Raw genomic sequence first — 70691 nt, 5'->3', positions numbered from 1 at the left:
CATGCCCCCACGGCCACAGTTGAGTTGGGGCCACCTGGCCTATGGCTGAGAGTCTGGGTATCGGAGTCTGACTGGCTTTGCCGCTTGCTAACTAGGGCCTTCGGGCAAGCTCCTTAGCCTCGGTGAGCCTCAGTTTCCTGATCTGCAAAGCAGAAGCTCCCAGGGTTGATGTGAGACTGAGTGAGTTAATTTACATGAAGCCCTTAGCACATAGTAGGCCCTCACGTGTGCTGAACCCACGCACAGCCAGCCCCACAGACCCCTGCATCCTCCGCAGCAGCACCCAATGCCCCCGTCTCTGAGGGCTCCCCTATGCTGAACACCCGTCCCAGTGCAGGAACAGTGCCCACCAGATGCCCCACGGTTTTCCCATAAAGGGACCGGACTTGGGCTTCCCTGGACAGGGAATATCCTGTTCTGGGCTGGCGGGGGGAGGAAGAGGAGCGGGAAGGACACGGCCGCTCCGCATTCCTGGCATTCTTGGCGGCTGCCCTGTCCAGCTGCCTCGGCGCTGCCGGGGGCCCTGGCCTACTGCCACACTGGCCCGACACGGCACAGCAGCACCCCACTTGGGGCGCCCCTTGGACTTGGGGTGATAGGGGACCCATCTTGTGCCAGTCCCACCCATCCCAGACTATCGCAGAAGCAAATGAACCCCAACCCTGGAAGCAGAGATTCCGGGGCTCTGGGAGGAGTCAGTTAACAGGGGAGGAGTTTCTGCTTTCAGTTCTACATTATGGGGCTCCCTAGCCCACCTACCGTCCCCAGGGAAGCTCTGAGGGGCAGGGCCAGAAGAGGGGAGAGGTAGAAGACTCCTGGGTTCTAGTCTCCAGTGCCTGGACAGCCACTTCCCTTCTCTGGGACTCAGTATCTCTATCTGCAAGATGGGAGGCTTTGATCCCTTCCTTGGGTAACCCCAGCATTGCTGCCCTTGTCACACTCTGTGGCATCATCACTGCCTCTCTGCAGAGCCTGTGCCTCTGGCCAAGGGCAGGAGCCCATCCCTTCTCCGCACTGGGCTGGGCCTGGTGGGTTATAGAGGTTCCCACCGCCACGCAGCCATGGTCTGCAGGATTCGAACATTCAGAGGGGAGGGCCTGGGGGCGGTCAGGCTCTGGAGCCCTCGCCCTGGGAGTGCCTTTGGGGTCCTAGGAGGAAAGGGGTCCTTGTCCAAGATCCCACAGCTAGCTCGGTCAAGCTGACCCGGGAATCTAGGGACTTGCTGTTCCACAAAACCACTAGAAACTAGGATAATTCTTTTCCATGTTTTTCTGCAAACACCCCCTAGTTTCAGGCCCAGAGCAGTCTGGGGAGAAGCCGGGAGCTGGAGGCTTCAGAGACCTCCACTCCGCAGGAGACCAAGCCCGCTCCCCATGCTGCCCTCTGACCTTGGGGAGCCTGGAGGAGTCTTCCAGGGCCCGGAGGGGACAGGCAGGAGGGGCTGCAGTGGGGTGGATGCATCTAGGCTGCCAGTCTCTGGCCTCCCATCCTCTCCCTCCCCTCTCCTGCTGCCTCGAGGACCACCCCAAGCCCCTGCCCAGTCCTGGGAACTCCAGCTCCATCTGCACTGCAGGCCCCGTTTCCCACTTCAACAGCTCACGGTGGCTCTGGGGACGGAGACCAGAGCACCCTGGTCCAGGCCACAGCGAGAGGCAGGAGCAGCTCTTCGCTGGAGTCAGGAGTCCTGAGAAGTCCCTGGGCCTCTGCATCTCCACTTGACCATCACAGGGTTAGAGGATGTGGTCCTCGGGGCCAGCCCCATCAGTCCCCTGTGGTCCCAGGATTCTGAAATTCAACTTTTTGGTTCTGAGACCATCGGTCACTTCCTTCTGCATGCCCTTGAGAGGATTAAGCAGAGGAAGTCCCTCCCTGTTACCTGCTCTTCTCTAGGGCTCACCCCGCAGAGCTCAGCTCCCATCCAGGCCAGGGCCCTGCTCCCAAGGACCCCATCTCCCCTACCACTTGACCCCCCGAAAGGCCAGACACCCCCAACGCTATTGCCTCCGCCTTCCCCTGGTGCCTCCCGCCTGCCTGTCCCGCCTGCCTGTCCCACCCGCCTGTCCTGTCTGCCTGTCTGTCTGGCTGGCCATCTGTCTGTCTCTCTGTCTGTCTGAGGGACAGTAGGAGGAAAAGGCTGGAACCCCACCCTGCTGGGTCCACATGTCCAGGGCATTGTTCAGCCTTCTCTGGGAAATCACCACAATTGTGAAGCTTACGGGCCACTGCGGCATGGCTGGGTGTGTTTACAGATGCAGGGGTGGGCAGGGGTTGTGTCTGTGGAGGAGGATGGGCACAGGGGGTGTCACGATCATCTGTGTGTGGCACGCTTGATTAAATAATGATAAAATGATGAAATGGAATATTATGCAGCCATCAAATACGATGCCTTTGAAGAAGAGTGAGGACATAAGAAATGGTCCCGATGTAAGATTTACTAAAAGGGAAAGTGCACAATGAGAAGAAGTCAAAGTGACCCACCAAATGCTAATCACAGTGATCTCTGGGCAGCCAAATCATGAGTAATTTCCTATTTCCTGTGTATTTACGGTGTATTTTCAATGTTTTTGGCAATGAGCGCGTTCGTTTTATAATCAGAAAAAGGAGAATAAATGTAAAAATAAAATTAAAGATGAACTAGAAAACAAATGAACATGACTAAAATAAAATAAACTCACTGGGCATGGTGGCTCACACCTGTAATCCCAGTTCCTCAGGAGGCTGAGGCAAGAGGATCACTTGAGCCTGAGAGTTTGAGACCAGCCTGGGCAACATAGTGAGACCCTGTCTCAAAAAAATAAATAAATAAATAAAAGAAATAAAATAAGGCCAACGGAAAAGACTAAACATAAAACTAAGGCAAATGTTCAACTCCAGTTAGCAAACACTGAGTGGGCGCCTGCTGTGTGCGGAGGCTCTGCTGAGTGCCGGGGTTACAGAAATGAAGGAGACAGAGCCCTTGGCGAGTTAACTGTCCATCAGGAGGGCGGGAGAGTCACCAGTCACGAGGCCCACAGACACAGGTAGGACATGGTCCCCCTCAGGAGGGCACCCAAGAGAGGGAGACATGGACTAATCAGGAGGCCTTCAGGGAGGAGGTGACTGCTCACACAGAGGCTGGGGAGAGGGGATGTTGTCCTGGTGGGAAATATGGCAGGTGGTGGTTAGAGGGTCCGTTCGTTGCAGTTTAAGGTTGCAGTTAAGAGGATCCGTTGGTTGCAGCTCAGTTTAAGTATAGCACGGGGAAGATAGGCTGGCTTCAACTCACTACAAGTCTGGAGTGCCGGGTGGAGAGAGATTTTTAGCCAAGTGGGCATTCCTCAGGAAAGAACAGGGATTGGTCAGCCATTCATTCAACTCAACAATTACTTCTTGAATACCAACCACATCCTAGGCACCTTGCAGCTTCCATTCAAATGCAGGGCAACGGGCAGGAAAGCAACCAATGAGTAAAGGGAATAGAAGTCGGTGCTGTGCAGAAGGATGATGCAGGGTCCAGAGGTGGGGGTAGCTTGATGTGGGGTGGCCAGGGAGGGCCTCACAGACTAAAGGAAGTGAGGGAGTGAGCCCACCGAGGTCGGGCTCTGCAGGAGGAGGGCTGTTAGCAGAGGCGGCCCAAGCAGACAGAGTCAGGGTAAAATCCCACAGGTCCTTGCGGGCCTTTGTAAGGACCTGAGCTGCAGCTCTGAGTGAGGACCGGAGCAGGAGCTGGGGAGGGTCTGAGCAGAGAAACGCATGATCTGACTTAGGCTTAAGCAGCCTGTAGGAGGGGAGCTGGTGGGGCTAGGCTGGGCCAGCAGCCATGGAGAGGGCGAGGAATAGAAGGCGGAGCCAACACCAGTACGGCCTATTTGATGAAGGGTGGTGGTAAAGGAAAGAGAAAGTCAAGGCCTATTCCAGTGTTTGGGCCCTAGCACTTGAAGGACAGAGCTACTGCAACTGATGGGGCCAGCTGGGGAGGGCAGGTTTGGGGTGGGATGGAGCAGGGAGAACAGGCGCTAAGGCTGGACAGGTCGAGGTTGTGATGCCTGGTGATAAATCCGAGACTTCCACAGGGCAGAGCTGAGCAGGCAGAGGCCCGCTGGGGACACTTGTCGGGCGTCACTGGCTCGTGGGTGGGGATCACCCCTAGAGCAGGATGAGACCACCCTGGGGAAGGGTGTAGACAAAGAGGAGCTCCAAGGATTGAGCCCTGCCCACCCCCACTCCTCCGCCAACATTTAGAGATGAGGGGGGCCGGCGGGGGAGCCTGAGATACAGCATCGGGGAGGAGGGAGGCCCAGGAGGGCGGGGCCTCAGCCGAGGTGCCTGCAGGCAGCAGATGGAACAGCCACAAATGATGCTCCCGCAGAGCCATAGGTGACAGCCTGATGGGGAGGGAGACTTGCAAAAAGGACAGGAGAGAGGACATTAAAAGGCAAGGAGGGCCGGCCATGGTGGCTCACGCCTCTAATTCCAGCACTTTGGGAGGCCGAGGCAGGTGGATTGCCTGAAGTCTGGAGTTCGAGACCAGCCTGGCCAACATGGTAAAACCCCATCTCTACTAAAAATACAAAAAAGTTATCCGAGCATGGTGGCGCATGCCTATAATCCCAGCTACTGGGGAGGCTGAGGCAGCAGAATCGCTTGAACCCAGGAGACGGAGGTTGCTGTGAGCCGAGATCGCGCCATTGCACTCCAGCCTGGGAGACAAGAGTGAAAATCCATCTCAAAAAAAAAAAAAGAGAGAGAAAAAGGCAAGGAGAAAGAACTCTCCCTGCAGAGACTCGAGGGCCCCACACTCGTCCCCGATGGCTCCCCCTCTCAAGGGTGACCAAGAGGTGGCTGTTTGCTGCGGGGGTAAGGGTGATGGGCAGAGCTTGGTCTGAGTGCTCACACACCAGTGCTCCAGGCCATTCAAGGTGTGCATGAGAGCTGGGGGGCAGAAAAGAAGGGGGGTGCTGTGGAGCAAGGCCAAGGCCAAGGCTGGCTCTCCCCACAAAGCCAGGTCCCAGGGGCCGGAGAATTCTAAATCCAGCCCTCACTGAGAAAATCTACTTAGCGAGTAGGAAGAAAGAATACTTGATTTAACAGTTTGTTCACGTATTTATAACATCTTGATATTTAGCCTCAGAGCACGCAGGCCTCCATCTGCGCTCTGGGCCCAAGCCCTGCACATGTTAGGGCTGAGCTGGGAGCAGACAGCTTGAGGGAAGAGGTGAAGGGAGAGGGTTTTCTTTTTGCTTCGGTTCAGTTTTTAGTGGTTGCTGGTTTTTGTTGCTTGTTTGTTTGTTTGTTTGTTTGTTCGTTTTGAAATGGAGTCTCGCTCTGTTGCCCAAGCTGGACTGCAGTGGCGTAATCTCGGCTCACTGCAACCTCCACTTCCCAGGTTCAAGCGATTCTCCTGCCTCAGCCTCCTGAGTAACTGGGATTACAAGGGCCAGCCATGATGACTGGCTAATTTTTTGTATTTTTGGTAGAGACGAGGTTTTGCTGTGTTGGCTAGGCTGGTCTCTAACTCCTGAAACTTCAGGAGTTCCACCCACCTCCCAAAGTGCTGGGATTACAGGAGTGAGCCACCGTGCCCAGCCAGTGGTTGCTATTCTTTTTAAGAAGAAAGGAGAATGCGCATTCTCCCCTGGGGAATGATCCTGAAGAGCAGACACTGCGGGAGGAGGAGGGGGCTGTGCATGGTGGGAGGGATAGGTCCACCCGCCTTGACACATAGACCCTCCATCATAGTGGCAGCGGGAGGCAGCGTCAGCGGGTGCAGGGGGGCACAGTGAGCACAGGGAGGTTCCCCAGGACCGCTTCTGCTTTCTCAGTGAAAAGGCAGCAAGGCCCTAGAGGTCTGAGGGATAAGGAGAAGGTGTGAAGAGCCCTCTCGGAGGGGAGCGTGTAGACCCAGGAAATGCAGCGGCATTGCCCAGCAACACTCTGGCAGATTGCATTTTCCAAGATGGCTGCAACAACATCTCCCACCCCACAAGTTATTCCAGAACCTTTCGCTCCTCCACCAAGAGGTAGAGTCTAATTTCGCCTCCCCTAGAACCTAAGCAGGCTTGTGACTCACTGTGCTACCAATGGACTCCAGCGGAAGTGACAATGCATCACTTTTGAGGCTAGGTTATCAAAGCTTCTGCCATATGGAGTGCTCAGACTGGCGCCTTGAGCTGCCATGCTGTGAGGAAGCCCAACCAGCCCCTACACATGGAAAGGCTCTCAGAGCACCTGGAGAGAGATGCCCCAGCCACCACCTGTCTGTCACCCTGTGAGACCCTGAACAACCCAGCTGAGCCTCTCCCAAGTTCATGACCCATAGAATCCATGAAAGATAATAAAAAATATTGTTGTCTTAAGTCTTTAATTTATAATGCAGAAATAGCTAACTGGAATAAATGCCAACGACTAAACTGAGATTTGTGGTTGTGAATTTAAAGTGACACTCCTTTTTAGCCAAATGATATCTAAGGCATTTCTGCAGGGACAAGAGGCTGCACAGTTGCTGCAGGTTTCCCCTCCTTGCTGCAAGGGAGGAGAGAGAGAATGGAGGAGGAAAGGTAGAGGGGATTGGGCCTAAGGTGTCAGGCAAAGTTGTGTGAACTGGACTCTGCAGGTAACCAGGAGCTACTGAGGGTCCTTCAGTGAGAGATGTTACATTCTGTGCATAGGCTGGGCTCACTCTGGACTTAGCAATGCAGAATGCAGCCTTCATCCTTGGATGAACTGGGGTATGAGGAGGAGAGAGGTCTCCCCAGAAAGCCTGGCCACAGGTCAGAGGCCTGGGGACTCTGGGCGTAGCTGGACCTTCAGCCCCTTCTCTATCTGCCTGTTCCTTAGACATTCGGCCAACTAGGAGAGGGCTGGAGAGTGGTGACCCTCAGTGTTCCCACCTGAAAAATGGGCGCATTGGACTTCAGGTCTCTAAGTGGGCTTCTGGCTCTGAGGCTACAGACAGGAAAGAGACATTTTTGGTCATATTTCCACACACACACGTTGCTTGTGGTCAGGACAGATGCTAGGCTGAGCCCTGGGCTCCATCCTGGTTGCTGGAGATGCAGGAAGAGGCCTGGCCCGCATTATACAATAGGACTTGCTCAGGATTCTTAGGTTCCAAGGAAGAGAAAACCCAACTCATGGTGGCTTTAACAACTGGAATGTGGCTGGGTGTGGCAGCTCACGCTTGTAATCCCAGCACTTTGGGAGGCTGAGGCAGGTGGATCGCCTGAATTTGGGAGTTTGAGACCAACCTGACCAACATGGTGAAACCCCATCTCTACTAAAAATATAAAATTAGCCGGGCATGGTGACTCATACCTGTAATCCCAGCTACTTGGGAGGCTGAGGCAGGAGAATCGCTTGAACCCGGGAGGCGGAGGTTGCCGTGAGCCGAGATCGCGCCATTGCACTCCAGCCTGAGCAGGAAGAGTGAAACCCCGTCTCAAAAAAACAAAACAAAACAAAAAAACAAACAACCAGAATGCGTGAGCTACTGAGGATCCGAGCTACTGAGCAACCAAAAAGCATGGGGGTATTTGAGGGTTCAAGCAAAACGATCCAGCCATGAAACAGAGTGACAGGACCCATTTCTCTGCCTCCCTCTCTTGGCTCCTCTCCTGGGCTGGCTCTCCCATGGGGGTCTCAGGTGGCTCCCAATCAGTCTAGATCTTTTTTTAGGGGGGGAATGGGGATGGAGTCTCGCTCTGTTGCCAGGCTGGAGTGCAGTGGTGAGATCTCGGCTCACTGCAACCTCCGCCTCCTGGGTTCAAGCGATTCTCCTGCCTCAGCCTCCCAAGTAGTTGGGACTATGGGTGCGTGCCGCCACGTCCAGCTAATTTTTGTAGTTTTAGTAGAGACAGGGTTTCACCATGTTGGCCAGGATAGTCTCGATCTCTTGGCCTTGTGATCTGCCTGCCTCGGCCTCCCAAAATGCTGGCATTACAGGCGTGAGCCACCGCACCCAGCCTCTTTTTTGTTTTGTTTTTATTTTTTAGAGACAGGGTCTCTCTGTCACCCGGGCTGGAGTGCAGTGGCATGATCTCGGCCCACTGCAACTTCTGCCTCCCAGGCTCAAGCGATTCTCCTGCCTCAGCCTCCAGAGCAGCTGGGATTATAGGCTGAGGCTACAGTGCCTGGCTAATTTTTCTGTAGAGACGGGATTTCGCCATGTTGCCCAGGATCCAATCCGGGTGTAGATGTTGTCCTTCTCTCGATGTTCAGTGGAGAGAGAGACAGTCTTCTTCCCGGGGAGCTCAGATATCTTTGCTCTGATTGGCCTGACTTCAGCCTTGTAGCCATCCCTGAACCAATCGCAGTGGCCACCAGATGGTATATAGTAATTGTCTTAGGCCAATGAGAGCCCACCTGGGGCGGGGCAGAATCTACCCCACCCTGGGCTGGGAGACACTGGGTCCTGTTGGGAGAGAGGAAGGGATGGACGAAGACCCAAAGCATGTCCCTGGCTCCACCCAGTAGAACCTTCTGGAGACTCTATGCTCTGTCAGAGAGGAAGTGGTTGAGCTCCAGAAAGGGGGCAGTCTCCCCATCAGAGCTATTTCCTGCCACCAGTACCAGCTGCCCATCTGGCCCGGCCTGGAGCCCCGGGATGCGGGCAGCCACCGTTGGCGGGAACCCAGGGCCTGCTTGGGACGCTTGGGCAGCTGGAGACTGATTAAGCTGGGAAAAGTGCAGGCTGGAGAAGACTGGGACGGGGAAGTGATCTGACGCTTCCTTAACACCAAAAAAGGGAACAGAAAGGGTCAACCTAGGCGCCAGGAGGAATCCAAACAGGTAGCACATAACAAAAGCAGATGACTCTTCCGTTTGAGCCTGGCTGTGTTCCACGTCCGCACACTTCCTCCCCCACTACCCTCCGGAGCACGGCTCAGTAGGGATGACTCCCTTGCTATGACAGGGAGGCTGAAGCCCTGAGAAAAGTGACTCACCCAAGGTCACCGTGAGGTGGGCAAAGCCAGGGTATCAGCCTGAGCTCTCCCAGGACCCCCACTCCACGGCAGCAGAGCTGAGCCATACCTGTGCCTACTCCTGCAGCAAGGTGATGGTGACGGTGAAGCTCCTGTCACCGCCACTGGGGAGGCCATTCCAATCCCTCACGGCCCCCACTATTGGAGAGGCAGGGGAGCGGACAGGAAAGGGGCTGCTGGGTCCGACTGGCCCAAGTTCAAGTCCTGCCTCTCCCACTCTGGCTGGGTGAACTTGGGCAAGTCAGCATCCTCATTTGCGAAATGAAGAAACTGATGCTTCCTTCAGCAGGAATGCTAAGGAACGAATGCAGGAAGCGACTGACATCACACGTGGAAAACAGCTAGCACACCGGGCACAGGGAAAATATGACATTTCTCATATGAAGGAAGGAAGGTGTTTGAGGCTTAGTTACCACACCACGGCAGGAACACTACAGCACACGTGTGAACCCAATGCTGTGGGGAGCAGAGGTTTGGTGGACCCTTTCAAATAAATGCTGAAAACCAGAGTAGGGGTGGAGGGTGTTCCCAAGAAATAAACCAGGGCCGCAGGAACTTCAGTGCTGTTCCTGCCACTCAGCAGGGACCTAGGCACTCCAGAACCTGCTCCCACACTTTCCCCTGGCACTGGAACAGAACTCTCATCCCCTGAGCCTGTGCTCAGCAGGGGCAAGGAGGTTGTAGACAGGAGGTCATTGTCCAGCCTGACTGTGCCCAGATCCCACAGATGCCAACCCATCTGGGGGACAGGGTCTTCTAGGGACCCGCCTGCCATAGGGGAGGCTATTTGTCCCCCAGTTGCCACGGGAGACTTAGATTCAACACTAGGCACTCTCTCCAGTGTCCTGACGGTGACCCCAGAGCATCTCCACCAGCAGGCCTGGGTGGGGCCTGCATAGACAAAGCGGCCTTTGGCTGCCAGCGGCCGGGTGGCAGAGCGTGCATCAGCTCAGCAGCCAGCCAGAGAGGCCTGGAAGTCAGCCTTGCTGCCCCCCTTCCTTGTCACCATGTACATCTTGTTTCTTGTCATGACACGATGTGGCAGATGTTTCTTGTCAGCTCTGCTGCTGGTCCCTTCTGTCTAGCCCCATAGCTGCTGCCCTGGTCGCCCCGCCACCCCTTCCTGGTCTCACAGTCAGTCTGTGCTGCACACCACAGCCAGAGGGAGCTTTCAGATATGCAGTTCAACCACATCAGTTCCTAGTTTAGAATCCTTCTGTGAATATTTGCAAAGTGAGTGCCTGACAAAGCATTCATATCCCAAATATGTAAAGAACTTCTACAAATCAATAAGAAAAACAGAGGCAACCAGTAGAAAGGGGGCAGGAGACTTTGAGCAGGCCCTTCACAAAAGAGGTTCTCCAGGCTGGGTGCGGTGGCTCACACCTATAATCCCGGCACTTTGGGAGGCTGAGGCGGGCAGATCACTTGAGTTCAGGAGTTTGAGACCAGCCTGGCCAACATAGTGAAACCCCATCTCTACTAAAAATACAAAAATTAGCCGGGCATGGTGGTGCATGCCTGTAATCCTAGCAACTCAGGAGGCTGAGGCAGACAGAATTGCTTGAACCCAGGAGGTGGAGGTTGCTGTGAGCTGAGATCACGCCGCCGCACTCCAGCCTGGGCAACAGAGTGAGACTGCATCTAAAAAAAAAGGTTTATAAATATTTAAAAGTGTTATTATTCATCAGAAGAAGGTAAAATAAAGCCACAATGAGATACCACTACACACCTACCAAAACTGCTCAAACGAAAATCATAAAAAATGTCAAGTGTTGGTGGGAATATGGAGCAACTGGAACTCCCAGAACATTGCTACTGAAGGGAGTGCAAATTGGTGCAACCACTTTGGAAAATTATCTACTAAAGCTGAACATATGCTCAGCCTGTATTCAGCAATTCCACTCCTAGGTAGATGTCCAACAGAAATGCATGCATATGTCCACCCAAAGACATGCACAGGAACACTGACAGCAGCTTCATTCATACCAGCCAACAACTAGGAACAACCAAATCTCCATCAGTAGTAGAATGGACTGGGAATGAGTGAGATTTGTGAGGTGCAGGTGCACACAGTGACATGGGTGTGTCTCACATTGTGTCAAGAGGAAGAAACTACACATGAGGTGCTGTGGTTTGGACATGTTGAAATGTAATCCTTGGCTGGACTCAGTGGCTCACACCTGTAATCCCAGCACTTTGGGAGGCTGAGGCGGGTGGATCACTTGAGGCCAGGAGTTTGAGGCCAGCCTGACCAACATGGCGAAACTTTGTGTCTACTAAAAATACAAAATTTAGCCAGGCATGGTGGCAAATGCCTGTAATCCCAGCTACTCAGGAGACCAAGGCAGGAAAATCGCTTGAGCCCAGGAGGCAGAGGTTGCAGTGAGCCATGATTGTGCCATTGCACTCCAGCCTGGGCAACAGAGGGAAACACTGTCTCAAAAAAAATTAAACAAAAGAAAAAGAAAAATGTAATCCCCAATGTTGGAGGTGGGGCCTGGTCGGAGGTGATTGGATCGTGGGGCGGATCCTTCATGAAGGTGCTTAGCACCATCCTCTTGGTACTAAGTGGGTCCTTGTTCTGAGTTCGTATGAGATCTGGTTGTTTAAAAGTGTGTGGTACCTCCCCCCTCTCTCTTGCTCCCTGTCTGGCCATGTGACACGCTGGCCCTGGCTTTGCCTTCCACCATGAGTAAAAGCTCCCCGAGGCGTCACCAGAAGCTGAGCAGGGCCAGGTAACTGTGGCTCATGCAGGAAATCCCAGCACTTTTGGAGGCCGAGGAGGGAGGATTTCTTGAGGTTGGGAGTTCAAAACGAGCCTGGCCAATAGAGTGAGATTCCATCTCTACAAAAAGTGTAAGAATTAGCCAGTCATGTTGGCATGGCACACGCCTGTGATCCCAGCTACTTGGGAGGCTGAGGGGGGAGAATCGCTGGAACCCAGGAGTTCAAGATGACAGTGAGCTATGATCATTCCACTGCACTCCAGCCTGGGCAAAAGAGCGAGACCTTGTCTTAAAAAGTAAAAATAACAAAAGAAGCTGAGCAGATGCCGGCACCATGCTGGTATAGCCTGCAGAACTGTGAGCCAATTAAACCTCTTTATAAATTATCCAACCTCAGGCATTTCTTTTTTCTTTTCTTTTCTTTCTTTTATTTTCTTTCTCTCTCTCTCTCTCTCTGCCTCTCTCTCTCTCTGCCTGCCTTTCTTTCTTTCTTTCTTTCTTTCTTTCTTTCTTTCTTTCTTTCTTTCTTTCTTCCTTCCTTTCTTTCTTCCTTCTTTCTTTCTTCAGAGTCTCACTCTGTCACCCGGTCTGGAGTGCAATAGCACGAACATGGCTCTCTGCAGTCTCGACCTCCTGGGCTCAAGGGGTCCTCCTGCCTCAGCCTCCTGAGTAGCTGAGACTATAGGCACACACCACCATACCTGGCTAATTTTTGTATTTTTTGTAGAGACAGGTCTCACTTTGTTGCCCAGGCTGGTCTCCAGCTCCTGGGTTCAAGCGATCCTCCTGCCTTGGCCTCCCAAAGTGCTGGGATTACAGGTGTGAGTCATGGCGCCCGGCCTGGGTATTTCTTTATAGTGATGCAACAGACTAACAAAGAAAATTGCACACATTGTGTGATTCCATTTATATCAACTTCAAAAACAGACAAAGTCAGGATGTGCTTATTCTTGGGGGGGAAGGAGGAATTACGCCTAAGGAGGCACGAGAGGATTTCTTAGGGATTGGTACCATCCTGCCTCTTGACCTGGGCACTGGTTACCCAGCTGAGTTTAACTGGTGAAAATTCATCAAGCTGGAGACACGATATGACTACTTTTGTTTGCATGTGTTACTCTTTTTTTTTATGGAGTCTGGCTCTGTCGCCCAGGCTGGAGTGCAGTGGCGCTATCTCAGCTCACTGCTAGCTCTGCCTCCCGGGTTCCTGGGTTCACGCCGTTTTCCTGCCTCAGCCTTCCAAGTAGCTGGGACTACAGGTGCCCACCACCAGGCCGGCTAATTTTTTGTGTTTTTAGTAGAGACGGGGTTTCACTGTGTTAGCCAGGATGGTATCGATCTCCTGATCTCATGATCTGCCTGCCTCAGCCTCCCAAAGTACTGGGATTACAGGCATGAGCCACCGTGCCTGGCCGACTCTTTTTTTTTTTTTTTTTGAGATGGAGTCTGGCTCTGTCACCCAGGCTAGAGTGCTGTGGTGCCATCTGGGCTCACTGCAACCTCTGCCTCCCAGGTTCAAGCAATTCCCCTGTCTCAGCGTCCCCAGTAGCTGGGATTACAGGCATGCGCCACCACACCCGGCTAATTTTGTATTTTTATTGGAGACGGGGTTTCAGCAAGTTGGTCAGGCTGGTCTCGAGCTCTTCACCTCAGGTGATCAGTCCACCTCAGCCTCCCAAAGTCCTGGGATTACAGGTGTGAGCCACTGTGCCTGGCCACATATGTTACTCTTTAATAAAAAGTTAAAAAAAAAAAAAAGCCTACTTGGCCCAGGGTAAGTTCTCACTGGCTTGTCTTCAACATCGTCACATCCACACACCTTACAGCATTACTGCCAGTTCCCTGGACATGCCGTGCAATTCCTTCTGCCTGGAACATCCTTATCCAGTTGGCAATCTGCTCTGGGGTCGCTGCCACCAGGAAGCCCTCCCTTCTGGCCCCAGACAGAAGTGTGGTCACTCTTTCCTTGGGAAGCCATATGCACCTCCATTGCAGCCCTTATTCATCTGACAGTCACTCCACCAGTATTCAGTGAGTGCTGGTTATATGCCAGACACATGCAGTTGTGAATTAACAGTCATAAGTTGACAAATTAAATTTAAACAATTTAAAATATCACAAAAATAAATAGATGCTAACAAATTGTGATACGGCCTCCAAAAGCAAAGTCCAGGCAATCCGTTGGAGGAGAAGGCAGGGTATGGGGAGGTGGAAGGTGCTGGTTTATGCTGGAAGATCAGGGCGGGCCCCCAGTGCAGAGACCCAGGGATCAAAGAGGAGCAAGGCCAAGAGTGGGAGGAACTGCTGAGGCTGAGGGATCCACACTGAATTGAGAACACTAAACTGTGAATTACCTGGGGTCACAGACTGGGTCATTCGTTTCTCAATCCCCAGGAGCTTAGCACAGGGCCTGGCCCAGTTAGGCATCTGGCAGCATTTTATGAATGAATGAATGAATGAATGAATGGAAAAGAAGGGCAGAGCGACCACAGACAGAGTGGTTTGAGGGCCCCCTGGACAGTGGTTGCCTTCACAGGTGTGTGCCTCCAACTGGCTGAGCCAATGTGGGAGACAGAGATTGGGATTCCCAGCAGCACAGACCTCCAGCAAGTGCCCAGAGCCCCAGGCCAATCATTCGTTCCTTCCTCCATTCATTTTGTTGACAAATATTAATTGAGCATCTACTATGTACTGGGCTCTAAACTAGAAGCTGTGTCCTTTGCCTTCCACTCATGCCAAATCCCCAGCAGGCTATTGCTCTCCTGAGCTCTCTGAGGTTCGAGTCTCTCTCTGCTTCTGGATGTTTCCCTAATCCCATACCTCAGTCGCCTGCCATGGGACCAGCCAGGACACCTTCCTGATCACCAGGAGAAATCCAGGGCCATCTTTGATTACACTGCCTTGTTCTTCACAAGCCCAAACATGATTTAGGGGGCAGTTGCTCAGTTTGCCAAAAGAATTTCTGCTTTACCAAAAAAATTCCCAAAGTTGTTTTAATTCGTCTTCCCAGGAAGATTTCCCAGACATTGCTGGCTGGAGTGTAAAGTGGTACTGCCCTCTCAGAAAGCGATTTGCCAGAGCTTGGAGCAATTACGAAAGCGGGTGTCCATGCCACAGCAGCCCCACTCCGCGGTGTCAACCCCAAAGCACGGTGCACCCAGGTCTACAGGCAAGTATACCTGAGAGGTTCCCGCAGCAGCTGAGGGTTGCAGGCAACCCAGGGGTCCCCCTCTAGGATAAGTAAAAAGCGGCGGATACACATGTAGAGAGAGGAGGCCCTGACATCTGCAGGGCAGCATGGGTCAAACCAAAAAGACTTTTCTGAGGTCGGGCACAGTGGCTCACGCCTGTAATCCCAGCACTTTGGGAGGCCAGTAGGGGCGGATCACCTGAGGTCAGGAGTTCGAGACCAGCCTGGCCAACATGGCGAAACCCTGTCTCCACTAAAAATACAAAAATTAGCCAGGCATGGTGGCATATGCCTGTAATCCCAGCTACTGGGAAGGCTGAGGCAGGAGAATCGCTTGAACCTGGGAGGCAGAGCTTGCAGTGAGCCGAGGCACTCCAGCCTGGGTAACAGTAACAGAGTAAGACTCCATCTCAAAAAAAAAAAAAAAAGACTTAGCTTTGATTAGCTTTGAGTAAAAAGGGAGATAAATAAAATGGGATGCCTGACATGATAGAATTTGTATAAATTTAAAATGCACACACACACACAACGACAAAAAGCTATACACTTATTGAGGATACACACAGATTTAAGGGCACATATTGAGTACATTAGAGTGGAAGCCTTTGTGTGGGGGTCAGAGAGGAATGGAAGTTTGGCCCAGGAATGAAAAAGAGATTTTTTTTTTGTACTCATACATACACCTATATATATATTTTTTGGTTTTGTTTTATTTCGCTTTGAGACAGGGTCTTGGCTGGAGTACAGGGGCACGATCTCGGCTCAGTGCAACCTTCCCCCTCCCAGGCTCAAGTGATCCTCCCACCTCAGCCTCCCAAAGTGCTGGGATTACAGGCGTGAGCTACTGCACCCAGATCACATATATAGTTTATATAAAATAAAGGAGGGCTTTGCGTGAACAATGAAAGTGTACTACGAACCAAGGAACAAAATTATCTCAACAATCCCCACAAAAGATAAAAATGTAAACTTAAATTTAAATTTCAAAAGTTGACTGCTACTGGGAAGATGTAATAGACACTGCCTCCCACCAACTATAATGTAAAACTCTAGGCATGATATATAAGACAAGCAGGAGGAGATCTGAAAGGAGGGGAGAAGAAGGCAGATCTGCTAGGCCCCCGGGACCCAAGGAACACCATGGGATGAGTTTGCTGGAATTTTGTTTGTTTGTTTGAATTTGCCTCCTGTATCCTCGACTTGGAGCTGAAGACACCAGCAGCCAGAAACACCAAGGGGCATAGATATTTTTTAAAAACTCCACAAAGGCCTGCCCTTCTTGCCAAAGAACCAGAAAAGAGGCAGCCTGACAAGACAGAAAATTTTCAGACAATAATTACTCTACTGTAGCCAAGCACCTCAGAAAAATCTGTGTCCGTGCCCATGCCAGCAAAGGCCGAGTGGAGAGCCGAGACATCCGCCCTCAACAGGTTATAACAAGGTTCTCCAACCTCCCTGCCAGGGCACCATCAGAGAAGGCCAAGTAAGGAGCTGGGACTTTCATCCCTACCTGAGCAGTAACAAAGCACTCCGCCAGCTCATCCGCCCACAAAGGCCAAGTGGAGAACTTGGATTTCTTTCTTTCTTTCTTTCTTTTGAGACGGAGTCTCACTCTGCAGCCCGGGCTGGAGTGCATGGTGCTGTCTCAGCTCACTGCAACCTCCGCCTCCCAGGTTCAACTGATTATTCTGCCTCAGCCTCCCGAGTAGCTGGGACTACAGGTGAGCGCCCCCACGCCCAGCTGATTTTTGTATTTTTAGTTGAGATGGGGTTTCACCATGTTGACCAGGCTGGTCTCCAACTCCTGACCTCGTGATCCACCTGCCTCGGCCTCCCAGAGTGTTAGGATTACAGGTGTGAGCCACTGAGCCTGGACCGAGAACTTGGACTTCGAACCCCACCTGGCAGTAATGGGGCAGCATCCTTGCTTCCCCTGCTAATGCAGCGTCAGAGGCAACTAGCTAAAGCAGAAGGTTTCATAAGATACAGAGGTCTCATAACAGAATACCCACAATGTCCAGGTTTCAATAGAAAATCATTCATGGGGCCCTGTGCGGTGGCTCACGCCTGCAATCCCAGCACTTTTGGGAGGCCAAGATGGGTGGATTACTTGAGCTCAGGAGTTTGAGACCAGCCTGGACAACGTGGTGGGAACCTATCTCTACAAAAAATACAAAAAGTAGCCAGGTGTGGTGGTACATGTCTGTGGTCTCAACTACTCAGGAGGCTGAGGCAGGAGGATCGCTGGAGCCTGGGAAGTTGAGGCTGCAGTGAGCTGTGATCATGCCACTGCATTCCAGCCTAAGTGAGACTCTGTCTTAAAGACAAAAAACAACAACAAACAAAAACAAAAAACTCCGAAAAATCACTCATGGCCAAGAACCAGGAAGGTCTCAAACCAAATGAAAAGGTAATCAATAGATGCCAACACCAAGATAATAGAAATTTTTGTTGTTGGCGGCGGTGATGGTGGTTTTGTCTTTGTTTAGAGATAGGGTCGTACTCTGTCACCCAGGTTTTAGCGCAGTGATATGATTCTGGCTCACTGCAGCCTCAACCTCCCAGCTCAAGTGATTCTCCAGTGATTTTCTCACCTCAATCTTCTGAGCAGCTGGGACTACAGGCACATGCCACCATGCACAGCTAATTTTTGTGTTTTTTGTAGAGACGGTATCTTGCCATGTTGCCCAGGCTGGCAGAAATGTTACAAACACACTTGAAACCAGTGAAAAAATTGAAATCCTCAGCAAAGAAACAGAAAATGTAGGAGCCTCAAACACAGAACAGAGAGCACAGAAGAAGGAATTCGTGAACTGGAATGTTGAGCAGGAGAAATCATTTAACCTGGATAACAGAGATAAAACAGACCTAAAAAAAAACAAATAGAGCTTCAGGGAGCTGTTTGACTATAATGAAAAAATCTAACTTCATGTCATTGAAGTCACAAAAGGAGGGCAGGGATGAAAAAGTACTCAAAGAAATAAGGGGCTGGGCGTGGTGGCTCACACCTGTAATCCCAGCACTTTGGGTAGCCGAGGTGGGTGGATCATGAGGTCAAGAGATCAAGACCATCCTGGCCAACATAGTGAAACCTTGTCTCTATTAAAAATACAAAAATTAGCTTGGCATGGTGGTGGGCACCTGTAATCCCAGCTACTTGGGAGGCTGAGGCAGGAGAATTGCTTGAACCCTGGAGGCAGAGGTTGCAGTGAGCCAAGATCGCACCACTGAACTCCAGCCTGGTGACAGACCAAGACTCTGTCAAAAAAAAAAGAAAGACAAATGAAAGAAAAAGAAAGAAAGAAAGAAAGAAAGAAAGAAAGAAAGAAAGAAAGAAAGAAAAAGAAAAAAGAAATAAGGGCTGAAAATCTGTCTCAAATTTGGCAAAAGACATAAGCTGACTGAATCAAGAGGGCTAAGCAAGGCTGGGTGCAGTGGCTCATGCCTGTAATCCCAGCACTTTGGGAGGCCAAGATGGGCAGATTTCTTGAGCCTAGGAGTTCAAGACCAGCCTGGTCAACATGGTGAAACCCCGTCTCTACTGAAAATACAAAAAAAGTATTCAGGCATGGTGATGTGCACGTGCAGTCCCAGCTACTCAGGAGGCTGAGGTAGGTGGATCACTTAAGCCCAGGAGTTCTCCACCTCCTGGAGGGTGCAGTGAGCCATGATTGCGCCACCACACTCCAGCCTAGGTGATAGAGTGAAATCCTGTCAAAACAAAAAACAAAAAAAAAAACAGGCTAAGCAAATACCACACACAGGATAAACCCAAAGAAATCCACACCAAGGAACATGATAGTCAAACTTTCCTGGAAACTAAAAACAAAACAAAACAAAACAAAAAAATCTGGAAGGCATCAGGAGAGAAACATTTTACCTATAGGGTAAAAAATTAAAGAAAAACGGTGGATTGCTCATCTGAAACTATGGTGTTCAGAGGGAAGTGGTATAGCATTTTTAAAGTGCTGAAAAAAAAAAGTCAATGCAGAATCCTATGTCCAGAGAAAATTTATCCTTCAAGAATAAAAGGCAAATCAAAGTATTCTTGGATAAAAAAAAAAATCTAAGAGAATTTATCATCAGCAAACCCACTCTAAAAAACTAAAGGAAGTTCTCGAAACAGAAATAGAATGATAAAAGACGACATCAATCTGGAAACAGAAAGGAAGGAAGAAGGAAGAACATAGCATGAAAAGGTTTGGGTAACCATGAGGCTTCTCCCCTCATGTTTGATAGTTGAAGCAAAGATGTTAACACCTTCTGATATGGCTGTCAATGTATGTGGAGGAAATACTTAAGACAATTATATAATAATGGAAGAGATAAAAGAACTTAAAGGGAGGTAAGGTTTATACACCTCACTGAAACTGGTAAAATGACAACATCAGTATATTGTGATAAGTTACGTATATATAATGTAATAACTAGAGAAACTACTAAAAAGCTACATTAAAATATGCACTTGAAAACACCATTGATAAACCAAAATAAAATTCTAAAGAATGTTAAAGTACTCCACAGGAAGGCCAGACAATGGAAACAGAGAAGAGAAAAAGAGAGAACAAGCCAACAAAAAAAATTCAGCCCTAACATATCCATAATTATATTGTGTTAATCGTCTTAATATGCTAATTAGAGACAGAAATTAACAGAGCAGATTTTAAAACATGACCCTATTAGATGCTGCTTGTAAGAAATCAACTTTATTTATGTTATGTTTTGTTTTTTGGAGACAGAGTCTCTCGCTGTCCTCCAGGCTGGAGTGCAATGGTGTGACCATGGTTCATTGCAAGCTCTGCCTCCCAGATTCAAGAGATTCTCCTGCCTCAGCCTCCTGAGGAGCTAGGATTACAGGTGCCTGCCACCATGTCCAGCTAATTTTTGTATTTTTAGCAGAGATGGGGTTTCACCATGTTGGCCAGGCTGGTCTTAAACTCCTGACCTCAGGTGTTCTGCCTGCCTTGGCCTCCCAAAGTGCTGGGATTACAGGTGTGAGCCACCATGCCCAGCTAGAAATTCACTTGAAGTATAACAATACAGGCAGGTTGAAAGTGAAAGGATCATCAGACACGGTAGCTCACACCTGTAATCCTGGCACTTTGGGAGGCTGAGGTGGGTGAATCGTGAGCCCAGGAGTTTGAGACCAGCCGAGGCAACATAACCAAACCCTCTCTCTACAAAAATTACAAAAGAATTAGCCAGGTGTGATGGTGCCAGCCTGTAGTCCCAGCCAGCTACTTGGGAGGCTGAGGTGGGAGGGTCACCTGAGCTCAGGAGGCAGAGGTTGTAGTGAGCTGAGATCGCATCACTGCACTCCACCCTGGGCAACAGTGAGACCCGGAAAAAGAGAAAAAGAAAGAAGGATGGAAGGAAGAAGGAAGGAAGGGAGGGAGGGAGGGAGGGAGAGAGGGAGGGGATAGAAAAATATGTATCATTGCTTGAGCCCAGGAGTTGGAGACCAGCCTGGGCAACATAGTGAGACCTCGTCTCTATAAAAAATTTAAAAATGAAGTGGGAGGATCTCTTGAGCCTAGGAGGTCCAGGCTGCAGTGAGCTGGGATCATGCCACTGCACTCCCACCTGGGTGACACAGCAAGACCCTGCGAAGAAAAAAAAAGATATTCAAATAGTATCAAAAGAAAGCAGAATTTACTATATTAATATCAGATAAAGTAGACTTCAAAGCAAAGACAATTACCAGTGGCAGAGAGAAACATGATATAATGATATAAAGTCAAACCACCAAGAAGGCAGTAATACTAATGTATGCACCAAACAATAGGACTGTAAAACATGTGAAGCAACAACTGACAGGACTAAAAGGAGAAATAGACAAATCCTCAATTATAGTCCAAGGCTTCGTCAGCCTCTCTTAAAGGGAGTTGTACAAATCTTACCTCCCTTTAAATCATTTTACTCCCTCCTGTTTATAACATAATTGTCTTAAACATTTCCTCTACATACATTTGAGAGCCATGTCAGACAGTGTTACAATTTTTGATTAAACTAGCAAACGTGGGAAGAAAAGTCTACTGTATTTACCCAAACTTTTCATGCCACGTTCTTTCTTTCATATGTTCCAAGATTCCTTCTTTTGTCATTTATTTTCTGTTTAGAGAACTTCCTTTAGTTTCTTTCTTTTTTTTTTTTTTGAGATGGAGTCTCACTCTGTGGCCCAGGCTGGAGTGCAGTGGCATGATCTCAGCTCACTTCAACCTCTGCCTCCTGGTTCAAGCGAGTCTCCTGCCTCAGCCTCCTGAGTAGCTGGGACTACAAGCACGTGCCATCACACCCTGTAATTAATTTAAAAATTAATAAAAACAATTTTTTTATTTTTAGTAGAGATGAGGTTTCACCATATTGGCCAGGATGGTCTCGATCTCTTGATCTTGTGATCCATCCACCTCGGCCTCCCAAAGTGCTGGGATTACAGGCGTGAGCCACCACGCCCGGCCCTCCCTTTAGTTTCCTTGGGGTCACTTTGCTGGTGACAAATTCTCTTAGTTTTTCTTTATCCAAGAATGTTTTGATCTTCCCTTTATTGTTGAAAAACGAGACATAAAATCAGCAAGAATATAGAACAGCGCATCAACTAACAGGAGCTGATCAACATTTATAGAACGCTCCACCCAACAGTAGCAGAATATACATTCTTTTCAAGTGTCTTTGGAATATATATCAAGATAGACTTGGACCATAAAATGAAACTCAGTAAATTTAAAATAATTGACATCACATAGACTATGTTCTTAAGCCACAACGGAATTAAGGAATCAGCAATGAAAAGGTAACAGAAAAATCTCCTAACACCTGGAAATTAAACAAAACATTTCTAAATAATCCACAGATCAAAGAGGAATTTTCAAAGGAAATCCAGAAATACATGGAACTGAATGAAAATAAAAATACAACATAGCAAAAATTTTAGAACACAACTAAAGCAGCACTGACAGGAAAATATAGCACTAAATGCATATATTATAAAAGAGGAAAAGCTGCCTGTAGTCCCAGCTACTCAGGAGGCTGAGGCAGAAGAATGGCATGAACCAGGACGGGGAGCTTGCAGTGAGCTGAGATCGCACCACTGCACTCCAGCCTGGGCAACAGAGCAAGACTCTGTCTCAAAAAAAAAAAAAAAGAACTGCTTAGGTATAAATCTTATAAAAAATGTAGACAAGATTTGTGTGCTGAAAACTACACAACACTGATGAAAGAAATAAAAAATAAATAAATGGAGAGACACACCACATTAATACATTTTCCAAAACATAGAAAATATTTTAATTCTTCCCAAATTGACATACAGATTTAATGTGCTTCCTATAAAAATTCCAGCAAGATTTTTTGTAGATATAGACAAGCATATTTCAAGACTTATATGGAAAGACAAAGGAACTAGAATCATTGGAACAAATTTTAAAAAGAAGAACAAAGAGGGAGGGATCAGTCTTCCTGATTTATTATATATGAGATATATAAGACTTATTATGTAATATATTTATAATAATCATGACTGTGGTATTGGCAGAGGGAGAGACACATAGATCAGGGCAACAGAATAGAAGACTCAGAAAAGACTCCACAAAGATCTGCCTGGCTGATTTTTTGTTTTTATAATAGTATAAATCAATAGTGTAAATCAATTCAACCAAGAATGCTGGAGCAATTGGACAACCATAGGCGAAAAGAAAAAAAAAGGAACCTTAAACTAAGTCTCACACTTTACACAAAACAAACTCAAATGGATCATGAACTTAAACGTAAAATGTAAAAATATAAAACTTTCAGGAGAAAATATTTGAAATCTAGGGCTACACATACAGTTCTCACACTTGACACCAAAATTATGATCCATAAAAGGAAAGACTGATACAATGGACTTCATTAAAATTTAAAACTTTCTCTCTGTGAAAGACTCTGCTAAGAGGATGAAAAGACAAACTACAGACTGGGAGACAATATTTGCAAACCACTGTCTGACAAAGAGCCTAGAACATATAAAGAACTCTCAAACCTCAACAGTAAAAAAAAGAAAAAAATCCAATTAGAAAATGGGCAAAAGACACGAAGATACATTTCATCAAAGAGGGTATACAGATGACAGATAAGCACATGAAAATACATTCAACATCATTAACTGTTAGTGAAATGCAAACGAAAACCACAATGAGATAGCATTACACACCTATCAGAATGGCTGAAATAAAAAACCGTGACACCACCCAGTGTTGGCACACTGGATCACTTATACATTGCTAGTGGGAGTGTAAAATGGTACAGCCACTCTGGAAAACAGAAAAAAAATTCTTTCTTTTCTTTTTTTTTTTTTTTTTTTTTTTTGGAGATGGAGTCTTGCTCTGTCGCCCAGGCTGGAGTGCAGTGGCACGATCTTGGCTCACTGCAAGCTCCGCCTCCCGGGTTCACGCCATTCTCCTGCCTCAGCCTCCCCAGTAGCTGGGACCACAGACACCCGCCACCATGCCTGGCTAATTTTTTGTATTTTTAGTAGAGACAGGGTTTCACCATGTTAGCCAGGATGGTCTTGATCTCCTGACCTCGTGATCCACCCGCCTCGGCCTCCCAAAACGCTGGGATTACAGGCATAAGCCACCATGCCCAGCCACAGTTTGCCAATTTCTTTAAAAATTAAACGTGCAAGAACCATGCATACAACCCAGCAGTTGCACTCCTGGGCATTTATCCCAGGGAGATGAAAACTTATGTTCACACAAAAACCTGTATGGGAATGTTTATAGCAGCTTTAGTCATAATAGCTCAAAACTGGAAGAAACCCAGATGTCCTTCAACAAATGAAGAGTTAAACAAACTATAGAACATTCAGGCAATGGAAAACTACTCAGCAATAAAAAAGAATGAACTGTTGATACACACGACTCCCGGATGACCCTCCACAGAACTGCGCTGAGTGAGAAAAGCCAATCCCAAAAGTTTACACGCTGTGTGCTTCCATTTACATAACATTCTATGTATTTATTTAGAGACAAAGTCTGTCTCTGTTGCCCAGGCTGGAGTGCAGTGGTGCGATCTCAGCTCACTGCAACCTCCGCCTCCCGGGTTCAAGCGATTCTCCTGCCTCAGCTTCCTGAGTAGCTGGGGTTACAGGCACCCACCACCATGTCTGGCTAATATTTGTATTTTTAGTAGAAACGGGGTTTCACCATGTTGTCCATGCTGGTCTGGAACTGCTGACCCCAGATGATCCACCTGCCTCGGCCTCCCAAAGTGCTGGGATTACAGGCTTGAGCCACCGCACCCGGCCTATGTAACATTCTTGAAATGACACAATTACAGAAATGGAGAACAGAGCCGTGGGTTGCCAGGTGCTAAGGAGGAGCTGGGCTTGGAGGGAAGTGGGCGTGGCCATAAAAGGATGCCTGGAGGGATCCTCGTGGTGACGGAAATGTTCCCAGTCGATGTTAATCTGGTTGTGACATCTTATTATAGGTTTGCAAGATGTTATTTACCATTGCAGGAAACTGGGTAAAGGATACACAAGATCACTCCGTGTTATTTCTTACAACTGCATGTGAATCCACAATTATCTCAAAATAAAAAGTTTAATTTAAAAAAGTTTATCGATGACAAGAAAAGATCTGATATTCTATATCCACAGTACAATTTAAACTGAAATCTGGCTGGGTGCAGTGGCTCACGCCTGTAATTCCAGCAATTTGAGAGGCCAAGGTGGGTGGATCACCTGAGGTCAGGAGTTTGAGACCAGCCTGGCCAACATGATGAAACTCTGTCTCTACTAAAAAATACAAAACTTAGCCAAGTGTGGCAGTGGGCGCCTGTAATCCCAGCTACTCGGGAGGCTGAGGCAGGGGAATCACTTGAACCTGGGAGATGGAGGTTGCAGTGAGCCAAGATCACGCCATTGCACTCCAGCCTGGACAACAAGAGTGAGACTCCGTCTCAAAAAAAAAAAAAAAAAATTAATAAATAAATAAATTGAAATCTAAAAGGCTGGGCACAGTGGCCCACACCTATAATTCCAGCACTTTGAGGGGTGAGGTGGGCAAATTGCTTGAGGCCAGGAGTTTGAGACCAGCCATGGCCAACATGGTGAAACCATGTCTCTACTAAAAATACAAAGATTAGCCTCTACTCCCAGCTACTTGGGAGGCTGAGGCAGGGGGACTGCTTGAAACCAGGAGGCAGAGGTTGCAGTGAGCCGAGGTCGTGCTACTGCACTCCAGCCTGGGTGACAGAGTGAGACTCTGTCTCAAAAAAAAATTGAAATGTGGAAACGTGGCTGAGAGTCTCTCTTTTTTTGAGACAGGGTCTCCCTCTGTCACCCAGGGTGGAGTGCGGTGGCCTAATCACAGCTCACTGCAGCCTTGAACTCCTAGGCTCAGGCGTTCCCCGGCCTCAGCTTCCCAGCAGTCTTTGCTGTAGGCGGCTTGAAGGATTCTCACTGGCACGGAAGATTGAACAATGCCTTTCCATTTTAATAAATACCTGCAATCAAAATAAACAGTGTTCAGCCAGAGTCACCTTCTTCTTCCCCTCCCTTTAGCCTCCGCTCCATGAAAGCTACGGAGGATGCCCAGCTTCCACAGACCGAGTTGCTGCCGAGAGCATCCAGATGCAGCCAGGGAGCCGGGAACCGCTGCCATCACCTTGGAGGAAACTCAGAGAATGGGAACTGGAGCCAGACGCTAAAGGCAGGCAAATGTTTGAAATGTTGAAAAGGGGCCGGGCGCAGTGGCTCACACCTAGTAATCACAGCACTTTGGGAGGCCGAGGCAGGCAGATCACCTGTAGTCAGGAGTTCGAGACCAGCCTGGCCAACATGGTGAAACCCCGTCTCTACTAAAAATACAAAAATTAGCCGGGCGTGGTAGCAGGCGCCTGTAATCCCAACTACTAGGAAGGCTGAGGCAGGAGAATCGCTTGAACCTGGGAGGCGGAGCTTGCAATGAGCCGAGATTGGAGCATTGCATTCCAGCCTGGGCCACAGAATGAGAGTCCATCTCAAGGAAAGAAAGAGAAAGAAAGAAGGAAAGAAGGAAAGAAGGGAAGGAAGGAAGGAAGGAAAGAAGGAAGGAAGGAAGGGCGCAAGAGAGAGAGAAGCAAGGAAGGAAGGAAGAAAAGAAAGAAAGAGAGAAAGAAAGAAAGGTTGAAAAGGAGGAACTGTTGTTGATAACAGAAAATATAAACTGGTGAGCCTGACATCAAGCCCTGGCCGACTTCCAGGGTGGAGGAGGACACAGATGGTCTGAGAGGACCAGGGTGGGTACCTAAGTCACCAGGAGCCCACATGGGTTCTCTAAGAAGCAGTTGTGGTGGCTGAACATTTGGGTCTGTACAGGGCCACTGGGCTGGGAAACACAGGGAAAAGCCAGGAACCCTGGATGTAAATGTTGCTACAGCATTTGAACATCACTCTCGGACATTCTTGTGCTCAGATAAAAAATCGGGGCTGACTGGCAGCCTAGCGTGGTGGAGGGGGGGTATAGCTGATTGAATATACGAGACCAAATTATGGGGTTGGCTTGAAAACTGTCAGGATGGGCCACGTGTGTTGATCCACGTGGGACTGCACAGATGCTCCCTGTGGGTTCTTACTGTGAAACCCCTGCGTCTGGGAAATGCTTCATCTTCGTAGCACAAACTGTTCCTCTGTTCCTTTTGTCTCCAAGTCCCCTGTTACTCCAGAAGTCCCTTCTCCCAAGCCTTTTCTTTTTTCTTTTCGTTTTTTTCCCTTTCTTTCTTTCTTTTCTTTCTTTCTTTCTTTTTCTTTCCTTCTTTCCTTTCTTTCTTTCTCTCTCTCTCTCTCTTTCTTTCTTTCTTTTTTTTTTGAGACAGAGTCTCGCTCTGTCGCCCAGGCTGGAGTGCAATGGCACAATCTCAACTCACTGCAAACTCTGCCTCCCGGGTTCAAGTGATTCTCCTGCCTCAGCCTCCTGAGTAGCTGGGATTACAGGCAACTGCCACCACGCCCAGCCAATTTTTGTATTTTTAGTAGAGGGGGGGTTTCACCATGTTGGTCAGGTTGGTCTCAAACTCCTGATCTCAAGTGATCCACCCGCCTCGGCCTCCCAAAGTGCTGGGATTACAGGCATGAGCCACCGCGCCCAGGCCCCCCAAGCCTTTTCTCTGGATCCTGGAGCTAGAGAAGACCTCAGAGAATGGTCCGATGCTGCCCAGAAACAACAAAGGTGGAACATGGTGCATCCCTGTTTTACAGACAAGGGAGGGGACTGATTCTTAGGGAAGGGAAGTGACCTGTCTATCACAGGATTAGAACCCAGGCGTCAGCTCTCCACCCATTTTCACTTGGTCAAAGTTGGAGGAAAGGGGGCCTTCAGCAGCACCAGGAGGGAATGATAACAAGGCTTCCCTGCCCAGCTGCCTCCCGCCATCCCCGCAGCCATGGCCCAGTTGAGATCTTCCATATCTGGGACATGCAGTCAGTCATCACTAATCCAACCACCTGTGTTGGGAGCCTACTGTGCATCAGGCACTGTTCTAGAGGGCGAGGGAAGAGGGACGAATGCAACAGACACAGAGGTGCTTGCCACAGTGCTCCTAGCTCAGCTAGAGCAGCCAGTGCCCCGCCCTGCCTTCCCTTCATCCACGGCCTCTGTGGCCTCCTGGTTGCACTCCGAGGGTCCTGTTAACCTCCCTAGGCCAGGAGGTCTGTGAGTTTGGGCCTCGTATTCAGGGAAGATCTACTTCAACTTTCAAGATTTGGTAGACCCAAACATGGGTCTACAAACAGCCGTTGCATGGTAGTTGTGTCAGAAGTATTAGTTTGATCAATGTAAAATATTTAGAATGCAGCATGGCTTTGCTAGCCCTATTTGATATTTCTTCACGCTTTCAATATAACCAAGCCTTATGCACCTGCCCCAGGTAAGCACCCCGTCCTGGCTGTGACTTAGTGGCCCCCTCGGGTTGGGGCAGCTTTCATGACCTCATGCATTTTATTTTATTTATTTTTATATTTATTTATTTTTTCATTTTTATTTTTTGAGACTGTCGCCCAGGCTGGAGTGCAGTGGTACGATCTCAGCTCACTGACACGGCCACCTCCTGGGTTCAAGTGATTCTCCTGCCTCAGCCTCCCGAGTAGCTGGGATTACAGGCACCTGCCACCACACCTGGCTAATTTTTTTCTATTTTTAGTAGAGATGGGGTTTCACCATTTTGGCCAGGCTGGTGCGGAACTCCCGACCTCAGGTCATCCACCCACCTCGGCCTCCCAAAGTGTTGGGATTACAGGCGTGAGCCACTGTGCCCGGCCAGAGCTCATGCATTTTAAAGGTAAGAAAGCCAAGGCATGTCTTCTCCCCCTCCCTCAGCTCAGCACCCCCAACAAAACATGCACACATGCACACAAGCATACACGCATGAACACTTGCCTATGCACATGTGCTGACCGTGCACACACACATGCACATGCACACTGGCCAAGTGCACATACTCCCGACCCGGACCCTGGCTGTGCCCTCCCGTGAGTCAGAGGGTGACTCACAGGCACATCCCCCCTCTCAGATCTTCAGGGTAGGGGAGAGACAGTAAAAGGGAGAGGGAGAAGAGATGTCTCAAAGCCAAACCTAAGAAAGTGACTTTGGGTCCAGCTGGGGCCTGAGGGACAATCCAGGTCAGGGCTGGGGATCCAGGATGTCCTGCCTGTGCCAGCCTGGAAGACAAGGCACATCAGCACCAAGTCACCAAGGCCCTCCTCCTCTCACAAGCTCCCCTCCCTGTGGGCTCTTCCCCCGCCTCCTGGACCCAGGTTCCAGCTGGAGGGGAGGAAGCCACTAAGATATAGTGGGGGGAAAGTGACACCCTCACAAACACAATACCAGGACACCACACTCCTGGGACACCCCCACTCACCACCCACAGCCTCCTAGTGGCTTCGTGGGGGATGTGGGTTGTTCAGACTGCAGCCAGCAATCACCAATAACCACCTGGCCCTAACACCTCCTTGCCCTAGATACAAAGTCTTCAAATACCCAGGCCTACTTTCTTTTTTTTTTGTTTTGTTTTGTTTTCAGACGGAGTTTCGCTCTTGTTGCCCAGGCTGGAATGCAGTGGCGCGATCTCGGCTCACTGCAACCTCCGTCCCCCAGGTTCAAGCAATTCTCCTGCCTCAGCCTCCCGAGTAGCTGGGATTACAGGCATGCGCCACCACACCTAGCTAATTTTGTATTTTTAGTAGAGACGGGGTTTCTCCATGTTGGTCAGGCTGGTCTTGAACTCCTGACCTCAGGTGATCTGCCCGCCTCAGTCTCCCAAAGTGTTGGGATTACAGGCATGAGCCACCGCGCCCAACCCACACCTTTTTTTTTTTCAGCCTCAATCACCTGGGCTCAAGTGATCCTCCTGCCTCAGCCTCCCAAGTACCAAGTAGCTAGAATTACAGGAATGTACAACCACGTCTGCCTTTTTTTTTTTTCTTTTTTGGTTGTAGAGATGGGTTTCTTCATGTTGCCCAGCTTGTCTCAGACTCTTGGCCTCAAGCAATCCACCAGCCTTGGCCTCCCAAAGTGCTGGGACTGAAGGATGAGCCGCTACGCCCAACCTTCACTTGGTTCTTTACATGCAACCCCTGGGAAGGCTGTGTAGACAGAGTGGGAAGAGTCACTTGGCTTCACAGACAGAAGCCTGGAAGGCACAAGGCAGGATTTGAAATCCAGGGAGGAGCTGGGTGTTCTGGAGGGCTGGCTTCCAGAGGATGGAGGCCAGGTCACCGCTGATTTTGGTGGTCGTGTTACCTGTACCCCACCCAGGCCGTAACCTCCATGGAGTAAGCAGCAGGTGTGCTGGGAGAGCTGGGGGTCTGGGGTCAGGACTGCTGGGGGTGGGGCGACCTGGGCAAGTCGGCACCCCACCCCTGCCTCAGTTTCCCCATTTGAGGAATTTGCCATTGCTGACTCTTCTGAAGCTCTATTATACCAGGACTCAGAAAAGAAAATGGGGGTACCCTGAGGCTGTCTGCAGCTGGGCTGACTGATGGGGGGACCTCTAAGGATGCTTCCCCCTGTTCCCCTGTTGCTGCCCCCCCTCAGCTGCCAGGGAAAGACGCCCCCTCCCCAAAGACCCCTCCTCATGGGAAAAGCCCCCTCCACATGGGAAAAGCCCCCTCCTCATGGGAGTCCTCCTCTGGGCCGAACCCTGGGCTCCATTCTCCTCTCCTGTCCTGGGGGGCTGGGAGGGAGGTGAATTGGGCCTGACCTGAGACTCCTGGGGAGATGGGGCTTGGAGAGTAGGGTCAGCCCTGGGTCTGGAAGCTTCTCCCTAGCAGTGCCCAGCTGCTTCCCAGGCCATAGACAGGTGGCCTGGAGCAGGGCTGGGGCAGGCCTCAGGCGGCCCCCACACCCCTGCTTCCGCCTTGAATAGCAGAAACATTCCTACATCTGTCATGGGAAGACGGCCAGCTCCGCCTTCACCCAGGAAACCAAACATTCCCGCTGTGCCCAGCCTTCTTCCCACAAAGTATCAGGGTGTTCGGGGCACCCCACCCCACCTCATGGCCAAGGGGCAGGTGTGTGGGAGAAGCCCCCCAAGACCTGAGACCTCAGCTTCTGCTGCAGATGCCTGCTCCCTTCCTACACACACACACACACACACACACAATACTGCCAGCAAAACACAGACAAACTCACAGGTGCAAAAGCTCCCAGCCACACCCACAGACAGCTGTACACACACGAACACACACTGGCCACTCACTACAGACCCACAGAGAAGGGGGTGCAAACAGGCACACATAGTGTTGTTCCCCGCAGCTGAGCTCCCAGAGAACGGAGATAATGACTCAGCAGTGCTGGCGCACAGTAGGTCTGCAGTGAGTGCCCTTCGGCACCTACCACCTTTGAACCTCAGTGTGAGGGGTGTATTCCTCCATCCACTCCGTTGCCCTCTTCCGCCGCTAGGCTGTGAGTTTCCACGGACAGGATCCTTGTCCGGGGCACAGCTGCATCCCCAGAACGAACACAGGACTTGGTACCTAGCAGGTACCATCCCACAGGATCATGGTCCTGCTGTCACTCCTCCAGTCGCCCGAACCAGCTTCCAAGTCACTGCCTGATTCTTCAGGAGAGGAGAGGTGGTCTTGCCATCCTGCCAGAACCCAGGGCACCGAGCCCCTCCTCTCTCACACACTCAAAGGCGCCACTATCTGACCCCTCACCCCTGCACCCTCATCTCCCCAGCCTGCCCCGCCCTTCTCCCAGGACGTGGTCCTGCCTGTCCTGCCTCCCGTCCTGGCCATGCTCACTTCCCTGCTGCAGTCTGGCCAGCCTCGAGGTCAAGTTCACTGTGCCAGGTGTGAGGGTAAAGAGGACACCCTCAGTCCCTGTCTCAAGGAGCACAAGGCAAACAGGCAATGACAACCTAGGGTGGGGACGAGTGCTCTGTTGAGGGGATGAGGGCACGTGGGCAGCTGTGGGGGTCCGAGGAGGGGATACGCAGTCTGTGGCCATGATTAAGGAGGAGCAGAGACAGCTGGGCTCCAGAGTTTGAGCACTTAACCGACCATCATGCTGCCCTCAATCCATGTCTCCTGCCCCGGAAACGGGTGAGGGAGCAGTGAGGCCTGCCTGACAGCTGGGCCCGGGGCTCTGCTCCGAAACGTGCCTCTTGCTTTCTTCTCTCTGGCTACAGTTTATTTCTTCCTCACTCAAGGGAGCCCTGGTCTCTGGGAGAAAGGCCACATTAGTCCTCCTCAGCTGAAGCCTTCACAGTCTGCAGAGTAATTTCACAGCTCCTGGCTCCTTTAATCCTCACAACAGTCTATGGGGACAGATGTCTCTGCTTTCATTTTCTTTCTTTCTTTCTTTCTTTTTTTTTTTTTTTTTTTTTTTTTTTGAGACAAGAGTCTCACTCTCTGTTGCCCAGGCTGGAGTGCAGTGGTGCAGTCTTGGCTCACTGCAACCTCCGCCTCCTGGGTTCAAGTGATTCTCCTGCCTCAGCCTCCTCAGTAGCTGGGATTACAAGCATGTGCCACCATGCCTGGCTAATTTTTGTATTTTTAGTAGAGACAGGATTTCACCATGTTGGCCAGGCTGGTCTTGAACTCCTGGCCTCAAATGATCCACCCGCCTCAGCCTCCCAAAGTGCTAGGATTACAGGCGTGAGCCACCTCACCCAACCTACTTTCATCTTCTAGATGGTGGGAAGCTCAGAGAGTTGTAAAAGCCAGGTAAAAGCAAACATTTACTCGGCTGTGTGGCAGTGAATTCTATAGGAATGTGATGGTGGCAGGTCAAAGAAAAATCCAATTTATAGTGGCTTAGGGAAGAAAAATAGACGTTAATCTTTCTTCCATAACAAGAAATCAGGAGGCAGTAATGTTTGCCTTGATGATGGCAGGGCTGGAGTTCCTGTTCTTCCCTTAATCTCTTTGTCATCCTTATCATCTCATTACTACAGAATGGCTGCTGACCCGCCAACTGTCACATCTGCATTCAAGGCAGGAAGAAGGGAAACAAGGAAAGGGCTGTCTCCCTGGAAGTCTCTGTCTTCTGATGAGGATGAGTCCCCACTGTCACCCTCCCTGCACACCCCACAGACTTCCTCTCATGTCTCATTAGCCAGAGTGCCGTTATATGGCCACACTCAGACCCACCATCAGTCCAGGAGAATCAGATGCCCAGGACTCTGGCACTGAGATCGCAGCATTTCAGCTGCTTCCATAAGCAGACCAGGGCTCTGTTTAGCAAGAAAACTAAAGAGGGATGGCTGCTGGGCAGGGTCTGCCCTCCCAAAAATTGCCACAGGAAGCAGTTCCCATGCATAATCCCATTTGATCCTCACACAACCTCACAAAGCTGAGGCGATTCTCTGCCAATTTAGCAGACAAGGAGACAAAGCTAGCAAACGGCAGAGCTGGCACCTAGACCCAAACCTGGGTTCCTCACCGCTCTGCTGCCTGCCGGTCACCAGAGGCCTCAAATGCCACGGGGCTGCTGCCGGGTGTCAATTACATCCGCCTCACCTGCACCTGCCGTCTCTTCGCTCTGAGTGTGCAGGTCAGGGTAGTACTTGAGTGCCCAGGTGCTGACAGGTGACTGCACCATGCGGAGCTCTGTGTGGCTGCTGTGCACTAAGTTATGGGCCAGAGTTATGGGCTGAGCCCCTGCCATTTGTTCCTTCACCCGTCCAGCGTCTGCAGGCCCCAGGCACCAAGGCAGGTCTTAGGAGGCACAGGCACAGATCCTGACCTCAAAGACAGACTTTGGCACCCAGTGCCTTCCTAATTCAAGGAAATCTAGGGTAGAATGTTTGAATGCATTCAGAGAAGAAAAACCTCACTTCTGGCCAGAAGAGCTGCAGAAGTAGGTTTTTTTTTTTTTCTTATTTCTTTCCTCAATTTTTTATTGTATTTTTGTTTGTTTGTTTGTTTGTTTGAGACAACGTCTCCCTCTATTGCCCAGGCTGGAGTGCAGTGACATGATCTCGGCTCACTGCAAGCTCCACCTTCCAGGTTCAAGCAGTTCTCCTGCCTCAGCCTCCTGAGTAGCTGGGACTACAGGCCACCCGCCACCACGCCCAGCTAATTTTTGTATTTTTAGTAGAGACGGGGTTTCGCCATGTTGCCCTGACTGGTCTCGAACTCCTGAACTCAGGTGGTCTGCCTGCCTCGGCCTCCCAAAATGCAGGGATTACAGGCGTGAGCCACCGTGCCTGCACTTACTGTGTTAAAATACACATAACATAAAATTTACCATTGTAAGCCAGGTGCAGTGGCTCACGCCTGTAATCCCAGTACTTTGGGAGGCTGAGGCAGGCAGATCACAAGGTCAGGAGTTCGAGACCAGCCTGGCCAATATGGTGAAACCCTGTCTCTATGAAAAATACAAAAATTAGCCAGGCATGGTGGTGTGTGCCTGTAGTCCCAGCTACTCGGGACGCAGAGGCAGAAAAATTGCTTGAACCCGGGAGACGGAGGTTGCAGTGAGCCGAGATTGGGCCACTGCACTCCAGCCTGGGCGACAAGAGTGAGACTCCATCTCAAAAAAAAAAAAAAAAAAATGTACCATTGTAACCGTTTTAAGTGTTCATGGTATTAAGCACATTCATAACATTGTGTGACCATCACCCCCATTGTCTCCAGAACTATTTTCATTTTGTAAAACTGAAACTCTTTGTATCCATTAAACGCTAACTCCGCATTTCCCCCTCCCAGCCTCTGGCAACCACCACTCTACTTTTTGTCTCTATAATTTTGACTACTCTAATTATATCATCTGATGGAATCATACAGCACTGGCCCTTTTGTGAATGGCTTCTTTCACTTAGCAGAATGTCCTTAAGGTTCTTCCATGTTGCAGCATATCCCAGGATTTCCTTCCTTTTGAAGGTTAAATAATATTCCATTGTAAGTTGATATAGTTTAGATGTTTGTCCCCTCCAAAATCATGTGGAAATGTAGGCTGGGCGTGGTGGCTCATGCCTTTACTCCCAGCACTTTGGGAGGCCGAGGCAGGCGGATCACTTGAGGTCAGGAGTTGGAGACCAGCCTGGCCAACATGGTGAAACCCCATCTCTACTAAAAATACAAAAATTAGCCGGGCATGGTGGCAGGCACCTGTAATCCCAGCTACTTAGGAGGCTGAGGCAAGGAGAATTGCTTGAACCCAGGATGCAGAGGTTGCAGTGAGTGGAGATCGTGCCATTGCACTCCAGCCTGGGCAAAAAGAGTGAGACTCCATCTCAAAAAAAAAAAAAAGAAAAAAAAGAAAGAAATGTAATCCCCAGTGTTGGAGGCGGGTTCTGGCGGGAGGTGTTTGGGTCATGGGGGCAGATCCGTCATGAATGGTTTAGCACCATCCACTTGGTGATGAGTGAGTTCGCACAAGATTTGGTTGTTTAAAAGTCTGTGGCACCCGCCGGGCACGGTGGCTCACGCCAGTACTCTCAGCACTTTGGGAGGCCGAGGTGGGTGGATCACAAGGTCAGGAGATCGAGACCATCCTGGCTAACACGGTGAAACTCTGTCTCTACTAAAAATACAAGAAAGTAGCCAGGTGTAGTGGTGGGCGCCTGTGGTTCCAGCTACTCGGGAGGCTGAGGCAGAGAATGGTGTGAACCCAGGAGGCAGAGCTTACAGTAAGCAGAGATTGCGCCACTGCACTCCAGCCTGGGCAACAGAGCAAGACTGGGCGACAGAGCAAGCCTCCATCTCAAAAGAAAAAAAAATTTTTTTAGAAGTCTGTGGCACTCCCGCCCCCCACTCTCTCTTGTGCTCCTGTTCTCACCATGCAACATGCCTGCTCCGCCTTTGCCTTCCGCAGTGATTGTAACGTCCATAAGGCCTCACCAGGAGCAGACGCTGGCACCAGGCTGGTACAGCCTGCAGAACTGTGAGCAACTGAAACCTCAGCCTCTGATATTTCTTTCTAGCAATACAGAAATGGACTAACACATATGTATCCATTTATATGCCACATTGTGTTTCTCCATTCATCTTTCGGTAGACAGTTGGGTTGCTTCCTTTTTTTTTTTTTTTTTTTGAGACACAGTCTCGCTCTGTCACCCAGGCTGAAGTGCAGTGGCGCGATCTTGGCTCACTGCAACCTCCACCTCCCAGGTTCAAGTGGTTCTCCTGCCTCAGCCTCTCGAGTAGCTGGAATTACAGGTGCCCGCCACCACACCCGGCTAATTTTTGTATTTTTAGTGGAGACAGGGTTTCACCCTGTTGGCCAGGCTGGTCTCGAACTCCTGACCTCAGGTGATCCGTCCGCCTCAACCTCCCAAAGTGCTGGGATCACAGGCGTGAACCACCGTACCCAGCCATGCTTCCACCTTTTGGCTATTGTGAATCATGCCGCTGTGAACCTGGGTGTGCAAATATTTCTTCGAGACCCTGTTTTAAGTTCTTTGGGGTATCTACCTAGAAGTGGGATTGCTGGGTCATATCATAATTCTGTGTGAATGTTTTTGGGGAAACACCCTGCTGTTTTCCACAGTGGCTGCACCATTTTACATTCCTCCAGGGGCGGTTTTCTAGTGAATTTGAGGTTGACTTTGAAGACAGTGAAGTATAGATGTGGAGAAAGGCACAGCCTGGATATGGAGGAGGAGGGCAGGTGACAGGCGGGGAGGCTTGGGAGGAAGAAGCCTCCCCAGGCTGCCCACAGAGGGTTTTGCATGCCTTGTTGGTGAGTGTGAACCTCGCCTGGGGTCAGAAGCCATGGAAGGTTATGAGCAAGGGAGTGGCTTGACTACTCTGCGTCAAGAAGCCTAAGGGCGCAGCAGAGAGTGACGCGGCCCATGGTGGGATAGTCCGGGGTGAGGAGAGGGAACCCCAGAGGAGTTTCTCAATGGTTGGGTCAAAAGAGAGTGAGGACCCAAAACCAAGGCCACAGAAGGAAGAAGAAAGGACAGTGAACACAGAGCTGGGTCAGCAAGGCCCGGGAGGCAAGCCAGGCCCCCACCCGGAGCGCAGCATTTTAAAACAAGACAGGATCTGACAAAGCCAAGATTAGAGTGAGGCGAGCAAGGCATTGTGTAAATGCTCGGTCAGCTCCTGTCTTGAAGTGAAATTTTGAAATTTTGGCTTATGGTAAATTTTTTTTCTTTCTTTTTTTTTTTTTTTGAGTTGGAGTCTCGCTTACCCAGGCTGGAGTGCAGTGGTGCAATCTCAGCTCACTGCAACCTCCGCCTCCCAGGTTCAAGCGATTCTCCTGCCTCAGCCTCTCAAGTAGCTGGGATTACAGGCGCCCGCCACCACGTCTGGCTAATTTTTGTGTTTTTAGTACAGACGGGGTTTCACCATGTTGGCCAGACTGGTCTCAAACTCCTGACCTCAAGTATCTGCCCACCTCGGCCTCCCAAAGTGCTGGGATTACAGGCATGAGCCACCACGCCCGGCCCGGCTCGTGGTGAACTTGTTTGCATTAATTTTGATTTCTTAAAATACTGCATGAGGCTGGGTGTGGTGGCTCACGCCTGTAATTCCAGCACTTCAGGGGGCTGAAGCAGGCAGATCACTTGAGGTCAGGAGTTTGAGACCAGCCTGGCCAACATGGTAAATAAAACACCATCTGTCCTAAAAATACAAAAATTAGCCAGGTGTGGTGGCACGTGCCTGTGGTCTCAGTTACTCAGGCAGCTGAGGCACAAGAATTGCTTGAACCCAGGAGGCGAAGTTTGCAGTGAGCTGAGATCATGCTACTGCACTCCAGCCTGGGTGACAGAGCGTGACTCTGCCTCAAAAATATATATACATATTGCATGAAATGATGACTTATTTTGATCACTGAGAATTTTTGGTGCCCCTTTAACCTTTGCACCTGGGGCAGGTGTCTCACCCTTAGTCCTGTCCCCACAAGACATGTTCCATCACCTAACAACATGAACTGAGTGCCCATGGTGTGCCCGCAACTGAGCTAGGATCTGGGAATCCAGTCATAGGTAAAACAGCTACACACTTCTTCATCCTTAAATGTACAGCCAAAGAGATCCTAAGTCAGAAAGGACAGCTATCTGGGCAGGCAGCCTCATCGTGTGCTCAGCTGGAAGAAACAGAAGAAACGTGGTACAGAATGAAACAGACATTCCACTTATGTTTCGTTGTTTTGACCACACACTGTCTGAACTGCACCTTGTAGGCTGTGGACCCAGGGACCACCCCCCCACCCCGCCCACCTAGAAACTAAAAATCCCCACCACGCCCTTTCTCAGACACAGCTGAAATCTGTGAGGCTCACCAATCAGGCACACCAACTCAAGACTGAACAACAAAATTAGTGCTGCAAAGAAGCAGAGTGTCTCCCTGGCTGAGCTGTGGAGCCACAGTGCCCAGTGCTGGGTATTCAGTTGGAAGGTGCCAGTCACAGAGGGTGCAGTGTCAAACAGGTGTTCAGAGCACTGACCTCAGGCTGCATCGGAGAGGACTGATCCTGTTTGCATACCACAAACCCAGGTCTCCAAGCCTGCTCAGCAATGCATGAGTCACCTGGAATTCTTTGAATATCCTTTTAAATATCCATTCTTTGAACATCCATTTCTTCACAAGTTAACCGGAGCTGATTTCTGTTGCCTGCAACTAAGAACCCTGCCTTATATAGAAGTTAGTGTCAGGAGTGGTTACAGGCAGTGGATGTTGGAGGAAGCTCGGAGAAGCTGGAATTGGTTATCTGGACTGCTTGGGGCTGAAGACAGTAAAAATTCAGCACATCATAAGGGCTCAGATCTGGAAGCCATGGCATGCAGGGGAAGCAGAATGTCAGATTTGCCACCTGGAGTCACCAGGAAGGAAGAGCCCCTTGAAAACAAAGCTTCATTGAGAATTCATTGCCTTAGAAAAGAATGAAAGGAATGAGGAATTAGACTGAATGGGCTGTCACAGCACTGGACTGTTAGAGACGCAGAAGCCCGTCTCCTAAATTCCTAAATTCTTGGCTCAAGACCCAGATCAAAAACTGAGGACTTCTGGGCCAGGTGCAGTACCTCATGCCCGTAATCCCAGTACTTTGGGAGGCTGAGGCAGGGGCATCACTTTTGCTCAGGAGTTCGAGACCAGCCTGGGCAACATAGTGAGACCCCCGTATCTACTAAGTAAAGACCCCATTTTTACTTTTTTCTACTAAAAAGTTTAAAAATATAAAATCAGCCAGGCATGGTGTGTGCACCTGTAGTCCTAGCTACTTGGGAGGCTGAGGCAGGAGAATGGCTCGAGTCCGGGAAATCGAGACTGCAGTGAGCTTTGATCACACCACTGCACCTCAGCCTGAGTGACAGAGCAAGAACCTGTCTTAAAAACAAACAAAAATAAATAAATAAAAAATAAGGGAAGAAAGAAAACGAAAGACTTCTATGACTGCAGTAAAAATGTTTCCTAATTCTCACTGTCGTAAGACTGAGGTAGGCAAAAATGAAACTCAAAACTGGAGCCTACAGAATGGTGAATTACATCATGAGTGATGCCACGGCCTCACCAGCTCTAGGGAGGATTCTGGCTGATGGGAACGCCCTGGACCCTCACTCCCCGCCGAGTCCCCTTGTCAGCTGAGCAGCCCCTCTTCGCTGTCTGATGCGGCTGGTCCTGCCGAAGCAGGGACCCTGTAATCACCCTCATGTGGCCCCCATCCTCAGAGTCTTCAGCTGGAGTCAGGTGGCAGGAGGCCCTGAGGGGCAAGATTAAATAGCAATCTCAAACGCAAACCGGTGTAGAATGTCATTTCCTATCATCAGACATCTGGGGGAGATGTGTGAGTGGGTTCTGAGGACACACGCCAAGGAGGAGCGAACGCAGCTTTGGATGGGGCTGAATTGATCCATGCTGCTCCACCAACAGGGGGCCCTGCATCCAAGGGGCCAACTTCATCAGCGGGGGGCGGCCCTGATGGTTTCTACCGCTGCTTTGCCGGCTGGCAGGTGGGGTGAAGGCCAACGCAGAGGTTGCCCCCCCACCTGGAGATGACAGAGACGCCAAGGCATGACAGAGCCGGAGGAGTGGACTGAGCATGGATGACCCTTTACCACAATGCCCGAGGGCCCAAAGTACCAGCCCTACACCCACACGGCGAGCCACCTCGCAAAGGGCCCAACACCCGTCGGAATGTCTTAGTGTCCAGGGAAGGTGTCCGGCCAGTGGCCTGCCTCTGGATTTCTGGAGTGGAAACCAAGACCTGAGATGGCAGAAGCCCGAGGTGGCAGTGACTGCCGGGGTGGTGGGGGTGCATCACTGTCACAGGCACAGGGCCGGGTGCGGTGGCTCACGCCTCTAATCCCAGCACTTTGGGAGGCCAAGGAGGGTGATCACCTGAGGTTAGGAGTTCAAGACTAGCCTGACCAACATGGTGAAACCCTGTCTCAACTAAAAATACAAAAAATTAGCTGGGCATGGTGGCAGGCGCCAGCTACTTTGGGAGGCTGAGACAGGAGAATTGCTTGAACCCAGGAGGTGGAGGTTGCAGTGAGCCGAGATCGCACCATTGCACTCCAGCCTGGGTGACAAGAATGGAACTCTGTCTAAAACATAAAAATTAAAAAAAAAAAAAAACAGGCACAGGCACAGGACCAGGTCACTGTCCCAACAGCCTGGCCAACAGGGATTACTGAAATATAAATAATAAGAATATAAATAATAAATAGTAAGAGCTATTTATGACAAACCCACAGCCAAGGTCCTACTGGATGGGTAAAAACTGGAAGCATTCCCTTTGAAAACTGGCACAAGACAGGGATGCCCTCTCTCACCACTCCTATTCAACATAGTGTTGGAAGTTCTGGCCAGGGCAATCAGGCAAGAGAAAGAAATAAAGGGTATTCAATTAGGAAAAGAGGAAGTCAAATTGTCCCTGTTTGCAGATGACATAATTGTATATTTAGAAAACCCCATTGTCTCAGCCCAAAATCTCCTTAAGCTGATAAGCAACTTCAGCAAAGTCTCAGGATACAAAATCAATGTGCAAAAATTACAAGCATTGCTATATACCAATAACAGACAAACAGGGAAATCATGAGTGAATTCCCGTTCACAATTGCGACAAAAAGAATAAAATATCTAGGAATTCAACTTACAAGGGATGTGAAGGACATCTTCAAGGAGAACTACAAACCACTGCTCAACGAAATAAAAGAGGACACAAACAAATGGAAGAACATTCCATGCTCATGGATAGGAAGAATCAATATCGTGAAAATGGCCATACTGCCCAAGGTAATTTATAGATTCAATGTCATCCCCATCAAGCTACCAATGACTTTCTTCACAGTATTGGAAAAAACTACTTTAAAGTTCATATGGAACCAAAAAAGAGCCCACATTGCCAAGACAATCCTAAGCCAAAAGAACAAAGCTGGAGGCATCATGCTACCTGACTTCAAACTATACTACAAGGCTACAGTAATCAAAAGAGCATGGTACTGGTACCAAAACAGAGATATAGACCAATGGAACAGAACAGAGGCCTCAGAAATAACACCACACATCTACAACCATCTGATCTTTAACAAACCTGACAAAAACAAGAAATGGGGGAAGGATTCCCTATTTAATGAATGGTGCTGGGAAAACTGGCTAGCCATACGTAGAAAGCTGAAACTGGATCCCTTCCTTACACCTTATACAAAAATTAATTCAAGATGGATTAAAGCCTTAAATGTTAGACATAAAACCATTAAAAACCCTAGAAGAAACCCTAGGCAATACCATTCAGGACATAAGCATGGGCAAGGACTTCATGACTAAACCACCAAAAGCAACAGCAACAAAAGCCAAAATAGACAAATGGGATCTAATTAAACTAAAGAGCTTCTGCACAGCAAAAGAAACTACCATAGGAGTGAATAGGCAACCTACAGAATGGGAGAAAATTTTTGCAATCTACCCATCTGACAAAGGGCTAATATCTAGAATCCACAAAGAACTTAAGCAAATTTACAAGAAAAAAACAAACAACTCCATCAAAAAGTAAAGGATATGAACAGACACTTCTCAAAAGAAGACATTTACGCATCCAATAGACACATGAAAAAATGCTCATCATCACTGGTCATCAGACAAATGCAAATCAAAATCACAGTGAGATACCATCTCACGCCAGTTAGAATGGTGATCATTAAAAAGTCAGGAAACAACAGATACTGGAGAGGATGTGGAGAAATAGGAACACTTTTACACTGTTGGTGGGAGTGTAAATTAGTTCAACCATTGTGGAAGACAGTGTGGCGATTCCTCAAAGATCTAGAACTAGAAATACCATTTGACCCAGCAATCCCATTACTGGGTATATACCCAAAGGATTATAAATCATGCTACTATAAAGACACATGCACACGTATGTTTACTGTGGCACTATTCACAATAGCAAGGACTTGGAACCAACCCAAATGTCCATCAATGTTAGACTGGATTAAGAAAATGTGGCACATATATACCATGGAATACTATGCAGCCATAAAAAAGGATGAGTTCATGTCCTTTGCAGGGACATGGATGAAGCTGGAAACCATCATTCTCAGCAAACTATCACAAGGACAGAAAACCAAACACGGCATGTTCTCACTCATAGGTGGGAATTGAACAACGAGAACACTTTGACACAGGGTGGGGAACATCACACACCAGGACCTGTCATGGGGTGGGGGGCTGGGGGAGGGATAGCATTAGGAGAAATACCTAATGTAAATGATGAGTTGATGGGTGCAACAAACCAACATGGCACATGTATACCTATGTAACAAACCTGCATGTTTTGCACATGTACCCTAGAACTTAAAGTATAATAAAAAATAATAATAATAATTAAAAAAGAAAAAACAGGCACAAGACCAGGTTGCTGTCCCAACAGCCTGACCAACAGGGATTAGTGGATCTAATGGATCACAAGTTCCCAAGGGCAAAAATGGATGGGACCCTACAAGGACCTGTGGCTTTTACAACCAGAAAGGCCTGGGTTTGGTAAACAGGGGCCTGACTTGAGACCCCCTCCCCCACTGTCCCCCGGACAGAGGCACGCAGCCCCTCCCCCAGTCCCAGACGCGAGTTAGTTTGCAAACCCAGACCTCCCTCAATGAAGGAAGACCTGACGTTACACCTGGAGTCTGCGCCGTGAATCTCCCCACAGGGGGACTGTGGACTTGGTCGTTTACCACATTTACAGGAGAAATAACTGCGTACCGGGAAGCCGGTGGTGGGGGTGAACCTTGCTGAGCCCTTGTTTCCCGTGTTTCTTCTTCTGTAACAGGAGGACTGGAAGTGAGGCAGGAGGCAGGACTCGACACTGGACCAGATTGAGGACTAGCTAAAACAGGGAAGAGGCAAAGTACCTCTCCATAAGACACACCCACCAGTTTGCCTTGTCACTTTACCATTGCCATGGCAACACCCAGACATTACCACCCCTTTCCATGGCAACGACCCATGACCTGGAAGTTACTGACCTTTATCTAGAAATTTCTGCATAATTTGTCCCTTAATTTGCATATAATTAAGTGGGTATAAATATGACTGCATAATTGCTCCTGAGCTGCTACCCTCAGCACGCTGACCATGGAGTAGCCCTGCTCTGCAGGAGCAGTCTCGGAACTGTAACACTGCCATTTCAGTAGAGATGTTTTCTTCCCCCATCAGCTCACTCTTGGATTCTTTCCTGAGCAAAGCCAAGAAGCTTCCTGGGGTAAGCCCTAATTTGGGGCTCACTTGCCCCACATCACAAGTATCCTCAGCTTAATTGAGTAGAGAAACGGGACAGTGCCTGAGTATGCACGCACACATTGACCGCAGCTGAGCTCTTAATCCCTCTGTGATTTTGTGTTCATTCTTTCCATTGTTTCCATCTTTAGTCCACCATGCTGTGATCAGCCAGTTTCAGGATGCTGAGAGGAAAAAGATGACAGCTCCTACCATTGACCAAAGGCCAAATATGAGCCAGGGGCAGTGCTCAATCCTCATGTCTCTAACCTGTGCAGTAGTTCCGTAAGGTCACACGGAGTGAGCAATGAATGAGGATCTGATGTGTTGTCTCCTCTGTGGCACCAAGCTCCTCAGAGGTAATAGAACAAGGTGACAACAACAGAGCCTGGGAGTAAGTGAGGATGAAAAATAGAAAAGGGAGGAAGAAAGGATGGATGGATGGATGGATGGATGGATGGATGGATGGGCAGGTGGACAGGTGGATGGATGGATGGATGGATGGATGGATGGATGGATGGATGGACAGGTGGACAGGTGGATGGATGGATGGACGGACGGATAGGTAGATGGGTGGGTGGATGGGCGGGTGGATGGATGGATGGATGGATGGATGGATGGATGGACAGATGGACGGATGGACGGATGGATGGATGGATGGATGGATGGATGGATGGATGGATGGATGGAAAAATGGGCAGATGGGTGGATAAATGGGCAGATGGGTGGGTGTATGGGCAGATGGGTGGGTGGGCGGGTAGGTGAATGGACAGGTGGGTAGATGAAGAAGTATAGACATGGAGAGAGATAACGGCTAGATAGACTTAGAAGGTGAATTAAACATGATCCCAACCCTCCAGGATTTCCCAATCAAGGAAGAGGGCGTGCTAAGTGTGCAGCTTGCCAAGAAGTTGAAATATTTTATCTGTAGTTAGTGACACACTTAGAGTCTTGCATTTTCCAGCCACACCACAGTGTGTGTGATGAAGACCAGCCAGGCAGGCTGTGACTTGGAGCCAACATACTTGATTGCTCCAATAACAGATTTGTATGTTCCTTCATTTGACAGGCTTGTTGAGTGCCTACTAGGTACAAGGCACTGTTCCAGGCTCTGAGGACAGAGTAGTGAACAAGGTAACTCCAGGTGGAGTTTCCATGGGGAGTGGAGAAGGGAGATGAAGAGAGACGTACACGTGGAGTGAGCCAGATGAGGCCAGGTGCTACAGAGATCAACAGAGCAGAGTGAGAAAGGGGGGCTTGCGGTAGGGGCAGGTTGGACAGGATGGGTGTCACTTGCATGGACACCTGAAGGCAGCATAGGGGTGAGTCATAGCTCCTCTGAGACTGGGGAGAAGCAGGGACTTCCCCAGGATCATCAGTAACAATGTGGCCGGGTCAAGGCTGCCACCCAAGTACATGGACAGGTGTTGGGGTTCTGGGGTTCCGGAGCTGACACTTTAAAATACTGGAAACACACCAGACGTGGTGTCAGCACAGGAGGAGAGGGTGGAGCTTGGACCCAGCCACCAGCAGCTGCGTGCCCTCCCTAAGCCTGCGTGCTGTCACTGTCCTGTCTGTTATCTCCTTCATCCCTCAAAAATAGTGTTATGTGTACTAGGAGTTCACGGATAGTTTACTTTAGTAGCAGTAAATGTTTCATATTTTATTATTTTACAAAAGCAGAAATTGCTGTCCAAAGAAAGCTACAGCTCCACGCTCTGGTTGAAGGCTGAGGGCCGGGACCAAGAAGACACCTTGGGGAAATGAGGATCTGAGTGAACAGAGGAGAGTTCCTAAGAGTTCGCAAGGTGAAGCTGAGTGCCTGAGGAGGGTAGGAGAGAAAAGGACCAGCCCAGCAGCCATGTCCTCTCTCTCCCAAAGTAAACGGGGCTATCTATTAGGATTAGGTTCAGTTGCAAGGGACAGAAAACCCCAAACCAGAGTAGCTCAAACAGAAAGAAGTTTCTTTCTTTCTTCCGTGAAAGCTCCTGAACGAGGCAGCCCAGGCATTGGGGACCCTGCCTTCCATCTTGCTCCATAATCCTCAGCATTTGGCTTTCACCTCATGGCTCAACATGGCTGCTTGAGCACCAGACATCACATCTGTATTACAGCCAACAGTGCAGTGGAAAGGCATGAAGAAAAGAATGCTTTCTATCCAGCAAAGGGGTTTCTGGAAGAATGCCATTTTAGCCTGGCAATTTTAAGACCTTGAAAAAGCCCACTGGGCCCCTGGAAGGCCCTCAGATTTTGCTGGGCTGCTGCATGGGATGGCACCCAGGAAATGGGCACCCAGGCCTGGGAAGTGCCTGCAGCAATCCATGGCACAGACCAGCTGTTGGTAGCTGCCAGGATGCTGCATGCACTGGACTCTCCAGCTGACTTCTGATGTCCATCTCCTGGTGGAGCTGTCTCTTCCTCCTCCCAGCCAGAACCTTCTCTTGCGCCCCGGAAACTGAGAACACTGGGGATTTAGGGGAGAAGGGAAGGCCCCAGTCAGGATTGGGCAGGCAGAGGTAGGAGCTGCCAGGTAAACAGATGCCTCTGATGTGCACGGCCCACTACCACCATGGGTAGACTCCACTTCTCAAGGGCAGGGCTAGGAACCCCAGGATAAATTCAAATCAAATGACTATAAAAGCTCCTGGCCATGACAGGCATATGTCAGAGGTTCAAGAACGTGAGTGAGTGAAGGAATGAATCAGTCCATTGATCAATCAATTGCTGGGAGCCCAAATGTTATTCACTCTAACCTCAGCCACATTGTTCCCCAGTTTTCGCTTACACACTTCCAGTGACAGGGAGCTCACTACTTCCAGGTGAAATTGTCATAATAAATGGTTTTAGTTTTAGATTGCCCTTACGAGCCACATCTTTAGCTTCTGGGTCCCTCTCAGCCCCAGTCCACGCTACAGGTGGGACCTAGAATACATTTAGCCTCTTTTTTATGGGCTGGTACCCAAGTCTTCATGAGCAAGAGAAAGCGCAGAACACAGGAGCTTGGAGCCCAGGCACCTTTCCTCATCCTCTCTGGCCCGAGTGGGTCTGTGACTTGCCCAAGGCCACACAGCTGGCTAAGGGCTAAGCCGAGACCAGACCGCAGACCCGGCTTATCACTGTTTCCTTCTAAATCCCACATCCCCTCTGGGACTTCCTCCAGTGTTCCCCGCAGTGGGCACTCCCTTCCCACAGCCAGCCCACCCCACGATGCTGAAGATCCACTTCCTCTATGGAGACCCTCAGGCTGCAGAAACCCATCTCTCGTCACTGCCAGAGACACGCACAAGTCCACGTGTCAGGAGCTGCGCCAGGACCAAGACCGACAGAGTGGCCTGCGTGTCTCTTCTTCCCGCCAGACACAGGCCTCCCCCAAGCCGCAGGCCTGCGTGTATGTGCACGCATGTGTGAGCATGTATGTGTGTGTGTGTGTGTATGTGCACGCCAGTGTGTGTGATCACGCCTGAGGCTCCCAGAGTGAGAGGAACATGCCGCAAGCTGTCGGCACATCCTGCCAAGGCAGAAAGGTTAATTGTCACGCACGATGCCAACAGACAGACCTCTGGCGGATTCATTTGGTTTTGTTTTGTGGTTATTTTTTTTTTTACAACTTTAAATACGGAATATAAATAAATTTTACATTTAAAAAATAAAAGGAAAGCCCCCAAAAATATAATCACCGACTTTACAAACTGAAGGAAGCAGGTTTTGGAAGGCGGGAAGGGGGAAAGTGCAGTAGGTGGGAAGGGAGGTGGGAGCTCAGACCCCACCCCTAGGGGGTCTTGGGGATCTTTTCCCTTCTCTCCCCCATTCCCAGCCCACGAGCTGGTTTCCTAGGGGGAGCCACCAGAGGTGGAGCTCAGAGGATCGAAGATGGGGAAGTGTGCAAGCAGGGAGGGGTGCGGGCAAGAGGGCTGCACCCTGCCTTGGAGACCTTCTCCCAGGTGTCCCACACCCACCTGGAAGGGCAGTTGCTGGAGCAGAGGACTTTGGGAAATGGAGGTCATGTGGACAGCAGTGTTGCCTCCCTGCCCCTACCACAGTCTCCCTCCTATTTGGCCACTCCAAGCCACAGACTGCATCAGGGGCACAGCCAGTCCACAAGGAGTCTTTGTGTGAATTAGGAAAAGGATCCTTTTCCTCTTTACCTACATCTGCCAGAAATTGTCATAATAAATATACAAATCAGCTTTATCTATGATGTGAACAGTGCTCCCTGCATACAATGTCCTTGTGCAGTACACACCCTGCACAACCTTACATGGCAGTCGTGGCTGGGTTGGAATATGATGAGCAGGTCCCTTGCTGCCCTGGCCTCTAGTCTTCTGCCCTAGAGAGGAGTGACTGGGATCATACGGGGCCTTAATAAGGGGTTCAAGAGCCCCTTGGTGGAGCAGACTGAAGGGCCAGGACAAGAGGAAAATGCAGGGTGGAGGTAGAGAGATGAAAGGAACCAGAGGAAGAGGTGAATCAGAGTGGAGTGTGGGGAGGAGGGGTGGCAGGAGGCAAGGGATGCCCAGGTCACCATCTACAGCCACCTCAACAGCAAACTCCATCTCTAACCCACCTGAGAGGGCACCCAGCCACTTGGTGTGCCGGCCACACCCACCAAAAGGAGTCCACGTCTTCAAAACGAAAACGAAAAGAAGCCACTGTGCACAGAGGCACCAGGGAGACGAGGTGACTGGTGTTTGGGCACCGTGGGAGGGGTTTTCTCCAGTCTGTGTGCCCGTCTGTGGTCTTAGCCACGGAGTCCGAGGTAGCCTGGCCTGCCTGGAGGTGCCTCCCCTCAGAGCTGGCCAGGGGTTCAGGGACCAGGCAGGCTATGCTGAGAGGTCCTCAGGGCTCCTCGGGACAGTCCACAGCGCTCAGGTGTGGCCCAGGCCAGGTGCAGGGGAAGGAGCCTGTTTCCCCCAAACAGCGACCCCATCAGTCTCTCTCACACTCTTATCCCAAGTTCTTGGAGTCAAGGGAAGAAGATGGCGATGGAGTTCAGTCCTTCTTTTTCTTCTTGAGCTGCTGGGCAAGACGCCGGAGGCCGCTGGGAGGAGACCCGCTGATGGAAGGGTGGACGGACACGTGGAGGGGTGGGGGAAGCACCATTGGCCGTCCGAATCAGGCATCGAGACAGACGGACGAGGGAAACAATATTATCACTCCAAGGACCCCATGGGGGCAATACAGCAAATACCATATTAAATAACCCTGCAGGCCAAGCAGAGAGACACGGGGGTCAGAGACAGCCTAGAGGGTCCATCCCATGTTCATATGTCCCCGATGCCAGGGGCAGGGAGCTGGGGTCAACTAGCCACCCCTGATTTCCAGCAATGCTCAGGGCTGAGGGCATTGAGGGGCTGGGAAGATTGAGATTTAGACCTCCCATTCTCTTAGGGCATGTTGGGACACAGCTGGGCTGGGGTCTCCAAAGCCCGCCACCCATCCTGCCCCAGCTGATAACCAGACAGAGAGGACCAAGGCTCAGAGGCTGGATTTTGTACGGAAAAATCCTTTCCCCTGACCCCATCCACAGACCACAGAGAAGGAAACACAGGGTTCTGGGCCTCAGGTTCCCCACCCGGCCCTCACCTGCCCACACTCTCCTGCCGATGCCCCTAGGCTCCGAGGGTCTCCTTCAGTGCCGTCTTGTCATGCGTGTGCTTGAATTTCCGGTGCTTGCCCTTGGGGGGCCGGCGGACTCGCACTGTCCGAATGGTCACCCGAGTTTGGGGCGTTTTGGCTGCACAAGAAAAAGAGAGACCTCGTCAGCATGCGGACCATTGGGGTGGTCTCTCCCCACTGACCAAGGCCTGCCACGGACCTTCTGGGCTCAGGAAAGGGACAGAAGGGGAATCTGGACCAGGGTCCTGGGTTTGGATCCCAACTCCACTGCTCACCAGCTGTATGTGCCTTGGGGACAATGACTGAAACTCTCTGAGCCTTGGTGCCTCCATCTGTGGAATGGGGGTAATTAAGACTGCCCACCTCATAGGACTGGTGGGAGGAATAAACGACAGTATGCTGGCAAAGCTCTTTGCACAGTACTGGACACAGAGCCGGGTAGATTAAATATGGCTTCAAGTTCTTTGTCATTGTCCACTGACCAGTAATTTCCCTGCCCCTTGAATCTAGCCTGGAGTTGGATCTGGTTAACCAACAAAAGGCAGACGTGGTGCCATGCCAGTTCCAGGCAGAGGTCTTAAGAAGGCCTGGCAGCTCTCACCTTCATGCTTTGGGGGACCCTGGGCCGCCACATAACAGGTCTGGCTACCCTGCTGGAGAGGCCACATGGAGAGGCCAGGTGGGGACTGGCTTTCCCCATAGAGCCAGAGGCCCTGGACTACAGGGAGAGGAAAAGAGGCCCAGCTGTCCCCATTGAGCTTCCAGGTGACCACAGCCCAGGCCGCCAGCTGACCGCAACCAGCAGAGGGGCCAATAGAACTGCCCAGCTGAGCCCAGTCAATCCCCAGACCTAGGAAAGATAATAAAAAGCTCCGAGTATGAAGTGGTCAGCACATGGCAGCTGCTAGGACTCACTTTTTTTTCTTATTTTCCTTAGCTTGACCTACTATTGAGGTTTCCTCCCAACCTCTTGGCCCCATCCAATCACGTGGTATGGAGGCCACTGGGCTCTGGGTCAGAATCACACTCCCACCATGAAGCTGGGCCTTCGGGTCAGTTGTGCCTGTCACCTACCTGCCCCTTGCCACTCTGAGAAGCGGTAGAGTGGGATGGGCCACAACTCAGGCTGTGGGTCTGACCCACCTGGGCTCAAATCTGGGCTCTCCCATGTATTGTGGACATTGGAGCAAGTCACTTAAACGCCCTGTGCCTCAATTTCCACATCTTTATTTATTTGTTTTTAAGACGGAGTCTCACTCTGTTGCCCAGGTTGGAGTACAGTGGCGCGATCTCAGCTCACTGCAACCTCCACCTCGCAGGTTCAAGTTATTCTCCTGCCTCAGCCTCCCGAGTAGCTGGGAATACAGGCATGTGCCATGACGCCCGGTTAATTTTTGTATTTTTAGTAGAGATGGGGTTTCACCATGTTGGCCAGGCTGGTCTTTAACTCCTGACCTCAAGTGATCCACCCGCCTTGGCCTCCGAAAGTGCTGGGATTACAGGCGTGAGCCACCGCGCCCAGCCGATTTCCACATCTTTAAAGCAGAGAAGACAGCAGCCCTGACCTCCTAGCGTTAGGAGACAATACATGGAAATGGCCAGAAACCCCCCAGCTAGTGTTTACCATGCACCTGGTGCTGCTCTATGCTCATTTCCCTTCACGGCAGGTACTGTTACCGGCAGGTGCTGTTACCCACACTTTACAGATGAGGAAACTGAAGCAGAGAGACTGGGATTTGAACTCAGGGATCTGCCTCTAGAGTGCACACCTCCAACCACTCAGCACAAACGACAGTGCCTATGAGCCTCAGTCAAGGGGAGCTCTTATACACTTCTCTCCCTCCTGGGTTCCCAGGTGGCTGCCCTGGCAGGGACAGCTCTGTCTGCTGAGCTCAAGGCCAGCCTTTTCCTGGGAGCCTTTTGAGCTCTCCTAGCCTGCCGGGATCTGACACCTGACCTCCCACCTTACAGACACCAGCTCCCACGAGGCAGCTATCCCATCTCTGCAAATGGGCAAATTTTCTAGCAGTTCAGGGACTTGGATGGGCTTCAGATCCCCTCAGACAGAAGACACCAGGAGGGCCAGTGAAGGGCCCAAGGAGTTTCTTCCCCAGAGCCTGGGCCATCAGCAGGACACTGGGCTATACCAAGCCCAGGCAAGCACAAGGTCACCACACAGCTCAAGTGACAGCACGCAGATCTGAGCCCAGGAGGTCTGACACTGACCACAGTACCACAGAGAGCCACACTACCAAGCCTTAGCCAGGCCCATGGACGGGTGACAGAAACACCGTCATACTCAACCAAAATACTGGAACTAAAATGATGGGACTTTACGCCATCTACGTTTCACTGGTATAATGGGCCTCCCAAGAAACTCGTTTAGAAAATTATGTCAAACAAATACATGAAGTAACTCATTCTAAACATAAAGAAGGCCAGGCGTGGTGCCTCAATGCCTGTAATCCCAGCACCTTGGGAGGCTGAGGTGGGAGAATCACTTGAACCCAGGAGTTAGAGACCAGCCTGAGCAACAAATCAAGACCCCATCTCTAAAACACTTAAAATATTAGCTGGACATGGTGGCACATGCCTGTAATCCCAGCTACTCGGGAGGCTGAGGAGGGAGGCTTGCTTGAGCCCAGGAAGGAGTTCAAGGCTGCAGTGAGCTATGATCATGCCATTGCACTCCAGCCTGGGTGATGGAGAGAGACCCTGTCTCTTAAAAAAGAAAGAGGCTGGGCATGGTGGCTCATGCCTGTAATCCCAGCACTTTGGGAGGCTGAGGCAGGTGGATCACTTGAGGTCAGGAGTTCAAGACCAGCCTGGCCAACATGGTGAAACCCCGTTTCTACTAAAAATACAAAAATTAGCCAGGTTTAGTGGCACGTGCCTGTAATTCCAGCTACTCGGGAGGCTAAGGCAGGAGAATTGCTTGAACCCAGGAGGTAGAGGTTGCAGTGAGCCAAGATTGTGCCACTGCACTCCAGCCTGGGTGACAGGGTGAAATTATCTCAAATATATATATAATATATATATGTTATATATGTTTTATATATATATATATATAATTTTCCCTTAATAGAGAAATCATCCTCCATGTTAGCTCAATAATTTACAACACGTCAGTTTGAAGCTGTCATATGATCAGCCTTTTCAGGGCATCCAGCGACTCAGCTCCGCTCTGGAAATAAGACACAGATGCCAAGAAACGGCTCCGTCTTCAGGGTCTCGTTAATAAGAAATGAGAATGAAAAGATTGTCCTGTCCCTAACAATAGAAAGTTACTGAAAAAGAACTATCACTTACGTGATTTTTTTTAATGCTCATCTAATCATATTAATCATTTTTTTTTGAGGCAGGGTCTTGCTCTGTTGCCCAGGCTGGAGTGCAGTGGTGCCATCACGGCTCACTGTAGCCTCGACATCCCAGCCTCAAGTGATCCTCCCACCTCAGCCTCCTTAGTAGCTGAGACTACAGGTGTGTGCCACTATGCCTGGCTAATTTTTGTACTTTTTGTAGAGATGCCTCACAATGCTGCCAATTCCACCTTGCACCCCTGACTGATCACCAGCTAGCTGTTCTGCATATGCAGCTAAAAATCTCTCTCCAGTGGCTTCTCCCCACTGGTCCTGGTTCCCCCACTCAAGGGTACGAGAAATTAGTTTGATTTCTCATCCCCAGGACAAGCTGCTCACTATCTGAAGCTGATGTGCACGGAGCTTTCTCTCATCCAGGCCCAGATTCATTCCACCATCCCATCCCCACATCCAACAAAGCAGGGGGCTGTGGTAGCAAGACTGGAAATGGGGCTGCTCTGGACGGGGTAGTCAGGGCAGACTTCTAGGAGGAGGTGACTTCTGAGCTGAGACTCTAATGAAGAGAAGGAGCTAGGCTTGTGGAGAGCTGGGAGAAGTGTTCTTCAGCCACAGCAGTGTGTGCTAAAGCCTTGAGGCAGAAACTCCATTAGTTACTGAAAGAGGCCTGTCCGGCGGGGGTGGCACAGGTGAAGGGTACTGGTTGGCAGAGACCAGAGAGCCAGCCAGGGGCTAATCCTCATGTAGGGCTCTCAGGCCAGGGAGGAACCTGGCTTGTTCTCAGCAAGATGGAAAGAAAGCCTCCCATGAATTTAACCAGGGGCAGGCCTGATCCCATTTCCATTTTTAAGACCGGCCCCTGCCCCCAGCTGCTGCAGGGGAAAGGGGCTGAGGGCTGAGCCTGGAAAAGTGGTTACCTCGCTGCTCCTGGGAACCCCCCGGGCTTCGGGTCACAGGCCGTGCAGCCACCACTGTCTCACACTTGCATGCCAGGTGGTCCTCCAGCGTCACCGTGGCCTTCTTAAAGATTGGCTTCTTCCGCACAATCTCGATCTTTCTCACCTGGAGGACAGAGCCACAAAATGCCTCTGTAGAGGCCACACAGCCAGGAGCCCGGGAAGCCCGAATGGCCTGTGCTTCCCACCTCGGTGTCCCCTGCAGCAATCTTTCCTCGAAAGCCAAAAGCTTTCTCCTGGCTTTCGGCTTTCTTTCGGGAGAGCAGGCTGTAGGGCAAACGCTTTGGCCCAAACAATAGCAGGACCTTGACCTCTGCCCTTCTCGTAGCTTTTCCATCAAAACAAGCCCTCCCGACCTGGGGCCCCCCTCAGTGCCCCCAGAGAGGGACAGCCAGAAAGGCATTTCCGGGTTGAGCTGGGGCCTGCGGTATCCTCATTCCCGGAGCGCCAGCCAAGGTCAGGGCTGCGGCAGAGGCGGGAGATGGTTGTCTGGAAGGAAGTGGGGGGAGGCTTCATCTAGGAGGGAGGTGGGAACGGGGAGGTCAGATGTCAGGTGTCCATCCATAGAGCTGGAAGCATTGAGGACAGGAGATACCACGAGAGTGGACCGTGGGGCGGAGTGACATTCGTAGTCTCAGGTGTGGGGCCCAAGCCAGGGAGGGAAGGTGGGCAGGAGGAGAGGCCACGGGCTGGTGGCAGGAGAAGGAAGTGCGGCTACGCAGGCAGATCATCGGGCAAGGGCCGGTGCTGAGCTAGAGAAGTGCGCACTGCCCAGCCTGTGGGCAAGGCTGGCCTGGGGTGTGCAGGAATCTTTCCACAAGAAGCAGAAGCAGCGGCTTCTCTGACTCTGCCCCGACCAGGGTGAGACCAGGGTGCTCCCTGAGACAGCCTCTACTCTAGAATTTTCCCTGAGTTCACTGTACGTATCCCCCATCCCTCTGAAGAAAGCCAGGATCTGCATTCCACTGTTGTCAGGGGACCTGCCCCAGCTCCGCAGTGTCTATCACCTGGTGGGTCTCTCTGCATTCTCCTTATTAAAGACACAGCTTGTCAAAGAGAGATGAGCAGGTGTCAAAGATGCAGGGCCACCCACCTGAGCCTTTCTCAAGACAGCCCTGAACAGGGAGAGCTTTGGGGGAACCTGAGCAGCTGCCCAAAACATTCTGAGTGTCACACAAATGTTTGAGGATACGTCTCTTCAAGGGACGTTTTGCGATTCTGTCCTTGTAAAGGAGGTGACATCCCTACTTCACGTTGGCTCCACACCTCGCCCAGCCTGGGGGGTCTGTCTGTGGCTTTTGGCTACAGTGGCCTGGGCCACCTCAGAGGACTCATGGTTGGCCTCAGTCCACCTGCCTAGGAAGAGCTTCCCAGGAGTGGGTCTCTCTGGACAGAGCCCAGGAACAAATCAGGAATGTCCCTCAACACACCACTCTGGCCAGTCAAGGAAGCCTGGTCAGGTTTGAGCCCCAGAAGAGTGGTCTCCACCCACCACCGGGACCAGCCTCGGGGGGCTGCGGAGCCTACGCACCTGGACAGGTCGCAGCTGCACCTGGGTGGGGCGGCACTGCACGTTGCGGTTGTTGCAGCAGCCGGAGCAGCGCTGCACCTCCACGCAGGGCGGCCACACCAGGAAGTTGGCGTTGGTGCGGTCTATGAGGCGCCGGGAGATCTCGAACACCTCGGTGCGCGTCTTGCACTCGGCGATCATGGCCGGCTCAGCAACGGTCAGGGAACCTGGGAGGAGAGGGAACCTGGGTCAGGAGCGTGGGCCTGCCCAGAGTCCCCCCACCTGGCAGGGGAGCTCAGTGGGTGCCCCCGGGACCGCTCTTTCTCACGCCCTTCAACCCCGGGGTTCAGGTTTCAAGTCCTGGCTGTCATTAGCCATGGGACTTGGGCAGATGGCTGAGCCGCTCTAAGCCTGTGTTTCCCCATCTGAAAATGGGACAATGAGATCTACACCCAAGGACCACTGTAGGTTTCAAGTGAGAAAATTCAGAGTGTGGGGCATGTTGTAAATGCTTAGTAAATGTCCGCTTCCCTCTGCTGGCACATAACTATTTTATTCTTCTTTATGATTTTACACATTTATGGGCTTGCCCAACATATGGTTGTTATGCAGGTACCATATTAGCTCGAAACCACGCGTGCACTGCTGTCTTACGGTGCCATGGATTCTCGCATCACTGCTGCTTTCAAAGCCTCAGCTTCCTCCTCTATGAAGTGGGATAATAACAGCGCCTCCCTCCCATGTGGATCTAGGTGTAAAGTGAGTAAGCCTGGCCTACAGCAAGCACTGAGGTTACTGCTGCTATCCACGTACAGAGGACAGGAGGCTCTGAGAGCTGAATATCCCGCCCACCCACATTCATAGATTGGGGGTGGAACTCAGGCCACCTGACTTTTTTCTTTTTTTTGAGACGGAGTCTTGCTCTGTTGCCAGGCTGGAGTGCAGTGGCGTGGTCTCAGCTCACTGCAACCTCCGCTTCCCTGGTTCAAGCAATTCTCCTGCCTCAGCCTCCCAGGTAGCACGGACTACAGGAACCCGCCACCACACCCAGCTAATTTTTGTATTTTTAGTAAAGACAGGGTTTCACCATGTCGGTCAGGATGGTCTCCATCTCTTGACCTCATGATCTGCCTGCTTCAGCCTCCCAAAGTGCTGGGATTACAGGCGTGAGCCACCGTGCCCAGCCCAGGCCACCTGACTCTTATCCATCGTTCCCCCAGCCTCTAACTGCGGTGTTTTGGGGACTCCAGCTATCAAAGAGGAGGAGGGGTTTGAGTGGACATGTGCCTCAGCTGGGAGGGTTTCTCTGGGACCTAATGATCTACAGTCTCCTTTAGGTCTCTGCAAGGGAGCAGGAGGCAGTTCCAGGCTTTGCTCGAGGTCTGCCAGCCTAGGCCGCAGCCCTTCGCCACAGGAGAGACTCATAGCCCATCAGGGACCATGCTGGGTTCAAGTGAGGGGAGCAGGTTGGGATCTCAGCCCTACTGCTTCCTAGCAGTGTGACCTCACCTAGTTCTTTACCCTCTCTGGGCCCCAGTTTCCAATTCTGCGAAATGGGGTTAATAATATCTACCTCCAGGACTGAAATAAGGAACGAATGAGCTTTGCAGCGCTATATTTAAAAAACAGATAGTGTGGGGGCGAGGGGGTGTGATGACTCAACACAGGCATTTAAGGATGGTTTTACTCTCTCAGTTCGCTCAGTCCTGAATGTGGGGGGAAAGGGAGTTGTAAGAGGACCCTCGGAGCCCTCCGACTGGCCGCCCGCCCCCGTTCTCTTTCCCTGGCCCCCATCCTAATTTGAAGGACCCTTGTTGGGTGTCTCAGTCTTACCTAGGCTCCTTCTTCCACGAGCCAAGCTCTCCAGCTCGCCTCCAGAGTGGGAGCGGGTCATGTTCAGGTCCAACTCGGCCCCATCTTCCTCTGCAGGAGAAGTCACAGTCAGACACAAGGCGGCCCCACCTCAGGCAGGGGCTCCCTCCGCCGGGGTCTCTGGGCAGGCAGGAGGTTTGCCTCTCCCCACTCCAGAGAACAGTCCCTCCTTCCAGCCCCCATAAACGCACGGGTCCTGGCCCTGAGCAGGGACCCTCCAAGCAGCCCCCAGGACAGCTGCAGGCCCAGGATCCTGACGGCATCCCTGGCTCTTTAGCCACATTTTTGGCCAGAACCCATGTCAGTGGAGTTAAAAATAACCCTTCCCCTTCGCTACTGTAAGTGAACCCTCCTCGGCCTCCAGGGCGGGGCTAGGACCTGGGGCACTGAAGGCCAGTTTCCAGTGCCCCTCCACCCAGCGTTCCCATAGGAAGTGCTGAATGGAGAAATTCCCAGAAGCCCCAGGGGGACCGCATGCCCTGAACACAGCCCCTCTGGAGCCCCGGACAATGGCCGCACTGGGCAGGCTGGAGCGATGGAGGGAGGGAGGGAGGGAGGGAGGGAGGGAGAGGGATGCGGGGGGCTGAAGACAGAGAAGAGGAGAAGAGGGGTGGGAGTTGGGCCTGCTGGGGGTGGCGAGTCCCTGCCACACACCCTTCTAGGGCCTGGTCTCTCTAGCTCCGGGCCCCTCACACCGTATCTGCGTGTCTCCCTCCCCTTCTCTAACCTGTTGCCCCACCTCTGCCCCCAGCCGTCTGTTGATTCCTCTGGTCACAAATGACAGCTCCCTTTTCTAGCCTGGGCACCATCTCAGTCCCATCAGCACTCCTTGGAGACCTCGGTCCTTTCCAGAGCCCATGGCTGGAGGCTGGCTGCTGGGAAGTGAGGGCTGAGGGAGGCCTCCAAGCTGGATGTTAAGGCGTGGACAGACCCTTCTGTCTCTCTCATGGGTGAGGAGCCACAAATAAACTAAGGGGCATTGGGAACACGCTCCTGCCACCTCCACACCGCACCCCATGGCTCCAGTTCAGGCCCCAACCCACTGGCCCCATCCAAGACAAAGGCGCCTGCCGCCTGTCCGTCCCGGGTACTGCAGGGAGTCTGATGACTAGTCCGCTTCCGTCCAGCCTGACAGCCCCTACGTCAACGAGCCTATCTGTCCCTCTGGCTCCTTTCCTTTCTCCCTGCCATCTCTGGAATGTCCCTGGTGGGGAGGAGATGGGGAAAAGATGCGCTTTGTGGAAAGGTTAAGTTGATTAGGAAAAAATAGCCACATGGTTGCCTTGAAACAGGCCTGCTATTGAAAGCCTCATCTCCAAGATCCCGACCCCCACCAGGGGTGTGGAGGGGCCGTCTGAGGGTGGGGGCGTAAAGGCTTGGAAAGAAATGGTAGAAAGGCTAAATTTGGAAGTTGCCCCATTGTGTGTGGCCAGGGGCGGCCAGTCGGGCATAGGGTGGGGGTTGTGGGAGACATCGGGTGGGGGCCCTGGCGAACAATAGGTGGGCCCAGCTGGGGCCCCCTCCTGCCTGCCTCACAGCCCCCCAGCACAGGCGGGATTGAAAGGGCCCAAGAATGCTTTTGAGAGGGAGCCAGGGGCCCAACGGGGAGAGGAAACAAAGGCAGGAAATGCTGTTCCCCCGTAGATAGCGTCTGGGCAAGGATTACAAAGTGACAAAGAGACAGAACCCCAGAGGGAAGGGGACCTGGGGGTGCAGGGGGGCTGCTGACCAGGGCTCCAGGGAACAGGCCAGAGGTTAGAATAGAATGGAATTTGCTCTGAAGACAGCGTTTATAAATACATTGTCAATCCAGCCCGCCAGCCCCGCCACGTGTGTGCCACCGAGCACGTGCCCATCCGCTGAGTGAGCTCTGGGGCACGGGCAGGGCTGCCTGCTGGTCAAGGCCAGGTGTCCCCAGGGGACCTCACAGACCGGGCCCCTAGCCAGAGGGGCGGGGAGATGACTCCTCCAGTGCCACCCTCCCTGTCTGGGCCCACACCTGGAGACATACTCGGCAGATGCCCTGGGCACCTTCTCCCCGCCCTCCCTCCTCCTGGCACCCCACCCTCGGCACCAAGCCGGAGCCACACGTGGGTGCTTCTCCTGCCACACCCCAGGTCCCAGGTACCAACCCGCCTGCTGACTCGGCCCTGCCCTGGATGGGTGTGGCCGGGCTCTCTCTGGGCTGCCATGGGCCTCTGGTTCCCCAGACGTCAAGGAGGAGGGATGCCTCCTGTCCTGCCCCTCCCGGCTTCCTTAAAGTCTCCTCGGAGGGCCGGAGCGCGGGGCGAAGATTCCATTTACCTCCGGGGTCTCCGTGCAACAGGCGCTGGAGATCATCGAAGGAGCGGATCGAGTGGTCACTCAGCATCTCATAGAGCTCCTCGGGAATGGGGTCCCCCTGCCGGGCAGACACCAAAAGGCTGAGTGAGCTGGGAGTGGGGGCTTTCCAGCATGGCTGTCTCCCCCACCACACACTTTCTCGCTTTCTCCTGTGGAAAGCTCCAAGGTCACAGGGAGAAGGACAGGCAGGATCCAGGCCTGATGATCAGAAGCACAAAGGCCTCAGGGCCTGGACCTGCCAAAGCCTCTGAGACCCAGCTCAGTTCCCGCACCCTCAACCCCCAACAGGAACCCCAGCTTGCTTTCAGTTGGACCTGCTTGTCTATGTCTGTCTCCCCCACCAAACTACATGTTCTGGGAATGCACCAAAATCTGACTTCTCTCTGAGTCTCACTCCACACCTCACAGCTGAAGACGGCCAGCATTTCCCATGGCCAATCTAACCCCCATTTTACAGAGGGGAAAACAAAGGTTCAAAGAGAGGCTCCGTTATTGGCAAAAGTTGCATTCAAACCCATGCCTTTGGGATGACAGAGCCCGTACTCCCAGGCTCCTGGGTCCAAGAGGTGCTTAATAAATGCGTGCAGAGTGCGATGGCCTCAGGAGGCCCCAGGTCCTAGTGGTATCTATGAAGTCTCTCACTCGAAAGAGGCGAAAAGGGAATCCTCGGACACGGCCGGGAAACCTGAAAGCTTACCCGTGCCCTGTGCCCAACCAAACCCTATTTTTAGAGCCCCTTTGGCCTGTTGCCAAACACACTCGAAACCTGATAACACTTCAACAGGCCTCATTCGGAGCCGGGCTTCCTCCAGGGAAACCGCAGGTCCCACAATGACACAAGAGCAGCCCCGTAGGAAGGTCACAGCCACGTCCCCCACAGTCCCAGGAGACCCAAGGGGCTGATGCCAGAGATCCCAAGAAAGAGGCAAGGGCAGATAGGAGACTGAGAATCACAATCCAGACCACCAGCCACTGAGAAGCAAAGAAAATTCCTAAGATGTCACTGCATGTTCAAAGGCTGGGACCGGACTTCCACATGTGCAAACACACACGTGCAGGCACAGGCACTCGGGCTGCACGGTCTGGACAGACAGCCCTGGAGAGGGTGTCAATAGGCTTGGCATAGTACTATAGAACCTTGGGTTAAACTACTCTCTGCCTCAGTTTCCCTGGATTAAGAAGGGAGGACTTCCGGCCCTTCTTGGTTCACTCTACACTCCCGGAGCCGAAGGTCGGGGGGCTCAGAGGGGGTCGGTGCAGGCTACCTTCACAAAAGGGATGCTGCTTTCTCACTGCCTGATGGCAGAGGGGGAGCGAGGGAGAGGAGAAGAGGTCGTCTCAGCCCTGTGGCCAGCCTCAGGAGGCTCTCCCCAAAAGCTCTGTTTCCTCCAGCTTATCATGAAGTCTAGGAACATCTCCAGGGGTTCAGCCATGACCAACTCTGGCCACCCACATCGATCCAGGAGCTAGAAGACTCAGGGCAGGGGGTGGGGGTGACCACTTTTAAAGCTACATCATTCCCTGAAACCCCTGAGTCTCCATGTCTTTGTTTGAACATGGAGCTTACAACCCCGCCCAATGTCTAAGGGCTGCTGGGCAACTCCAGGAAAAAAAGGTGGCAGGGCTTGGCTGAGAACTGGGGTCTTTCCTTCAATATCCGGGAAGCCAGGGGCTGCACGTGCGAGACAGAGGAGGGTATGGACCCCGCTGCCCCTCACTTTCGGCCCCCATCTCCTCCGGGCTCTGCCTCCTCCCACCCTCAAGCAAGTTCATTCCTTCCACCTCAGAAGAGAGACCACGCCTCTGGTGCTCTCCAAATGTTGACAAAGTACGCAACCCACAGAACAGAGGGCTTGGTCTCCAGTGAACACCAGCGAAAGCCGCTTCCCCTGAGAGTTCTGTCAAACCCAGAACTGGCAGGCCAGAGAGCCGGATCCCACGCCTTTGGACCAACTGCCGTGTGACCTCGGCTAGTCACTGCCCCTATGGTCCTGGCTCTCATCTGTGAATTGAGGGGCTTGGAGAACATTCGGTTCAATTCTAATTCTGCCAGGAGGTGTTAGAAGGGGCAGAGAAAACGCCAAAGCCGGGTGCCTAGCCAGGCCTCCCTGGATCACTGGCAGAAGGAGAACAAGAAGTGTTTGTGGAGTAAAGATTCAATTAACCCCCCAGGGGAGGGGCCCAAAGGCCTAGTAGCAAATGGCACTTAGTGCTTGTGCCAAGATCTCCCTGCCCACTGGAGAGCTGGCTGCAGCTGCCAGCCACGGCAGAGCAGGCAGACCCCTGAACAGGCCAAGTGGACACCCCAGACCCAGGCCCATGATACATAGGAGATGACCCTCCAAGGCTGAGTGTGAAAGAGCCCAGGATAGGGTCTGAGGAGGAGAGAGAGGCACATAATAGGTCCTCAGTAAATACTGATCAAATGCACGAAGGAGTCTACCCTTCTCCAGGTTCTGTCCAGTATGATTCTTCCACCTCCTCCACCAGGAAGGCCACCTGGGATATTCTTCCCCAACCCTAGGCAAATGAGCTCCTAGAGTCCCTTTTAATCTGAGCAGGGAGGCCATCCCTGCAGATGCTTCTGGTAATGTGGCCACTAGATGCCCAGAACTCCCCATAAGCCACCCGGATTTGGTAATAATACCACAACTAACATCTATGAATGCCAGCTACAAGCCACACGCTGAGAAAAACACCGTAGAAACTACCAATCCTAAGAGGCTGGCAGTATTTGTATCCCCATCCTCCAGATGAGAGCACTGAAGCTTACAAAAAATTAAACAAGCAGCAACAGGTCCAGACAATCAGCAAGTGGCAGAGCTGGGTCGTTCCCAGGTTCCAGAGTGCCCACCTGTTCCAGCCCACCATGGGGCGTCTCAGCCTCCCTCTCCTGTGTTCTGAGGCCACTGGCCCTCAGCATCACACAAGGTTCATGTTGGCTCTTTACTCTGCAGCATGTCCCACGTCAGAGGCTCTCAACCAGGGCCCACTGGGCCCCCAGGGGACAGTGGCAATGTATGAAGGCACTGCTGGTGGCCACAACTTGGGGTGTGCACTGCATCTAAGTTGGGGGAGGCTGGGGATGCCGCTCACCACCTTTCAGGGCACAGGACAGCCTTCCCAAACGTCAGGAGTGCAGAGGCTGAGAAACCCTGTAGCAGAGGAAAGAGCAAGGGCACCAGATGCCAGGGCAACCTGGATTCTTGGAATCTTGTCACAATCTAAAACCTCGGCTTCTGCATCTTTTAAATGGGGCTAATAATACCTCGCCCGGGGTTACTGGGAGGCATAATTGCACAGAGCAGAGCTGCCAGCAGATAATGGGTGCTTAATGAGTTGTCACTGTCATCATCATTAATTCTTTCCGGATGGCTCCTCTGTGGGCAGCAGCGAGTGGCACACGTGCTCAGGGCCAGCAGCACAGGACATTTTTGAGGATGACAAGGAGTGGGTGGAGAGCTGCCCGCCCATGAAAGAGTGCGTGACTTTGCATTATCCCTTGTGCTGGGCCACAGGAAATGGTACCCTACCTCCACACTGGCAGAGCCTGGGCCGTGTGGGCTGGCAGGGCCCTTCCGGGGCTGGGGGTGGGTGAGGGTGGGGGGACACTCAGCACGTGCTCAGCTCCAGGATGCAATGCTCTGTGGATGACGAGCATGAGCACCTGTTGGGAGTCACAGGCTCTTCTTGGTATGGGAAGGTGAGCCGCCCAGAGCCTGGTTTTCCTGGGCACAGGTACCGCAGGCCTCCAGGTGGACAGCTCACTTCAGAGATGGGAAAGGAGGCCTGGCATCCTGAAGAAGCTGCCCCAAGATCTCAGGCCTGGGGTTTCTGGCAGAGTGAGGGCGTGGCGAGGAGGCAGCTGGGGCAAAGCCAGCCGTAGGAGCCAAGGTAAACAGCCTCCTCCGACCCCGCCCCCAACGCCAGCTGCAGCAGGTAGGAAGGGCACGAGCGAGCGTGAGGCCAGGTGAGTGATCTGCTCCCAACCAGGCTGGCAGATCAAAGGGGCTTGAACCCCACCCTCCTCCTGGGCCCAGCACACACACACACACAGATACACACTCCCCTGGCCCGCCTGCCGTTCCCACCGAGGGACACACAGGCCCAAGCAACCAGGGGCGTTGTCTGTGGCTGGCAGAGGAAGAAGCTGATGAGGCCTCCCAGAGCCTGCCTGCCTGAGAGTCGCAGGCCTTATTTAGATCAAATGCCAAAGCCAACCAACCCCTTTGAAGAAGCCCTCTTGGGGCAAACCACAGAAGCCATTAGAACCAGTGTTTCCCACCTAGCATTCCCCTTCTTTATTGCTCTTGGGACCCTCCCGCTCAGCCTCTGCTCCTTCACGTGGGCCCAGCACCCTGGCCTCCCCACCTCTTGCAGGAGCAGAGGAAAATTAAAGCAGGAAGAGAGGAACCAGTGCAGCCATTTATAATACTGGCAACCATGGCAATCACTGCCCATCCCCATCCCAGCCAGGGGATGGGGCCAGGGGATTCTGCTGTTCTTCGGGAACTTTGCACTAATCCAATCTTCTCTCTCTCTCTCATTTTTTTTTTTAAGGTGGCAGAAACTTAGCCCCAGCTAAAGATACACAGAACCTTTGCAGTCTGATTTTCTTTCTGTTTCTTCTCCTCTGTCCTGTCTAATCCTGGTAGCCCAAGTCCCAAGATAGAGGAGAGACAGACATGCTTCTCTCTCAAGATGGGGGGCCTTGAAAGACTGATGCCTACCAGAGGGCTGAAAAGTGGGGCTGACCTCGGAGCAGAGCGAAGCAAGGAGTCAGTGGGTCCATGAAGCAACAGGGGGCCAGGTCCCGCCCTCCCCACCACCCCAGCACTAACTGTTCTTTGCACAAATAGTTACTGATTGTCCACAGGGCTCTGGGCACTGTTCTAAAAGTGGGGACCAGGAGGAAAGCTCTCTAATGGGGTTGACACTCCAGTAGAGAAAGCAGCTAATAAACAATGAAATAAACCGAACATAGGAAGAGTTGTCACAGAAAAGGCTCCTCAATGCGGGAGGGGAAGACAAGATGTGGAGAGGTACTTATGAGGCCCATGATAAACATCTCACCATTCCTGCTCAGTCAGTCTCTGTCTCTCTCTCTCTCTCTGACAGACACACACACACACACACACACTCACACACACACACACACACACACTCTTCCTGGCTCTTGCACCAGATCCTCCAAATTCTGTTTAACCTGCCCTTGCACACCTCCAGGGCTCTGAGATTCCAGCAGTTGGTCTCCTGCCCTCTAGGGCCATTAGCAAACCCAGAGGAAGCTGGATGGCAAAGGGCTGTGGGGCCCTTCACTCTTTCCCGGAAGAAGGGTGCTGAGGCCAGACATGTCACGTGACAGTGGGACTCGCCCTCCTGGAAGCCAGCTCAGCTGGTGGAGATGGCACCTCAGAGGCCTCGGCAGGCCCTCCGCCCAGCCCTGCCTCACGGCTGCCTGCCCTCTGCTGAAAGCTTAGTCCAAGCACGACCAGGACGTGGCCAGCTCCAAGGCCACCTCCATCAGCAGGCCTGCCCTGACTCTCCTAGCACTGGCCATTACAGCTCGTTCCTGGACTGACCCCTGCATGGTCCCATCCCCATGCAGGTCCCCTCCCCCAGGGCCAGCCTAAGGCTCACTCAGGCTTAGCAGCAAAGTGCTTCATAAACTGCAAAGTGCCACATACATCGCGCCTGTGGCCATGTGTTCAAGAATGCTGTGACTAAAGTGAGGAGAAAGGCAGTTTCTGTGCCACAGCCTCCACCCCAGATACACGAGCCGGTGGAGCTGTAGGAAAGGAGGAGGAGGTGCTGGACGAAGCTGGAAATGGTAAGGGGAGGCTGGGGAAACATCCAGCTGTCAACGGCCTCCCCGGGGCACGCTGGGATCAGCCAAGAGAATGCAACAGCCAGGGGTGGGAGCCCCCTCCGCGGTTGCACACGCCAGGTCCCTCCAGTCTCGCAGGTTCAAATGAAGGCTCATGTGAAGGGGGAATCGGTCTGGACAGCTCAGTGCCCTTCAGAGTCACATCACCACCATTTTCCACCACGCGGAGGTGGTTGAAAAAAAGGAGTCACAGATGGGTAAGGTTTGAGGGGCGTCGGGCTGACAAGGCAAAAAAAAAAGTGGGTGCTGTGGAGCTGATGGGAGGTTCTCCCTCCCTCACAGGACGCCAGGAAGGAAATGGGGCCGCTACAGAGGTGGTGAGGTGCCAGGGCCCACGGAGGGCCCACCTGTTGCGCGGGGGCGAGCACCAGGCGCTGGGTGCACGGGGGTCCGTGCGTGCCTGTGTACGTGCGTGGGTGTGCGCGCACGTGTGCTCAGGCCGCGCGTGCAGGGGCCGTGCGTGCGTTTGTGTGCGGTGCGCGCGCGTGTGTCCCGCGTGTGCACGGGCGTGGCGGCGGCGGGCGCGCGACCTGGCCGCGGTAGTGCGTGCCCGTCGCTCTGCGCGCCCGCCTGCCGGAGCGCAGCATCGCCTCCGGCCAGGAGTGTGCATGCGTGGGGTGAGTGAGCGAGTCGGGGGCCCGGGCGGGGTGGGCTGCGGAGAGCAGCCACGGGGCGCCGCCGTTCCCAGGACGCCCTGGCACCGGGCCCAGCCCCCAGGTCCCACGGCGAGGCGAGGCGGCAGCTGGGGCCGGCCGGCCACCCCCTCCCCAACAGCTGGCCGCGGCCCGGGGGGCTGCGGTAGAGGCGGAGAGGGGGCGTCGGGAGGGGCCTGCAGGCGGCCCGGCCGAGCCCCGCGTCCTCCCTCCCGGGTGCGGGCCGCGGGGCCGGCCGCGGAAGGGCGGGGCCCCCGGGCGGGCGGCCTGCGGCCCTCGAGGAGCCCCGAGAACAAAAGGAGACGGCTCCTCCGTGGTCAAAACAACCTGCGCTGGCGGCAGCCCAAGGCCGGGCCGCGGCCTCCGAGCCCTCCGCCTTAACCCCTTCGCCGCCGCTGCCTCCTTCCTGCGCCTGGCTGGAGGCCGCAGGGGCCGACCCTCCCCGGGAGCCGGCGAGGTGCGGGCGAGGTGCGGACTCCCGGCCGCAGCCGGGCGGAGGTGGGACGGGACCCAGTCACGCCGCGCTCCCGGCTGCCCTGCCCTCCACCGCGCGCGTCGTCCCGCCCCGCCCCCTTTCCCACCTGGATTCCGGGTAGACTTGCCAACTCACGGCTACGTGAGGCTGGGAGGGGTGGGGACGGCTCCGACCCCAGCGCTCCCGCAGATGTTTTTATACCCCATCTCCCGTACAGCTAGGCTTTTGCAGGCGGCGCGCTCCGCACCCTGCATGCGGGGGAGAGAGGTGCTTCCTCTTGCAGGGCGCGGGCACAGGTACGGCAAGGCCTCAGGCACACACCGCCCCGGGGGCTGGATTCCTTCAGAGCCCCCAGTCCTCCCCCTACCCAAGTGCCCGAAACCTACCTGCGTCTCTATCTCTCTCTCCCTCTCTCCCTCTCTCCCTGTTACTCCCACCCCAAATCCCGCGCCCGAGACACAAGCCGCTTCCAGACCGTGCTCTGGGGCCGGGCATGCCCTGCGCGTGCCGGAGGGCGTCCACCCGGACCCCGACCGGGAGCCAGGGTGGGACCCGAGCCCCGTCAAAGGTCGGCGTGGATGGCACCGGTGCGCAAGCTTGCACCTCCTGGGCAAGCCGATGGCAGGACAGAGCCTAAGCCGAGGCTGGCGCCGAAGTGGGCTCGGGAGGACGCGCTGCCTCCTGCACCCTGGGCGCCACCCCACCCCCTCTCCCCCGGCCGGGAAGGGGCTTGTTCTCGGGTTCCCAAGGGGTGGGGGACAGGGCCACACACACCCTCCCCCGACACGGAACGGCTTAGGGAGCCAGGTTCGCCCGCCGGTTGGAAAGAAAGCCACCGCTGTTGCCTTCGCTTAAAGCCTGTCACCCCCGGACCTCGCTCCCAGCCCGAGGAGGTCACCCAGCGCCCGGCGTCAGGCTCACGGGCTGCAAGGGTCCAAAGTTCACTGCAGGGAGAGGAGGGGGCGGTCAGAAGGTGGGGGCGAAGGTAATGAATGAAGAACCAGCCCCAGCCGCCGTGGCAACTCACCTCGGCGCTGACCAGACGCAGGTAGCAGCAGAGAGACAGGAAGAGCGCCCAGCAGCGATTCATGCCGACTCCGGGCCCGGCCCCGCGGGGCCCCGGACGCGTAGATCGAGCGCGCCGCCCCCGCGGCCAGGGTGGGGGGCTGGGGAGGGGGGTGGGCTCGGCTCGGGTCCGCGGCGATCAGGCGCTCAGGCCTCTGCAGCCGCGGCTCACCCGCATGGCCCCCGGGCGCCGCCGCCCCCGGCCCCGGCTCCGTCGCTGGGGGGCAGGGGAGGACCTGGGCGCAGGACCTGGGTCCGAGGCCGCTACCTGGGCGGATCCCAAGCCCGAGTGAGCATCCACGGCCGGGGGGCTGCGTCGCGAACCAGCCGAGGCGTCTAGCCGTGTGGGGGCGCCCAGGGGACTCCAACCTCCAAGAGGAAAAGGAACACGGCAGTCGATGGTTCGTCTTCACTCGCCGGCTAAAGGCGTTTTCCTCTGCCCGCCGGCTTAGCTTTTTTGCAACATTTTCTGGAAAGGCCCCAAAAATCGGAAAGCGCAGAGCTGGGCACCTCAAGGCCCAAGTCTCCCCCAAAAAACTTTTTCCAAAGTTGGCTTTGCAACGGCAGCTCGAGCACCCGGGCAGGGAGAGGTGCAAACTCCCGCCCGGGCCGGGTGGGGGGGCGGGAGCGTGTGCGCCCTGGCGCGGGGCCCGGGCGGCGGGCACGGCTGCTCCGCGCGCGCGGCGTGCCCGCTGCGCGCTAGGCCGGGCCCGGCCGACAGGTGGACGCGGCGCGAGTCCGTCGGTCCGTCTGCCCGCCCGCTCGCCGCTCTGGGCGTCCTCTGCGGGCTGCGGGCTGCGAGCTGCGAGCTGCGGCTGCTCCGGTTTTCTCTTTGCAGCGAGGCTGGAGGGTGGGCTTTTTTTTTTCCCCCTTTTTGCGCGCGTATGTATGTGTGTGCGCGCAAAGTATCTCTATCTAGGGAATGAAAAATGGGCGCTGGCGGCCGGAGGGGAGCCCTAGGGAGGCAGCGGGGGAGGCTGCGGGTGCGCGGGGAGGCAGGCGGGCCGCTCCCGGCTGCAGGAGGAGAAGTTGCCACCCTTTCAGCTGTTCCGGCCTTTATAAAGGAGAAGGGAGAGTGCGAGAGGTGGGTGGAGACAGCCTTTCCTCTTCTGGCCCGGAGTCAGCGCCAGGAGGGGGGGGGCGGGAGCTGGGGGAGGGCTTGGGGCCAGGGCGGGGCGCTTAGGGGGTCTCTGAGAGCCGAGCAACCCCTCAGTCCATGAATCTGGCCCCGGGGAAAAAAGAACTAGGGGCAACCCACCGTCCCGCCCCTCAGCACAGTGACCATGGACAGGTTAGGAGCCCACGTGGTCTAGGGGTATGTCTCCAGAGCCAAGGCCAGGAGTCCAAGCTCCCCTCCAGGACCAGACATTTCCACCCTGGCACAGGCATGACAGGGAGGGACTCAGGCTCTGCAGCCTGAGAGCCTGAATTCAGATCGTGCCCTGGCACTCGGGAGCTTGGGTCACCTTGGGCAAGTCACTTCCCTCTGTGCCCCTCCATCTAGCCTCAACCTGGAGATGGGGCTATTGTAAGGACTCCATGCCAGCAAGGGAAGGCACCGCAAGGTGAACCCACAGAACCCGGCAGCCAGCGCCCTTCAGCTGCAAGCTGGGTCCGAGTCTCCTCCTCCTAGCTGGTTGCCTGGCACAACAGGCCCTGCCAGCATTGGCTGAATTTGAATTTGTTGAACTGCAAAGTCACACAAACCCCCACAGCCCTGCAGCATCTTCGCAGGGCTACCAACATGATCCTCCCGTCAGTCACCCTGCTGTTTACTATCTCCCTCAGCCCCCGGGTTCGAGGCCCAGAGCCCACCCACCCACAATCAGCCTTCACACAGTTAACGCCTTCCACCCCCAGTCAGGGAGCTGCTATGTCCCTGCCTTCAGCAGTCACACTGTCTCAGTCACAGTCACACGTACTCACACTGGGCCCAGCACCCCCCTCGGGAGGCGCAGGCTCCTGCATCACCCAGCCTCCCGGCTTTGAGGCACCCTTATCTCCTCCACTTGCACTCTCTGTTATCCACCCTTCCCTTTGAGACATCAGCCTGCTTCTCACACAGGAGCACACTGAGAGTCACACCTGCTCTCTCTTCATAAACTGTCTTCTTGGACCTGGACAGGGTGGAACAGAGGAGGAAGGACATCTCAGGTGGTCTTTACAGACCACTGCAGGCACCCACCCACTACTGACTACCACCCGGCAGCATGGCACAGTGGCAGAGAGGCAGCCTGAAGACACATCACCTTGGTCCAAATCCTGGAGTGGCCACTTGCTGGACAAGTGTCTCCGGGAAGGTTTTTTAACCTCTCAGTACCTCGGTTTCCTCCTTTATAAACTGGAGCTGAATCTATAAACTGGAGCTGAGTGTGGTGACAAGCACCTGTAGTCCCAGCTACTCAGGAGGCTGTGGATCGCTTTTGAGCCCAGGAGTTTGAGGCTACAGTGAGCTGTGACTGTGCCACTGCACTCCAGCCTGGGCAACAGAGCAAGACCCTATCTCTAAAGAAATAAAAATAAATCTATAATGGGAAGGAGCGAGGGATAACAGAGAGGCATGGCAAAATTTTAGGGGTGATGGAAATGTTTGTTATTTTTGATTGTGGTGATGGGCTTATGGGTGTATACGTACATCAGAACAAAATGTGTGCGGTTTGTTGTACCTCAGTGCAGTTGTAGAGAATTTCTACCCTCCTCCTGGAGTAGGCTGGAGGCTCCCATGAGGTCCTCCATGTGGAGGCGCTCAGTAGAACACCTTAGCAGGAAGCAAGCGCGTGGATCCTTCCATGCAGCCTTCAAGTTCACTGGTGGCCCCGCACTGCTCCAGGCACTGGGGAGACAGGTGTGAACCAGCCTAATGCAGGCCCCTGCCTTTGAAGAGCCCCATTGAGAAGGACAACCAGATGTATAAACAGATAAATTAGGAGGCAGGGTGACAAGGGAGATGGGGCAGCGGGACGAGGAGATAACCCCCAAACACTAGATTTGAAGTCTAATGACTCAGAGATAAAAACCCTGTTCCACTGGACAGCTGGGTCATCTTGACCTTGACCTTCTGTGTCCCCTATAAATAGAATGGTAACAACTACCATGATTAGTGAGCTGACTATGTGGTAGGTAGTGTTTTTCTTACTCTACCTGTAGCCTCTCCATGCTCCTGTGAGATGTGTTATTCCTATCTTACAGATGGGGAAATGGAAGCACAGAGAGGCCAAGACACTTGTTCAAGGTCACACAGCCTGTAAGTGGTAAGGCCGGGACTTGAATCTGAGCAGTCCAGCTACAGAGCCCACATGCTGAGACCACCCGTGCTGTGCAGTTTTCTGGCAGGTGATGCTGATGACAACGATGACACTTTTGACACAGGGCTTTGGTGAGCACCACATGCATTAATATATGGGAACCTGCTCTGCCAGCTAAAAAGTGCTGGACCCATATGAACTCTGACTTAGGTACAAGTTGGGGGAGAGGGAAGGCTACTCAGAGCAGCATCGTAGAACGCCTACTGTTTGCAGACCCGGTATGAAGCTCTGAGAAATGGAATGAGGAAGGAGTCCCAGCCTTGGCACTCAGGGACTTCCCATGCTGTCAGTGAGATAGACACAAATCATTGCAGTGCAGGTGGCAATACATGGGTTAGAAGTGGCAGAAGAGGGCCCAGCAGACACCTGGGCCTGAATGCTGCATGACACCTGCATGGCACCTGGGCCTGAATGCTGCATGACACCTGCATGACACCTGGGCCTGAATGCTGCATGACACCTGCATGACACCTGGGTCTGAATGTTGTGCTAAGCACCCCTTTCTTGTATCCTCTCCTTGCAGAGGAGCAGTCTGTAAAGAACACCTCCCCAGGCATGGTGGCTCACCCCTGTATTCCCAGCAATTTGGGAGGCTGAGGCTGGAGGATCACTTGCAGCCAGGAGTTTGAGTCCAGCCTCAGCAACATAGCAAGACCCCATCTCTTAAAAAAAATTACCAAAAAAAAA

General features: G+C 52.3%; 1 protein-coding gene across 1 annotated transcript; it reads right to left on the bottom strand.

The window, feature by feature from the left end:
- Window positions 1–46572: 46572 nt before the first annotated feature.
- PDGFB (platelet derived growth factor subunit B) lies at window positions 46573–67806 on the bottom strand. Its single transcript, XM_030815520.1, has 7 exons — window positions 66662–67806; window positions 58581–58677; window positions 56238–56327; window positions 54426–54631; window positions 52856–53000; window positions 48589–48739; window positions 46573–48207 (listed from the first exon to the last, which is right to left on the bottom strand). The coding sequence occupies exons 1-6, from the start codon at window positions 66722–66724 to the stop codon at window positions 48615–48617; spliced, it is 726 nt and encodes a 241-aa protein (XP_030671380.1). The 5' UTR covers window positions 66725–67806; the 3' UTR covers window positions 46573–48207; window positions 48589–48614.
- Window positions 67807–70691: the final 2885 nt, after the last annotated feature.

The sequence above is a fragment of the Nomascus leucogenys genome, chromosome 7b, assembly GCF_006542625.1.
Source record: "Nomascus leucogenys isolate Asia chromosome 7b, Asia_NLE_v1, whole genome shotgun sequence".
In the NCBI taxonomy this organism is placed as follows: Eukaryota; Metazoa; Chordata; class Mammalia; order Primates; family Hylobatidae; genus Nomascus; species Nomascus leucogenys.
This window is presented reverse-complemented; position numbering and strand designations above follow the sequence as displayed.

Bases quoted from the DNA above. Each gene is read 5' to 3' on its own strand.
- PDGFB (XM_030815520.1), bottom strand. From the start codon at position 66,724: ATGAATCGCTGCTGGGCGCTCTTCCTGTCTCTCTGCTGCTACCTGCGT. The intron at 56,328-58,580 runs GTAAATGGAATC...CTTCTCCTGCAG, and splicing joins GTTGCACGGAGACCCCGGAG to AGGAAGATGGGGCCGAGTTG. The intron at 53,001-54,425 runs GTGCGTAGGCTC...TCTGTCCTCCAG, and splicing joins TGCAGCTGCGACCTGTCCAG to GTGAGAAAGATCGAGATTGT.